Source organism: Molossus molossus, unplaced genomic scaffold, assembly GCF_014108415.1.
Source record: "Molossus molossus isolate mMolMol1 unplaced genomic scaffold, mMolMol1.p scaffold_m16_p_7, whole genome shotgun sequence".
Classification (NCBI taxonomy): Eukaryota; Metazoa; Chordata; class Mammalia; order Chiroptera; family Molossidae; genus Molossus; species Molossus molossus.
The window spans coordinates 87272166-87344254 of NW_023425401.1; the positions used below are offsets into that span (position 1 = coordinate 87272166).

Genomic DNA, 72089 nt, shown 5'->3' on the forward strand with positions numbered 1-72089 from the left:
TTTATACAATAAACTTCTTTGTCTTTTTCTAGAGTGTAGCAGTGACCTGAACAGCTCGATATCTGCTTAAGGAAATGCTTTTATTCATAATCAAGAAATCTAAATTTCAGCTCTGAGAGATTCTGATTCAATTCAGTTAATTTCAATAAATATTCATGTGTGCCTCTTATATACCAAACCCTGGCCTAGTACTGATAATTCAAACATGAATCAGACATGATTCCTATCCTTAAATTGCATATAAATATATAGGTTGATTTGCCTCTTCTATACAGGGACTTTTTCCTTTCTTTTGGTTGATTGGTTGTTTTCTTATTATTGCATTTCTAGTTTTTGTCACATTTCCAACAGTCTATAAATGTTGGTGGAGTTAATCTAGTGGTGGCACACACATGATTATGTTAAGTGCTGTAACACAAGTATAAACACAGTGGCATTAAAACAGAGGATAAGTGCTCAGTTGTCCCCAAAGTCAGTGAAAAAGATTTTACTGAGGAGGTGCCATGTGACTAGAGAAAATTAAAATGCTGATAGACACAAAAGGGTTAGAAGTGTTTCTAAGCAAAAATAATTGTTTGAACAAAGAAGCAATGCCAGAAGAGTCCATGTTTTATGATGCTGGGGGTATGTGAGGGTAATGGGGGACAAATATAAGTTGAACCAAATTTGAAGCCTTTTAAAATACTATTTAAAGATCTTGAAGAAATTACCTATGATTTTCACTGCTATGACTTTAGACATGGGTGATTATACTCCACTATTGGACAGCCATATGTTTGCGATCCTAAAGAGGAACTTTCATAGGCATGTTAAATTACTCTATTAAAGAAATGAAATATGCTGAATCACTACATAGCATTTGGTCACTCCCTTTCAATAAAATAACTATCATAACTGTGTATATGAGTTTATCTTATTATTTTAGCAAGAACTTCTGCTGGAAGGTACTTAGCTGCTGTGTGTGTATGTGGGCATGCATGCGTGTGTGTGTGTGTGTTTGTGTGTGTGTATGTGTGTCTCCGGGGCCATGTAATAACAAAGGTATATTTGAAAAAGAGTTTAATTTTGTGGTTTGAATATTATTTAGTTTCCCATCTGCATGATAAATAATTTTCTTGGCATTTTAAACTCTGTTTAGCTTTGTTTTTTTTGTTTTTTGTGTTTTTAATTCTTTAATTTTAGTCTAGTTATTAAAATAAGATAGCAAGGATAAACTAAAAGGAAAAAAACTCACATAAAAAAATAAGTTGTCAAATGAATGAGTTAAAACTATTTATAACCTACATAGTAGTCAGAAATTTAGCACAGAATATTTGAGTACTGCATAATAGCAATATCATAGTAATTTTAGAAACTCTTGAGATACTGGTAATTGAAAATATTACAATTTTCACCAGTTAAGAAGCTGTTTAATCCAACTAGAAAATATGACATAAGCTCCACACTGACCTCACTTAATGACTAGCCAAATAAAAACAGAAGTTGAGAGGTTTCACAGCTGCTGACAGAGTCCTTGGAAAGATTTTTAAAAGAATATTCTTACTGTTGCTAAAGAAAGGAGTTAAGGTCAGAATAAGAAAGCAGGAAGAAAACAATCTTGTCAGCATTCAAAACTGATTACCAGGGAATTACTTTGTGGTTAAAAATCCACAGTGTTTCAGCAACTTCTTTTAAGAATGTTTATCCCGAAGGACTTTCATTGCATGAGTTTTGCTACAAATAAATATATTTACCTTAACTCTATAAAGAGTGTTACAAACCACAACTGCTTGGATTTGAATTAGCCAGTTTTCACAACAGATATACTATTGAAAACCAGCAGCCTTTCAGGATGTGGGAGGGGCCCTGGCAGTCACAGTGTCCAATTTTGTGGTTGTCTTTTTTGTTAAGGTTCACATTTTAGAGGAGGTCAGATATGAGCTGTGGCCTCCACCATTAGCAACTAGGAGCCTGTTCATTGTGTATTAAGTGTAAAAAAAGAGATGTGGTATTTTTCTAATCAAAACTAGTTGGATAATTTACTTTCATTCTTTCAGTTGCTTTAATATTTGTGGCACAAACAATAATTAAACATTAAATGTATTAATTTATTTGAACAAATAAAAGAATCTCTAACTTGAATTAGAGAGCCACAATGCCTCTTAAGGGCTGGGGGATCGGGGAGTAGTAGGCAGTCTTCAAGTTGAGATACAGAGGTCCTATGCTCCATTTTCTCCTTATTTACTATCTGATTAGCCTTGTCTAAGGTAAGTTAATTTCCTTAGTCTCAGTTTTGAGATAGGGTATGTGGCAAAATGGTTATAACCAAGAAGGGCTACAGAACTGTCAAGGAGATAGTACGACCAACCCCCAAAGGATTTATTGTTTAGAACTAGCAGAGACAAGCTCAACCCAATATGGAGACTAATTTCACCTAAGGGTAACTCCTAGTCTCATTATACACTCATTGCAATATATTAACATACACTAAATGACACCCCCTGCATTGCCATCCTGGGGGACACAAAGTGACCAATGGGCTCTTCTCAGAAGTCTCACCCCTTTCCCTGAAAAATCCTCAATGTTCCTCCCCCCTACTGCATGTACTACCCCTCTATTAAATCAGCCTTAACCGAAGAAGTAAATCACTCCAGGGAGGGGTTGCTCTGTGGAGTAGCCAATCTCTGTCTTACTGCTTCACTAATGAACTCTCTTTCACTTTAAACTCTATGCTGGCTTGTATTTGAATTCTAATTTGCATGAAGCCAAGGACCCACAGTGGGTCACGAACCCTCAGGTCCCTGGACCCCAAAATGCCTGCATAGTCTCCAACAACTTTAAAATGGAGGTGGTGACACATATCAAAATGATGTAGGGATCCAGAGAGATCATGTAATGCAAAAGTGTTTCATTTAAACAGTAATTTGTAATTTCCCATGCTTCCCACAAACACATCTTTGCTTCTCAAGGTTCCTTGAACTCAGAGCTAAATTAAGATGTGGGTCATGTGAATAGCCCCAGCTGGGGGCCAACCTATAACAGCTCTGCACATCTCTAACTTACATTGAAAATATGTTGCCACAGAAGGAGGTCAAAGGAGGCCTTCCCAAGATATGCCACTTTGACACATGAATTATTTTGAGCTGAGGACAATTGAGACTCTGTAGGTTCACAAGAAAGTTTTATCTCTTTCTTAAGGAATGTAAACCAGGATGTTCGGTCAAGATGGTGGCGTAGGTAAACGCTGTACCCACCTCCTCCCACAACCACATCAAAATTACAACTAAACTACACAACAACCATCATTCAGAACCACCTGAAAAATGAGCTAAATGGAAGTCCTACAACTATGAAATTAAAGAATAAGCCACATTGAGACTGGCAGGAGGGGCAGGAGTGTGGTGGGGCTGGTCCCACACCCGTGTGGCGGATAAAAATCAGGAGGGCTACTTTGGCTGTGAAGGTCCTCCCTGAGGAGCAAGGGGTCCTCGTTCCACACCAGGCCCCCCAGCTGAGGGTTCCAGTGCCAGGAAGAGAAATTTCCATAACTTTTGGCTGTAAAAAAACAGCAGAAATTGAGGCTGCCCCAGGCATCTCCTCTTAAAGGGCCTACATATGGACTTACTCAGACTCACTTCCTCTGGGCAGCAACTTGAAAGGCACCAGAGGGAAGAACTGAGTTTTTTTGACATTAAGGCGAGAGCTAGAGAGGCAGCTTTCTCCTGGACAGATGTGCTGGCAGAGGCCGTTATTGCTTTGGTGAGCCCTTCCCCCATGGGGCAGGCAGAAGGGTACCATATCTGACTCACACTGTTTGCCCCACCCTGGTGATTCCCTGAGACCCTGCCCCACCCAAATTTTGGGCCCACCCTAGCTGTTTCCAGTGCCTTTACTATAGGATTGGCTCCTGTTTCAGATTTTCCTAAATTCTCTTAAACAAGCTGCATCTGGCCTCAGCAAGCCTCATACTTCTCTCTAAGTGGCCCCAGGCGTGGCACTATTAGCAGCCAGCCTTGGTTCACAGCTTGGCTTTGCCTGGGCACCTCCAAGCCCAGCACAAGAAGCAGTCATCGGCAGATAGCTTTGTAGCTTATAACTAGTGAGCATGGGTAAAACACAGGCAGTAGCTGACCTTACCCCAGAGCCAGCACACCCAGTGGGCAGCTTCAGACTACGTCGAAGCATCACCACCCAACCACCTCCACAAGTGACACAGTGGGGGTATGGACTCAGTGGGTACCAGAGCCATGCTGAAGGAAGTCTTGCTGTGTGGTGGGCCCCTGCACAGCTAGCTGATCATCCAAGGTAGTCAGAGGGTGGTGGTTAGTGGGCACATCCAGTCCTTGCAGCTGAGCAGCCAGAGTAAAACCCTTCGAATGATGTGTCAACAGCAATCAAGACTCCATTACAACAAAAGGGTACAAAATCCACACTAAGGGTGCACCTCAGGGGCCCAGCTGGGGTGATCAGGGGGGTTGTGCCACTGGACCTTGCAGGACACCTACTACAACAGGCCACCCTAGGAAGCCTAGGAGACATAGTAACTCAACCTAATACATAGAAATAAACACAGGGAGGCAGCCAAAATGAAGAGACAAAGAAACGTGCCAAATGAAAGAACAGAATAAAACTCCAGAAAAAGAACTAAATTAAATGGAGATAAGCAATCTAACAGATGCAGAGTTCAAATCACTGGTTATAAAGATGCTCAATGAACTTAGTAAGAATTTCAAGGAACTTCATGGAACTTAGTGAGGACCTCAAGAACATAAAAAAGGACCAGTCATAAATGAAGGATGCACTAACTAAAATAAAAAACAAATTACAGGAAATCAATAGTAGAGTATGCGAATCCAAGAAATAAATCATCGTTTTGGAATACAAGGAAGCAAAACACACCTAATATGAACAGCAAAAAGAAAAAAGAATCCCCCAAAAAAGAGCATAGTGTAAGGAGCCTTTGGAACATCTTCAAGCATACCAACATTTGCATAATGAGGGTGTCAGAAGAAGGAGAGAGAGAACAAGATATTGAAAACCTATTTAAAAAAAAATAATGACAGAAAACTTCCCTAACTTGGTGAAGGAAATAGATATACAAGTCCAGGAAACACAGAGAGTCCCAAACAAGATGAACCCAAAGAGGTCCACACCAAGACACATCATCATCAAAATGTCAAAGGTTCAAGACAAAGAGAGAATCTTAAAGCAGCAAGAGAAAAGCAGTTACTTACCTACAATGGAACTCCCATGAGACTGTCAATTAAATTTCTCAAAAGAAACTTTGCAGGCCAGAAGGGAGCAGCAAGAAATATTTAAAGTGATGAAAAGCATGGACCTACAACCAAGATTACTCTATCTTGCAAAGCTATCATTTAGAATCGATAACCATGTGAAGAGTTTCCCAGACAAGAAAAAGCTACAGGAGTTCATCACCACCAAACCAGTATTATAGAAATGTTGATGGGTCTTCTTGAAGAAGAAGAACAAAAATATGAACAATAAAATGGCAACACATACATATCTATCAACAATTGAATCTACAAACAAAATGAGCAAGCAGAACAGAAACAGACTTACAGATACAGAAAATTTTTGTTGGTTGCCAGATGAGGGGGGGTTTGGGGGTATGGTGAAAAAGGTGAAGGGATTAAGAAGTACAAATTGGTTGTTAGACTGATGAACCTCAAAGGGAAGAGGGGAGGTAAGGTAAAAAGAAAGAAACCAAAGAACTTATATGCATAACCAACAGACAGACAATAGTGTGGAGAAGGCAGAAGGGGGGTTGGAGTAGGGGGAAGGGAGTCAAGGGGGGAAAAAGGAGGGATATCTGTAATATGTTCAACAATAAAGATAAGTTTAAAAAGAAAAAATAATGATAATAGAACCAAAAAAAAAAAAAAAAAAAGTAGACTGGGGTCTTGCCCACACTCATCTATTGGGCAAGGAACATATCTGATTACAGAACACCTGCTCTTCCTATTGTCCTGGGAATGACATTTCTTCCCTTTGAAGCTGAAAGGTGTTTTATCTTGTCCTTAGATAAGAATACCATGTATACTTTATTTTTACTTTCTGTCTCTGAACCTCACATGTATGTGGGGTCCAATACATATATATGTAAATACATTTGGTCATTTTCTCTTGTTAAGCTGTCTCATGTCTATTTGATAATAGACCAGCGAAAAGAACCTAGAAGAACAGAGGGAATTTTCTCACCTCCTGCCCCCCACACATCAGACAATGCAGGCTTTGACCTGCTGTCCTTGGAAAAATGTAATTTTTTTCTCACTTCTGTCAAAAGGATTAAGCCCTTGAGCAGAAATGAAATACAAAATAAAACCTTTTGTTTTTGCTAGAATTAGCTATCTACACTGAGCTTTCCTGCAAACAAACAATTACATATAGCCAAATTCCAAAGTCCAAAATGCAGATCACATACTGCTTAAAGGGGACATGATCTATTTTTAATTTAAAATTTTAATCTGTGCATATACCTACAACAAGGTGGTCACTTTTTTTCCAGAACATTGTCTATGATTTGGCAGTAGAGGTCAATCAGTGAAGGAATTTGTTTCTATGTACATTTTTTTAAATTAATATAATTTTCCAAATCCTCTAGATTAGGCTCGACAAGTAGTTTTTATATATTGGTTAAAAGAGGTGTCAAGCCCTGGCCGGTTTGGCTCAGCGGTTAGAGCGTCCACCTGGGGTCCAGAGAGACCCGGGTTCAGTTCCCGCTAAGGGCATGTACCTTGGTTGCAGTTTGTCCCCGGCCCTGGTTGGTCGTGCGGGTGGCAGCCACTCAATGTGTCCCTTTCACATCGATGTTTCCCTCTCTCTCTCTTCCTCTCTCTCCCTCCCACTCTGTCTGTGCGAAAAATGGAAAAATATCCTCGGGTGAGGATAAAAAAAAAAAAAAAAAAAAAAAGAGGTGTCAAATTATTTGCCTACCAATGATGCTCAGGTTTTCTGGAACTTATTATGCTTTTTCCACATAGTTCTATCTATCCACATGCTGTCTTTACTCCACTTTGGTTACTACAGATCTTTTTAATTAATTTAAAAAATTAACTTCTCTATGATACCTTCTTTCACCTTTAGTCTCCTACAGAGAATTATTATATTTTCTTGATTCTAAGATATTAGCTTTAAAATATAAATAAATAAAAGCAAATAATATAGAATCTTAAAGATATGCATTTGTTTTAAGACATGTTCCTATAGGTAAACACCGAAGTGCTCAAACAAGTGTTAAAATATAGAAAATGAGCCCGGCTGGTGTGGCTCAGTAGTTGACCATTGACCCATGCACCAAGAGTTCCCCGGTTTGATTCCCAGTCAGGGCACATGCCCAGGTTGCGGGCCTGATCCCCAGTGGGGGCATGCAGGAGGTGGCCAGTCGATGTTCCTTTCTCTCCCTCTCCCTTCCTCTCTCTCTAAAATCAATAAAGAAAAAAATAAAAAAAATATATATATATAGGAAATGTGGTAGTTGCTTTCTCCTGTTAAGATCTCTAGCACAAGGTACATTCTCTAGTAAGAGATACGCATTTGCCCCCAAGACTTGGGTAAAACAAAAGTCATATTACATCATTTAAAGAAATCAAAATAAACTTCTGTTCTGAACTCTCTTGTCAACATGTTTAATATTAATTACTACAGAGTTTTTCCTTGAGGTTGCCCCTGATTCCCAGGGAACATTATATAGTTTATCTTATATCATCATGGAGGAAAGAATTCTTGACTCCAATCTAGTTGCCTAGTTGTTATGCCCATTGTTCCCGCCCACATGGCCTATTTAAAGGTAGGCTACTCAGGTTGCTTATGTAGTACTCTTCCTCCAGGCTCAACTCAGCTCCAGGAGCCTCTGGAAGGCTTGCAAAACTATAGCAATAGAGATTGAGCCACCAGCCATGTATATGCATTCCTTATCAGAGGTCATGCCACCCATTAGGATTCTGAGTGGAAATAAGACCCAAGTCCCTACGCACATCAGGAAATCACCTGTAGGGCCCAGTCACCCTCCTCTTCAATTCCAAACAATAACATCTATCCTCTCCCATTCTGAGGTAATCCAGTATACTCTTCCTCAGTGGGCCTGAGTCCCAAACAGTTCAGCTTTCTTTCTGAAGTGTTCTGATTGTGTTTATTGAGTGGAAAGGGATAATTGCCATATAAATACAAAATAGATCTCACTTTTTCACATGCAAGATAGGACAGGAGAAAATTTATTTTACTATGGTGAACTGACAGCAGAGAAAACTAAAATTAACATTAAACAACAAGAATTACCAGTCAGTTTAGTGTGTATGTCCATCTTCTTCACAAAGACAATGGTCTTCTTGAGGGTAGGAGCTATGTTTTCTTCATGGATGTTATCAATCAGTAAATATTGGATTGATGAACTGATCAAGTGTATTGTGGATTTGTTTTCTTGTCTTCTAAAATAACTCTGACTTTGGGAATTTTAGATTCTTTAAAATGTAAAATTAATTGAATAGACCTCAAGAACAAATCTCTCGTCTCCAACTGTACATTTTGATTAATTTACCCCCAGAGGTACAAGGAATATTGATTGTCAAACATGCCTAATTGGAATTTTTAAATTCTGGGATCTGAAATAGGTTTCAGTTCTGCTTTTTACCCCTGGAAAGTCATCCTGACTCTTTGTCACTGTGTCTGTTCACATAATGTGAAGTTAGTCAAGTGTGCTTAATTTAGATGAAAGGTACACACTGTTCATTGAGGACACAGAAATATCTTTGAAAGTAAAATATTTGATGGGCATGAAAATACTTGTACTTTGCTTTTGTTACATATTTAGCAATATGTTTACATCACTAATAAATATCAGAACATTTCTCGGGAGAACAAGGAAGTACCTTGGTTATTGTATAGTCACCAGAGTACAACAACAAAGCCTGTGCACTTGACTATCACTGTTCATAGAATCCCCTCATTTAAAATGTCACGTTGAACCAGTTTTCAAGCTCAAAGCTAAAGCCCCATGCTGATAGTTTTTATTTCTTCACTACCTAATAAAAATTCACCAGCAAACCACCACCAAACATAAAAGATTACAGTCACTGTGATAAAAATTATTATAACATTTGTTATAGTACAAATTAGAGAGAAGAGCTAAACTCCAGAGACCAAAGTGACCCACAAAGGTTTATTTATTCACCGTGCATTTATCTAGTCATCTTAGGCAAGGATTTATAGCAGGCTTTCATGAAACTATAATTTATCAGTAACTACCACCCTTAAGAAGATTGTTATTTATTTATTTATTTTTGGCAGAATTTTATGGTTTTATTAACACAAATACATGTGTACACAATCTGTCTATTTATTTTCTTCACTGCACAGCCTGGCATTGGGATTGGTGACTCTAATGGCCAGCTGGGCTGCTCTTTCCACAATGGCTTTGCGGTTCTTTGAGGAGACGTCGTGAGCAGTCTCAGCACAGTAAGACTGCTGCACATTAGCAGCACTTCAAGCTCCTTGACGTTGTGGACCAGAAACTTACGGAAGCCACTGGGCATTGTGTGTTTTGTTTTCTTGTTGCTCCCATAACCAATGTTGGGCATCAAGATTGAATCTTGGCCCTTGAATCTTCTGTGCACCCTATTGTCAATACCTCTAGGTTTTCGCCAGTTCCGCTTAATTTTGACATATTGGTTTGACTGGTGCCTGATGAACTTCTTGGTCCTCTTTTTGACAATCTTGGGTTTCACGAGGGGTCTGAGGGCAGCCACAGTGTCGAGTACATTGCTGCCAACTCCATAGGCAGCGCTGAGGAACAGAAGATTGTTATTTCTAGAGGTGGAAACAACACAAACACATAAATGCTGTAATTCAGGATGTAAAGTTATGAATACCATAAGAGAAACAGAGTCAAAAAGAAGTAGTGATCACTTTGAGTTGGAGGAAATGGGCATTTCAGCTAAGAAGGGTCATTAAACTCTGCCTTAGCAAATGGGCTACATTCCTTTTGGACAAGAAGTTACTGGGAGGGAAGTTATTCCAAATGCAAGGAATGCCTTGAGCAAAGACACACACTCAGGCTATACAATGCAAATTAGTTATCCAAACAACAGCAAACATTCTTGTTTCATTGTACTTACTACTTGGGTATATTATATGCATATTTCATTGAAATAATAAAAGATATTATGAAACATGTTCTATTTTTTGCTACTTAATAAATATTCAAAAATTGGCTATTCAACACCATACAAAGACATATGTATGTACAAATTGTAATACATTCTAGCCTGGTAGGTGTGGCTCATTGGGTTAAAGCAAAGGTCAAGGGTTTGATTCCGTCAGGGCATATACCTGGGTTGCAGGTTTTTTTCTTTTTTAATCCTCACCCGAGGACATTTTTCCACTTTTTGTTCAGATAGAGTGTGAGGGATAAAGAGGGAGGGAGGGGGAGAGAGAGAGAGAGAGAGAGAGAGAGAGAGAGAAACATCGACGTAAAAGGGACACATCGAGTGGCTGCCACCCGCACGACCAGCCAGGGCCGGGGACAAACTTGGATTGCAGGTTTAATCCCTGGCCCAGTTGAGGTGCATGTGGGAGGCAACCAATTGATGTTTCTGTCTCACATTGATCTCTCTCTCTTTCTCTCTCTTATCCTCCTTTCCACTCTCTGAAATCAATGGGATAAATATATTCCCTGGTGAGGATTAAAAAACAAAAACAAAACTGTAATGAGTTCTATAAAGGAAAAGTATGAAACATTTTTAGAGCATTTAGCTGGGGACTTGATTTAGCTGGAGAGTCAAGAAATTTTCCTGTAAAAAAAAAAAATGACCAACAGAAAATATGTTGAAAGTAAATTATGTTTCTAAAGTACTTCTGATTGCTTTCCACATTTTTCTTGTCTATGTAATTTCTTCATTAAGGAGAGCTGTTGTCTTAGGGTTTTCAAAGAAATAGAACTGTTGCCTGACCGAGGTGGGTCAGCTCTGACATGGTCTGGATATAGGTTTTTGCGGTGTCGTGGGAAAGGAATTTCAGGGACACACATAGGACAATTTTAAGTGATAGTGGCAACATTTATTAGAGCAAAAACAAAGGAAGGATTTAGAATAGAAGAGACCAGATTGCAGTGATGGAAGTAAATCTAGACTGGGCTGCCTAGACTCAGGAAAAGAAGTTACAGATGCAAAAGGAGAGTCCTTAAAGCCCACTGCTCCCATGGTGGCAGGTCTCTTCAGAACCCTTAGCGTTTAGGAGAAAAGAAAGCAAAAGTACGGCCTGAGAAAAGGGCATGGACATGCTCCAAGGAGGGTGTGCGGGGCACAGATGCCCCTGAAGAGGTTGCCACACTGACAAGGTGCTTCCCCAGCACTCAGCTGGTAGAGCCTGTTCCCCTAGGTACACCATGCCCTATGCCTCATCCACAACCAGGTGGTTCAGCTCTGACTCACTTCAAAAGAAGTCCAGCTTCCCCTGCTGCAGGTGTGCACTTGTGCCCACCAGGGCCAGCAGGGTCAGGGCCAGGAGGGTCAGGGCCCAGAGCTGCAGTGCCATCACCCCAGCATCTAAAGCTCCAATAATCCAGCTCAGAGTCTGCTGCCAGAGACTGCTGGCATCAAAATTCTTAGCTGTGCAATCTTGGGCAAGTTCCTTAGCTTCTCTGTGCCTCATTGCCCCATCTGCATGTTCACTGCCAAGGCTCCATGGTACCTGGGTCGCGATTGGAGCTGTGCTCTGGCCTGTGTGGCTGCTACAGAGTCATGCCTTTATTCAAATTCTATATTTTTCCTTGAGTTTTGGGAAAGAGCAGCTTTCTTTCAAACTACCCAATCTCGTCCTGTCTTTACCTCGGCCTGTGCTGGTGCCCTCTCCCTATCCAATTTCTTTCCTGAATTATCCCATTGGATCTTCCTCCCAGATTTTCCCAGGCTAGTCTCCTCCCGCTTTATCGTCACCATTTTGGCTTCTACTGCTCATGTGTTCAGTGAATGGAATTTCTCTGTGCCATTCTCTCCCTCAGGCTGTTAGAAGGGTGGACTCCCTGGGGTGATTATAAAGCTTAGTCAGGCTTAATCAGATATCTGGTTCTCTTTACTGCCTCCCCTTTGGTTAATATCTAACTAACTGCCTATTTAACAGAACCAATAAGTGAGTGTGTGTGAGTGTGTGTGTGTGTGTGTATGCCAGTGTGTGTCTGTGTGTGTACACCCCACTGGTTGGAGAGAGAGAGATTTATTCGAAAGAATCGGCTAATGTGATTTTGGGGGATGTAAAGTCTGAAATTTGGAGGGCTATGGGTAAGCTGGAAATTCTGGCAGGAAGGAATGTTGTAGTATTGAATCTGAAGTCAGTCTGGAAGCAGAATTCCTTTTTTTTCAGGGAACCTGATTTCATTCTTAAGGCCTTCAGCTGATTGGATGAAGCCTACCACATTATGAAAGGTAATCTGCTTTACTCAAAGTCTACTGATTTAAATTTCAATCATATTTTAAAAATACCTTAACAACAACATCTAGATGGTGTTTGATGAAACAATTGGGCACTGTAGTCTAGCCAAGTCGACACATAAAATTAATCGTCATAGTTATGAATCATGAAGATATGGCACTAATGAAAAGAAGGAAAATGGTATCTTTCATCTGTTTACATAGTTAATTTTTGCACATATAATGTTAAAAACTCTGCCAGGAAAGAAGAGAACATATTACCATTAACAGTTTCTAATGGACAAATCTGAGGCACAGAGAAATTAAGAATCTTGAAAGTTAAGGAGCTAGAAGTGACCAGTTGGTTTCAGAATTGGAACTACTGACTCGTGATTTAATGATCTTTCCACTGGACCATCTAGTGTTCTGATCCAAATTCCTGTAGCATCGATTATCTATATAGTCTCTTGAAACTTAGTGAAATGTTTGCTTACTAATATATGTTCTATCTCTCTAACTAAATTTTAAGACACACCTGTTTACATATATCACTTTTATGTTTTGTACATAATCAAATATCAATAAGTATTTTTTAAAGAATGAATTCCGCTGCATATCTTAATTATGCTGAATAACAACTTGTTTATATAGCTCCTGGTGACAGCCTCCTTGAATTAATTTTCAGGTATGTGGATGAGGCTGTGTTGCAGTGCTTTTTATAAGATTGGTGAGTTGTGAAAGGCCTGATTCTTTGTATTAAGAAAGACTTAATATGAGTTGTGTGAGCATGGGCAAGTTGTCCAACTTCTTTAAGGACTAATTTCTTTTTTTTCCTTTTCTTTTTTTTTTTATCCTCACCCGAGGATATTTTTTCATTTTTTGTTCAGATAGAATGGGAGGGAGAGAGAGAGAAATATTGACATGAAAGGGACACATCGAGTGGCTGCCACCTACACTATCCAACCAGGGCTGGGGACAAACTGCAACCGAGGTATGTGCCCTTAGCGGGAACTGAACCTGGGTCTCTCTGGACCGCAGGCCGACGCTCTAACCGCTGAGCCAAACTGGCCAGGGCAAGGACTAAATTTTTTATCTGTAAAAAGCGAATGATACTAAACCTCAGTAATGTGTTGTGTAAATAGAAAGTGGATTATTGTATGTATAACTGATATAAATCGCCCCTTGACAAAGGTGCAGGAGATGTCATAGATTTTTTTTTCTTTTATCCTCACCCGAGGATATTTTTCCATTTTTTGTACAGATAGAGTGGGAGGGAGAGAGAGGAAGGGAGAGAGAGAGAGAGAAACATCGATGTGAAGGGACACATCGAGTGGCTGCCACCCGCACAACCAACCAGGGCCGGGGACAAACTGCAACCGAAGTACATGCCCTTAGCGGGAACCGAACCTGGGTCCCTCCGGACCGCAGGCCGACGCTCTAACCGCTGAGCCAAACCGACCAGGGCTAGATTTCTATTTTCTAAATAAAGCCATCTCCAAATTACAATCTATCAAGGTCAATGATAAGTCCTGTACCAGTTATTAAATGAGGTTATCCTCATTACAGCTTAAAAAAATCCCTGGGGTTTACACATTCCTAGGAAATCGGGGAGTGCCTGGTTCTTGGTCAATAGGGATGGCCCCTTTCCCCTGTGGATTCATTTGGCTACTATATGCAAAGCCACTGAGTATACAACCTTCATGAAAATGGATGGCAGCTCAGCTTTCTAAATGCTTAGCAGTAGTTAAGCACTGCTTCTTTGCCACACACTGGAGATGGCCTCTTGGGTGGGCTGACTGATATCTATTCACAATGTTCTTCTCTGCTGACTGTTTAGCCACAGGCATCTTATACCAGATGCTCAAGAGGCCGCCTTAAAAGTCAGTTCTCACAGGTATTCAGACATCTGTTCTCATATAAGAACTTGTTTCCTCCAAAATGCTGAGTCCAAGCACTTAAAGAAATTCACAAATCCCTCCCACATTTCAACTGGGACACAAACTCTAGGCTTGGGACTCTTTCCGGAAGCCTCCATTTTCATCCCTTTGGGACAGTGGGGTTTAATCCCTTGATTGGCTGAGGGCTCTGAAATGAGCCCTAATAACTCTCACTCTGAGGATAAGGGAAATCTAAACCTCAAGGGCATAGGGCCCTGACATCATTCTTTGACTGATAAAAACACCATAGAAAACATATTAAAATATTGATACATTTCTCAGTAAATTACACTTAGGATATTAATTGGTCAGTATATGTTGTTTTTTATTCTTGTTCTTTGAGACACTATAAATGCTTATTGATTATGCACCATTGAATCTTCTGTATCTTGATAAGCTTTAAGGTTTGGGGGAAAGATCCTGGCTTTTGGAGTCAGACAGCTCTGGCCTTGACTCCTGGCTCTGCCGCTTGTTTTCTCTGTGCGCTTAGATAGATTATCTCACCCAGCCTTAGTATTTCTCCTGTCAAATTAACTGTGACGGTTAAATGCACATAACCCAAATAGCCTTAGGCTTCTCTGGTGAGGACATAGAAATATTTCACATGTGTAATAATATCCTGAATCTCAAGGCTTTGAGTCCACAGCTGCTTGACTAGTAGAAAGTTTGGTCTTTTTGTAGTAGCTTCTCCCATTAATTTATTATGCCTGGGAGGCCTCATGGGTGAATTTGCCTGCAGTCCCTTTATTTTCATGTTCTCTTCTCTTACCCCTACGCTCCTGATTTCATGAGTGTCTCTCTGGCCAGTAGGAAAACTCCTTTAGAGTCTCATGACCACAGATATTCTAACAGTTAGAAACAAATCTGTCACTTAGGTCTCAGTGTTCTTCTGTAGCACACTCAAACTTAGGGGACAGGGGACAATGTCAGGGAAGTTCAAGTATAGCCTCTTGCTGCCACTGCTCCCTCTGACATTTAAACAATAATCAATAATCAATAACCAGGCCAGGCCTGACCTTTCACATCTTCTCATAGGTTCTGAGGTACCTTTCTAAGCAGCCTCCTTCAGGGGATCTCAGTCTCCTTGACTGGTTGTGGATGGCTGAACACAATATGTGGACCAGGTTTCATGTCTCTTCTACAGATATCCTGGGCCATGCAAAGCAAAGTATGTGTCTGGTGTCTGTTGTGGTCTTTCAGGGCATTCTGTGAGGGCTACAAAGCCCCTGGAACATTCTGTAACAGGAAGTTGTGCTGTCAGGGGCATACAGTGGACAACAAATCATGCTCCAGCCTTGATATAGTTCAACATATTTCTTAAAGCAGCTAGTGTCTGCCACACAACAAGCTCTTAGTGAGTGTAATTTTCTTTTCTTTTTTTTTTTTTGGTTAAAAATAATTTGACATATTTGCTAAATTGTAAAATACATTTTGTCTTTCAAGCTAACATTTATTTATGTATGTATGTATGTATGTATGTATGTTACTCCTCACCGGAAGATATTTTTCCATTGATTAAAAATTTTTTTTCCTATTAAACTTATCTTTTTTTTTTTTTTTTATCCTCACCCGAGGACATTTTTCAATTTTTTGTACAGACAGAGTGGGAGGGAGAGAGGAAGAGAGAGAGTGAGAAACATCGATGTGAAAGGGACACATCGAGTGGCTGCCACCCGCACGACCAACCAGGGCCGGGGACAAACTGCAACCAAGGTACATGCCCTTAGCGGGAACCGAACCCGGGTCTCTCCGGACCGCAGGCCGACGCTCTAACCGCTGAGCCAAACCAGCCAAGGCCTATTAAACTTATCTTTATTGTTGAATGTATTACAGACGTCCCTCCTTGACTCCCTTCTCCCCACTTGCACCCCGCTCCTACCTTCCCCACTCTGTTGTCTGTGTCTGTTGGTTATGCATACATGCATATAAGTTCTTTGGTTTCTCTCTTCCCACCCCACCTCCCCACTTCCCTTTGATGATCATCAGTCTAACAATCAATTTGTACTTCTTAATCCCTTCATCTTTTCACCCATCCCCCAACCGCCCTCCCATCTGGCAACCAACAAAAAGTTCTCTGTATCTATGAATCTGTTTCTGTTCTGCTTGCTTATTTTGTTTGTAGAATTGATTGTTGATAGATATGTATTAATTGCCATTTTATTGTTTATATATTTTTATCTTTTTCTTCTTGAAGAAGACCCGTCAACATTTTATATAATACTGGTTTAATGGTGATGAACTCCTTTAGTTTTTTCTTTTATGGGAAATTCTTTATATGGCCATTTATTCTAAGTGATAGCTTTGCAAGATAGAAAAATCTTGGTTGTAGGTCCCTGCTTTTCATCACTTTAAATATTTCCTGCTACTCCCTTCTGGCCTGCAAAGTTTCTTTTGAGAAATTGGCTGACAGCCTTATGGGAACTCCATTGTAGGTAACTAACTGCTTTTCTCTTGCTGCTTTTAAGATTCTCTCTTTGTATTGAACCTTTGACATTTTGATGATGATGTGTCTTGGTGTGGACCTCTTTGGGTTCATCTTGTTTGGGACTCTCTGTGCTTCCTGGACTTGTATGGTTTTTCCTTCACCAAGTTAGGGAAGTTTTCTGTCATTTTTTCAAATAGGTTTTCAATTTCTTGCTCTCGCTCTTCTCCTTCTGGCACTCCCATGATGTAAATGTAGGGAAGCTTGAAGTTGTCTCATATGCTCCTTATACTATCCTCATTTCTTTGGATTTTTTTTTTTTATTGGGTATTTTTTGCTTCCTTATATTCCAAATTAATGGTTTGCTTCTTTGCTTTACCTACTCTACTATTGATTCCCTGTAAATTATTCTTTATTTCAGTTAGTGCAGCTTTATTTCTGACTGGTCCTTTATTATGCTCTTGAGGTCCTCACGAAGTTCCTTGAAATTCTCACTAAGTCCATTGAGTATCCCTATAAGCAGTGTTTTGAACTTTTGCATCTGTTAGATTGCTTATCTCTATTTCATTCAGTTTTTTTTCCTGGAGTTTTGTTCTATTCTAATATTTGGGACATGTTTCTTTGTCTCTTCATTTTGGCTGCCTCCCTATGTTTGTTTTTATGTATTATGTAGGTAGAGTTATTATGTCTCTTAGGCTTGCTAGGGTGGCCTGTTATAGTAGGTGTCCTGTAGGGTCCAGTGGCACAGCCTACCTGGTCACCCTAGCTGGGCCCCCGTGGTGCACCCCTCATGTGGACTTTATTTATTTATTTATTTATTTATTTATTTATTTATTTATTTATTTTTTATCCTCACCTGAGGACATTTTTTCCATTTTTTGTTCAGATAGAGCGGGAGGAAGAGAGAGAGAGAGAAACATCGACATGAAAGGGACACATCGAGTGGTTGCCACCTGCACGACCCAGGGCCGGGGACAAACTGCAACCGAGGTACATGCCCTTAGTGGGAACTGAACCCGGGTCTCTCTGGACCACAGGCCAAACACTCTACAGCTGAGCCAAATCGGCCATATGGACTTTATATCCTTCTGTTGTAATTGAGTCTTGATTGGTGTTGTCACATCAATGAGAGGGATTTACTCAGGCTGATCAGCTGCAAGGACTAGATGTGCCCACTAACCTCTGACCTCTGACTACCTTGGATGCAGGGGCCCAACACATCGAGCAAGGCTTACTTCAGCAGGGCTCTGATACCCACTGAGTCCATTCCTTGACTGTGTCACTTGTGGAGGTGGTTGCGTGGTGGTGCTTCGATGTAGTCTGAAGCTGTCCACTGGGTGTGCTGGCTCTGGGGTAAGGTTAGCCACTGCCTGTCTTCTACCCAGGACCACCTGGCATAAGCTACAAAGTGATTTGCTGATGGTTGCTTCTTATGCTGGGCTTGGAGATGCCCAGGCAAAGCCAAGCTGTGAACCAAGGCTGGCTGGTTCTAGTGCTAAGCCTGGGGCCACTTAGTGAGAGGTATGGGGCTCACTGTGGCCAGATGTTGCTTGTTTGAGAGAATTTAGGAAAATCTGAAGCAGAAGCCAAAACAGGTCAATCCCCTGGTAAAGCCACTGGAAACAGCTTGGATGGGCCCAAAAGTTGGGTGAGGCAGGGCCTCAGGGAATCACCGGGGTGGGGCACAGTGTGAGCCAGGTTGCTAGAGTCCCAGATATGGCACCCATCTGCTAGCCTCATGGGAGAAGGGCTCACCAAAGGAACAAAGGCCTCTGACAGCACATCCATCTGGAAGATAGCTGCCTCTCCAGCTCTTACCCCAATGCCAAACAACTCAGTTCTTCTCCATATGTCTCTGGTGCCTTTCAAGCTGCTCCCCCTCTGTACTGGAGCTCATATGGAATGAGTCCAAGTAAGTCTGTGTGCGGACCCTTTAAGAGGATCTGCCTGGGGTTCCAGCAGCCTCAGCCTCCCTCAGCCTCAGTTCCTGCTGGCTTTTACAGCCAGAAATCATGGGGACTCCTCTTCCTGGCTCTGGAATCCTGAGCCAGGAGCCTGGTGTGGACAGGGATCCCTAACCCCTCAGGGAGGACCTTCACAGCCAAGGTGTCCTCCTGATTTTTATCTGCCACACATGGGTGTGGGACCAGCCCATCCGCACCTCCGCCCCTTCTACCAGTCTCAATATGGCTGCTTTAATTTCGTAGTCAAAGGACTTCCATTCAGCTCGAGTTCAGGCAGTTCTGAAGGGTGGTTGTTCTGTAATTTTGATGTGGTTCTGGGAGCAGGTGAGTACCACGTTTACCTATACCGCCGTCTTGACTGGAAGTTTCCATTGATTTTTTAGATAGAGTGGAAGGAAAGGAGGGAGAGAGAGATACATCAATTTGAGAGAGACACATCAATTGGTTGCCCCCCAAAGAACCTCAACTGGGGCCATGGGTCGAACCTGCGACCCAGGTACTTGCCCCTGATCGGGAATCAAACCTGTGGCCCAGTGGTCCATGGGCCAACACCTTAATCCCTGAGCCAAACCAGCCAGGGCCAAGTTAACTTTTTTACAATGGTTTTTACAGCGGTTGCTTAGGGTAAGAGGAATGGGAAATGAAGGGGAGGTAGCAGCTAGAAGGTAATGGAATCTCAAAACACAAAAAATCAAGTAATTTGCTTCAAAAGTCTGGGCTCTCAACTTTTGGGTTAGGTCATCTTTCTTGATCACAAAATCCCACTGTTTAGAACAATATAAAATCTGTATGGTTTTGATACCCAGAGGGACAATAATCGGGGGGAAAGAATCCCTTAAGGAAGCTTGGCTGAATGAGGCTTGGTGATAAATGGGTTGGTAACATGTTGTAAGAGATTTCTTTGCTTTCACTGTTCTTGTACCTTTGAGGTCTATCATTCTCTCATTGCTACTGACCATCACAGATAAATCTGGGATAAAAATGTCAGGGTAGGATTCCAGAACAGGTTCATTTCATTGCTGTTCTGCTAAACTAAGTTGATCTTTCAAAAATGGCCAAATAGAACTATGAACTTAATTTCTCAAGGAAGCAATCTTCAAGTTCTGAGAACATGCCAGTTAAGTAAATGGGCACAGATACTTGAAACCTGAAAAGCAGAAAACTCTCATTTTTCTTGCCTTCGTGAAACATCTTGCCATTAATTTCTGATTCTAATGTGAAAGAAAAGGGGGCAATGCAATTAATCTGACAAGCTCAGGGGAGCCACATGGCAGGCTTGACAAACTCCAAGATGCAAAGTAACCACACAGGATGGTCTGATCAAATTCCTAACTGGGTAGGCCATGGTGGGTAATCATGTCCCAGGCCTATAGCTTCCCAATAGAGGGCAATATTTAGCTTAAGGGAGCCTGTCCGCTGTTCTTATGTATCTAGGTATTACATACCTTTGAAATGTCACAGTAATTTTCTTTTCCTACCCCTGGAAGGCACAGACACAGGCACCAGAACACAAGACCACGAGAGCAAAAGAACACAGAACCCCTCGTTTTTATCTTGTTCCTTGAATACCGTCTCCAAGTGCGATAAATGTTAGTTATTAACTGACTAGTAACCCCCAATGTAAAAGAAGTATGTTTTTCTTCGTTTTGCCTTTTATCCAGTCCTAAAGATTTTTCTGCTACGCTTTCTCCCCTCTCCTTACCCTACCACCAAGAGATTACTTGTAACCCTATTTAAGTCTCCTCCTTTGTTTGAGTCTAATGTAAAATAAACTGCAAAACAGTCAATCTCTGGAGCATTTTCTCAATCTGAGATTTTGCTTCCCAGCATATGTTGTCAGTTTGGCTTAAATGAACTCATAAAAATTTTCTACAGGTTTGGATGTGTCTTACATTATGTCAACAGTGGTCTATAAAGAGGTGTGAAGAAGGGCCCCCTGCTGGCCTCTTACTAATAAAACTAAGTGAATTGGAGGCCTATACTCGATGCCTTGGCCTCAAATATGTAAACTTTCTAAAATTACCAAGACAGTTAGTTCATTTATAATAGTATTTTCAGGTTGTAAACAACCCTCTCATTATTACCAAAGGTCACTTTAATTTACTTGGGTTTCATATGAGCAGCCATCAATCAGAAATGGTAATGTAAAAAGTCATACACCCTCTATTAGTTTCTGTTTTCTGAGAGGGATTTCATTTCTCAAGTCTCCATTCCCCAGCTCTCAAAAAGCTTTTATTTGTAAACTTGATTATATCTATGACAATAATAATTTTAATTTTTTTGCAAACACCAAAAATAATATTTAAAATTTTAGTACAAGGATGTAATATATTGCTTTTTAAAAATTTAATGATATAACAAATGGCTAAGAGAAAATGATTTAAGTGAAAAAGCTAAAATGTAAAATTGCTTACTATAATTGCAACTACAAAACACGAAAACATATACAAAATCTGGTTTATCTTTTACAAAATAGAGGAAATAAGCCAGAATGCTGACATACTGTTCACTTCCACTGTCCTAGCTCCCAGCACTATCAGTATGCAATAGCTATTTGCTAACAATAATGCTTTTTAAAAATTTTATCTTTATTGTTGAAAGTATTACAGATGTCTCTCCTTTTTTCTCCTATTGACTCCCTGCTTTTGTCTTCACTTTGCCACTTTCACTCCACTATTGTCTGTGTCCATTGGTTGTGCATATATGCATATAAGTTATTTAGTTTATCTCTTCCTGCCCTCCTGCCCCTCCTTCCCTCTGAGCTTTGTCAGTCTGTTCCCTACTTCCATATCTCTGGATCTATTTTGTTTGTCAGTTTGTTTTGTCATTAGATTGCACAAATAAGTGAGATCATGTGGTACTTGTCTTTCTCTGGCTGACTTATTTCGCTTAGCATAATGTTCTCCAGGTCACTCCATGCTGTCTCAAAGGATAAGAGATCTTTCTTTTTTTTTACAGCTGCATAGTATTCCATTGTGTAAATGTACCACAGTTTTTATTTTTTATTTATTTATTTTTATCCTCACCAAGGACATTTTTCTATTTTTTGTTCAGATAGAGTAGGAGGGAGAGAGAGAAAGAAAGAGAGAGAAAGAGAGAAACATCGATGTGAAAAGGACACATTGAGTAGCTGCCACCCACACAATCCAACCAAGGCTGGGGACAAACTGCAGCCAAGGTATGTGCCCTTAGCGGGAACTGAACCCGGGTCTCTCTGGACTGCAGGTCGATGCTCTAACCACTGAGCTAAACTAGACAGGGCTGTACCACAGTTTTTATATCCACTGATCTGCTGGTAGACATTTGAGCTGTTTCCAGATCTTAGCTGTTGTAAGTAGCATTGCTATGAACATAGGGGTGCATATATTTTTTCTGATTGGTGTTTCATGCTTCTTAGGGTATATTACTAGAAGTGAGATTACTGGGTCAAATGGCAATTCAATTTTTAATTTTTTGAGGAAACACCATACTGTTTTTCATAGTGGCTGCGCCAGTCTGCATTCTTACCAGCAGTGTACTAGAGCCCCCTTTTCTCCACATCTTTGTCAGCACTAGATGTTTGATGGTTTGCTAATGGTTGCCGTCCTGGCAGGTGTGAGGTAACACCTCATAGTTATTTTAATTTGCATCTCTAGGATGATTAGTGATATTGAGCATTTTTTTCATATGTCTCTTGGCCGTTTATATGCCCTCTTTGGAGAAGTATTTATTCAAGTCCTCTGCCCACTTTTTAATTGGATTGTTTATCTTTCTTTTGTTGAGTTGTATGAGTACTTTATATATTTTGGAAATTAACCTCTTATCCAATACATGATTGGCAATTATGTTCTCTCATACAGTGGGTTCCCTTTTCATTTTGATGTTGATTTCTTTTGCTGTGCAGCAGCTTTTTAGTTTGATGTAGTTCCATTTGTTTATTTTTTTCTTTGTTTCTCTGGCCCTAGGCAATGTATTGGTGAAAATTCTGCTACATGAGATGTCAGAGATTCAGCTGCCTAAAATCAATGGTATTTGTATACACCAATAATGAACACCCAGAAAAAGAAACTAAAACAAATCTCATTTACCACTGCAACAAAAATTTAAGATACCAAGGAATAAACTTAACCAAGAAGGCAAAGACCTGTTTTCAGAAAACTACAAAACATAGGAAAAAGAAATAGAGGAAGATATAAAAAAGTGGAAGTATATACCATGGATTGGAAAACTCAACGTCATGACAATGTCCATACTACCCAAAGCAATCTACAGATTCAATGCAATCCCTATTAAAATACCAATGCCATATTTCATAGAACTAGAACAAATACTCTAAAAGTTTATAAGGAACCCAAAAAACCTCGACTATCCATAGCAATCTTGAAAAAGAAGAACAGAGTTGGAGGGATCACAATTCTGGACTTCAGATGATACTACAAAGCCATTGTAATAAAATAGCCTGTTACTGACACAAGAACAGGCATGTGGATCACTGGAACAGAACAGAGAACCCAGAAATTGAACCAAGACATTATGTATGGTCAATTAATACTTGACAAAGGAGGCAAGAGCACACAATGGAGTAAAGTCTGTGTCTTCAATAAATGGTGTTGGGAAAATTGGACAGGTACATGCAAAACAGAAATGAGACAACTAACTTACACCACACACAAGAACAAACTCAAAATGGGTAAAAGATTTAAATGTAAGTTGTGAAACTATACAGATATTAGAAGAAAATGTAGGCAACAATAATACTTTTAAAAAGTGCCCACAGTTTTACATTTCTCAAGAACTAATTCTTCAGATTTTCTTTTCATTCTCACCCAGCAGATGGTGCTACTTCCTTACATTTCTAGAAGACATCAACTTCTGAAGAAGTCTTACAGTAGGTTTGAAGTACCTGTATTCGTATTCAAATTTGTAAACTTCTATTATTCAAGACAAACTTCTATTCTATTATTCAAGACACTGTAATGCAATAAGGAATTTTATAAGCTCAGTTAGACTCAGCTAAGCAGTTCTTCAGTGATGAAGAACTGTCACCCCTTCTAGCTGTGACAGCCAGGCCCTCTCTGCTTTGTTTCTTTTCAAACTAAGGGGAATTATGGGAAGAAGAGGGTAGTCAGAGTGAAGGAAAGAAATCTCGCTCTGCATTTTTCCCTCTCTGAGTGTTTGCTCTGGCCTAGAGCTGGGCGTTCTTTAAGTGAAAGGGAGCCAGAGAGTGGAGAGCTAGCCTGCCATCCTCCTCCTCACCATTGGAGACTGCAGGAAACTCACATGCTGGCTGCCATATACCAATTAAAGCGATGCTCTTTCCCTTGGACTGACTCACATTGTATTGTCCTCTGTTTTCCCTCGAGGTCTTATGTAAAGACATTACTTTTTGATTGCATATTTTCTTGTTAAAAGGCAATACAGCCCTGGCCAGTTTGGCTCAGCAGTTAGAGTGTCGGCCTGCGGTCTGGAGAGACCCAGGTTCGGTTCCACTAAGGGCATATACCTCAGTTGAAGTTTGTCCCCAGCCCTGGTTGGGCCCTGCGGGAGGCAGCCACTTGATGTGTCCCTTTCATATTGATGTTTTTCTCTCTCTCTTCCTCTCTCTCCTTCCCACTGTCTCTGAACAAAAAATGTAATAATGTCCTTGGGTGAGGATTAAAAAAAAAAAAAGGCAATACAAAATACTTATTTTCATAGCTTCTTTTAAGCCAATATTTTTCAATCTCCAACTCCCTTTTTTTTTTTTATCCTCACCCAAGGACATTTTTCAATATTTTGTTCAGATAGGGTGGGAGGGAGAGAGAGAGAGAAACATCTACATGAAAGGGACACATCGAGTGGTTGCCACCCATACGACCCAACCAGGGGTGGGGATAAACTACAACTGAGGCACATGCCCTTAGTGGGAACCAAACCCAGGTCTCTCTAGACCGCAGGCCAATGCTCTGACCCCTGAGCAAACTGGCCAGGGCTCAATCTCCAACTCTTTTATCAGCAGGCTCATTTTTCTAGAATTTGAAATACTTTGAAAGGCAATTCTGAATTGTTAACACTGCTGGCAATCACTGTTCATTTATTCATTTTGGCTCCACATTTTTTGTTCTTCTTATCAGCCACATTTTTTTTTGTTTACAAATGAATGTTTTACATTTTAAACCAGGTCTTCTTTTGACTTTAATTTTAATGTAAATTTTTTTCTGAATACATTTCTTTTGTACATGAATTCATTATAAAATAAAAATACAGGTTTCTTTTCCTTTAGTACTTAAAAAAATCTAATAATCTTTTATTTCTGTGAACTAATTAGAATGCAATCACTCTTTTCTCTACATTTTAAAGGTTTTCTAATGTAATAGTCATCCATTTTAAATCTTGGTATTATTTTGAAATATAATTCATTATGCAACATTGTTATTTATGTCTATTTCAATTACTAGATTGTAAATTTCTTGAAGAATAGGTTTCACTGGTCTTTCTTTACCTACCACTCATTTCCTTAACCCTTATTGGCTATGAGAATGAGATCAATTTAGACATTTATTCATATTATTTCTTATTCATTTCCAGTTTCCATACTGAGTGAGGCACCTGGAGTAATTTTATTAAAACTACTAAAAATTTTTAAAACTATATATATATTTTAATTTAAGCAGGATTGAATTGGGTTGGCATAGTGTTGGGAATTATTAATCTAGAAAAGAAATGTTGGTCTATTTTCTATCTGTGGACTTTAATATGCTCTCAAACACAGATGGAATATTTTAGTGTTTGTTAACTTGAATGAAAGAGTATATAAGGCCTTATCTCTCATGAGGAGAAAAAGTAAAATAGTACTAATTGGTTTATTGAAGATGATTAATAGTTCTGCAATTAAATTTAAATATATATATATATATATCTACTATTACTTCTAAGCAGTTTAACTCTCATACATAAAGAATAAAGTTGTTGTTGTAAGAAACATCCAAAACCTGTAGATAATTTTTTTCTTTTTTTTCTTTATTGATTTTAGAGAGCAAGGGAGAGTGAGAGAGATAGAAACATGGATGAGAGAGAACATAATTTGGCTACCTCCTGTATGCCCTCCACTAGGGATCAGGCCCACAACCTGGGCATGTGTCCTGATCAGGAATTGAATCGGCGACCTCTTGGTGCATGGGTTGATGCTCAACCACGGAGCCACAGCAGCCGGACTGTAGAGAATTTTTATGAGTTTATTTGAGCCAAACTGACAACAATTGCCAGAAAGCAGAATCTCAATGAATTGAGAAAATGCTCCATACAATGGCAGTTTTACAGCTTATTTTATACATTAGAATAAAAGGAGGTTACATGAAATTTATTGGTAGTAGATTAGGAAGAAAGAAAAGCAGAGAGAAATCTCTGAGACTGGATAAAGAGTAAAATGGAGAAACACATACTCCTTTTTACATTGGTGGATACAGAATAGCTAATAATTCACATTTACAGCATATAGAGATGGTTTTCGGGAACAAGATAACAAGGAGGGGTTTTGTGGTGTCACACTTTGGTGCGGTGTGTGTGAACTGAGGGGTCTAGAAAAGGAGATTACACTGACATTTCAAAGGTACATTATTTAAGATGTCAAAAGACAATAGACAGGCTCAATTAAGGTAAAGACTGACATTTGTCAAAGAAGCTACAGGTCTAGGACATAATGACCCACTATGACCTGCTTTTAGCTAGGAATTTTAATATTTAGACCATTCTTTGTGGTTCCTTTTGGTCTCTGAGTTTGTAAAGTGCACCATGCAGCCTACCCCGAGCTTGTCAGGTTTAGTTTGTGGCCTCTTTGTTTGTTCACAATGTTAATAAATCAAAGTATTATATCTACTTGACATCATCAATTTTATTGCATGTTTAATTTATACATATACTGGTTTGAGTAAAAGTAGGTTTATAGTTGCGAGTACGAGAAACACAGAGTTTGTTCTTGTATTATATTTATTATTGTATTATTTTCCATACAAACAACTGTTTACCCACTTTTGCTTTACCCTGTATATTTTGAAATTTCATATTTCTTCATTTTATAGATGAAGTAGAAACTATTACAAATGATTATTTTTTAACTCAGATGGCATCCTCTCTCTCTTGCTCTCCCAAAGCAAGACAAGATGAATCACCAATGAAAATGGCAGTTGCAGTAGCAACACCAAGCATCAGCTTCATACTCAGGAGAGAACTCTGTGCCTCTTTATTTTCATGGTTTCTGGCATGCTACACATTCAGAGAAATTCTCCACAAACAAACCAGAGAAGTGATCCCTGAAAGTATAGTCTTTGAAATTTCTATTTTTGGTATTATACTTTTCCTGAGTCTACACAGAGTAATTGCTAAGTATGTAGGGTGTCCATATACCTTATTGTCTAAATAGGAGCAGTTTTGAGAATTAAGAGGTGCCCTCCTAATAGTAATCTTAGGACATGAGTGTAGATTTTGACTTTCCCCAGCAAACCAGAATGTCTGGTCACCCTCTAGATAGGTGATAGGAGAATACATTTTTTTCCCTATGGTTTTATATCTTGTAGTGGAAGGAATTTCCAGAATAGTATGGAAGAAGCAGTTATGTAACTTTTTTCTGCCTGTTCTATTTTTCCCCAGGGAAGGAAGAATGACTTTGCTGATTGACAAGATTGGGAGAAGAAGCTGAGGATGTAATCTCCAAAGGAACCAAAGTGATGCTTGACACTCAAAAATTAAGATTTCCCCAGATGCTTATTGCAGAAATGTCTGATACTATATAAAACTATTTTTTTTTGCTTTATAATTCTAATTTTAAATGTCCATATGGATTTTTTGAAAATTAAATTTAAATATATCCTTCTCTTTACAGGAGCTACTGTAAATCGTTTCATAATCTTCAGGTAGAAATTTTTTTTAAAGAAAAACTTTCTTCTCATTTTTATGTATCATTTAAAGATGGCATCTCTGTTTCTAAGAATCTGTTTAAATTTAAATTGAACTCTTGCCATTTTGTATACACTAACATGAAGCTTTTATTAGATAACAATTAGATAATAAACATCTATTAATTAGATAATGAATCAAGTTGCATCTACTTTATTTTGTATATTCTTGAGCTACATTTATTATTCATCTACATTTTAAAATCTAACCCAAATTTTAGAGTCCAGGTTGGGAAGTTTTTGTTTTATTTTTTGTTCTTTTAAAGACTTTCCTACAAAAGAGTACAGTTTTAAGTATATGTCAGTTTTGAGCACCCTATAGAATTCAGTGGTTCTCAACCTTCCTAATGCCGCGACCCTTTAATACAGTTCCTCATGTTGTATGTGGGTGTATCTGCATGTGGGCGGACCTGCCTGGAGATGGATAGAGGAGCAGTGTCTCAGTTCCTAAGACCATCGGAAATATGTGTTTTCCGGTGGTCTTAGGCGACCCTGTGGAAGGCGACCCTCAGGTTGAGAACCGCATAGATCTTTCTATGGTACCGAATCTTTAATTTTAAAGACAGAAAAAAACATATTAAGGCAAAAGTAAATATTAACAAATACCTATTCTTCAACTGCTTGAAAAAATAAAATGGTTTAATAAATACTCATGAAAGATGCAGTACCATTTCAAATATATCTTTTAAATTATGAAATATCTACAATTCTATGCTGTTGTAGTAGACAGCATTACCCTTATCCCTTAAATCTGTCAAAGCTGACCCTGCTAGAATTTTAGAACTAAAAGACACCAAGATCCACACCTGGTTATTTACAATGACTTTAAAGCTAGTATCAGTTGTTCTTTTAGCTTTTTAGGGGTAAGTTTAGTTGAAATCAGGAGGCTTGTACCATTGGGGTGACCCTTCCTGAGAAGGAATCCCCTTCCACTCTGGATGAAGAAGCTCTGGAGAGAGATACAAGAGGGTGCAGAACTGGTACTGGAGCCTAAAGACTGCTGCCTTCAGTAAGTTGGTTTACTCAGAAACTCCTTTGTATTTCGAGGCTGCTCTACTAAGAGTCATTAGTCAGTGTCTTACTACCTCAGTCAATTGTCTTGTCTTGGTTCTCATCTTCCACAGCTCATTGCCTTCCTTAAATGCTGTGGTCCCTTATCTGTAGGTACGCTGTACTGTTCCAATTCTCTCAAGACTTTTGTTTTTTCTTTCTGTTATTGGATATTTTCTCTCCTTCAATTAGAGGTGATCCTCAAAATTCTATATCCAGGTCTCATCTCTTCACTGTAGATATTTTAAAGATTCCCAATTCTATACTTCCAGAAGGGTCCCTAACTGTCTGACAGGCATCTCTATCTTGATATATCTACCCCTCAGAAAGCAAAGTCTGTTACCATTAGCACGGGGCCTTTGTCTTTCTTCCTTGTGTCTTTCTTATTGCCATTCTGTCCATCCAGAATCCCTTTGCGGTTTCAGATTGTTCAAATTCTGCTTATACTTCAAGCTTTAAATATCAACTGCAGCTCAAAGCTTAGCCATATTTTCTTACCCACATTTAATTTCTTCATGTTTTTGTTGTTAATACTCACCTGAGGATATTTTCCCATTGGTTTTTAGGTAGAGTGGAAGGAAGGAGGGAGAGAGAGAGAAACATTGATGTGAGAGAGACACATCGATTGGTTGCCTCCCGTACAACCCTACCGGGAGCTGGGTATTGCAACCCAAGTACTTGCCCTTGATTGGAAATCAAACTCGAGTCCCTTCAGTCCACAGGTTGAGCCAAACCTGTCAGGGCAATGTCCTCATGTTTTGAACTCACATGGCATTCTGGGTATATTTAACTTATGGAACTGATTTTACTCTTTATAATATGTAGGCTATTTATATAACTGTGTTATCCTTATACTATAGTTCATGATTTACTCCCACTTACTATAGCATACATGTTAAGAAAACGAAGCTCTCCACCCTTTGTAACAGAGCTGATCATCCCACAAGCCACCACCCACCTGATGTGAACAAAGCATAGCAGTAAATGGCACACATGACATGACATTATTTTTCTAAAGAAACTCATTGTAAGTGTGGTTTTGCACACATGATGCTGACTTGACCCACCATTGAGGATAAGTGCTTCACCAGTGAAGCAATTTACACACCCCAGTGGTCTGAGACGCTTCATAAGTAATTAGCAGAAAATCCAATCTTTTAACTTAATTACCCTCTCCAATTCTAACCTTGTGGAGTTCCTAGAGGAAGAGAGAAGATTCTTATTTAATCCACACTTTGTATCCCTTCAGCTTAGGTGTCCACTGCTTTACTTGGTGACCCATTGTCACAGTTTGCTGAAGGGTTTTGTCCCAGCCCTTTTCTACTCCAGACCACTAAATACAATCCTCTTATCCCTCTGCAAGTGGCTGGAAAGCTTGCTCTCTCTCTCAGTTCCCCGAGGGAATTGTAGGTCTCTACAGCAGTAAAAAAGACAGTGCTTTATTCTACATCACAGCTCTCTTTCAGCCCGAACATGCAGGCTCTTGAAAGGAGTGCTATGGAGGGGTCAGGAGATGGTTAAGCCTAGTCTTATACTGTACTGGTACCTGTTCCCGCCAGCCTTCAGATGCTGAAACTCAATCTTTCTGCCCTTCCAGAATAAATACTACACTTCTTTCATATCCCTCCAGTAATCTCCCTCCAGCCCAATCTCTTTCAGGGAGCCTGAATTCGTGTGACAGATCTTTCAAATTGGAAGCCTGTCTGGAAGGTAGATTCGCATTTTCTCCCTGGGCTCCATGAAAATCAGAAGATATGTCTGGACTTCTCTTCTAGTGTCCCTGAACATTCTCTGATGTGAGGCAGCTGCTCCACTAGGAAGCACAGAGCCTAGGTGTCTGGACTGCCTGATGCACCCTCTAATGGAGCCAAGTCTCTGCTCTGACTCCTATAACATACATTTGCATGTCTAGAAATGCCCTATGGTGCACAGAAAAACATTGCTTTTTGGGCAATTAGAATACAATTAATTTTAATTTTTCTGTATTTAGTGCAATGATCATTAATTTTATATAAACACTGATTCTTTTTAAAAATAGAAAAATTGGCATTCATGTCATTCTGCCTGGTATTTTATTTATTAAAATTTTTTTTCTTTATTGATGTTAGAGAGAGAGGGGAAGGGAGAGGAGAGAGAGGTAGAAACATCGATGAGAGAGAAATCGATTGGCCGCCTCCTGCACACCCGCACTGGGGATCGAGCCCACAACCTGGGCTTGTGCCCTGACTGGAATCAAACTGGTGAGCTCTCTTGGTATATGGGTCGACGCTCAACCACTGAGCCACACTGGCCAAGCCTGCCTGGTATTTTAATTAAGATGTGTATTTTCCCCAATTCCCATCCCCATTCTGTGTACTTACATATACATGTGTGTGCATGTACACACACAGATGCATATACATGCACACACACACACACCACTACGCACATTAGACTTTGAGCTTCTTGGGCATAGGGGACATTTAAGCAGAGTGCTGTGAATGTGGTAAATGGTTAATATTTGTTAAATCCAAGTGTGAGGATCTTTATAAACCTTTGTTCAATGGGCTACATGTTTGTGTCCCCCAAAATTCATATGTTGGGAATATGAATTTGAAGATGGGAGTATGGTATTATGAGGTGGAACCTTAGGTCATGAGGGTGAAGCACTATGAATGGGATTAGTGCCCTTATAAAAAAGACCCAAGAGGATTTTTTCACCCTTTTTTTCACACTGTGAAGTTGCAATAAGCAGTTGGAGAAGATGGCAATCTACAACCTGGAAGAGGTCCCTAGCCACAATCCGACCATGCGGAAATCCTGATCTTGGACTTCCCAGCCATCAAAACTGTGAGACATGGATTTGTTTATAAGCCATACAGTCTATGGCACTTTGTTATAGCAGCTGGAATTCACTAAGATACTTGAGTTAGCCAAGGCATTATTGATCCCTTTATATCAGTGGATTCTAAACAGACAGTTAGAATATTCTGTCTTAAGCATAATAATTTTACAAATTATAAATGTAATCTATTCTCACTCCCAGAGGTGAGGGTGACCCTAAGCAGGGTCTAAGAGACAAGCCCCTTCCTTAATCTCCTGCCTCCCTTCCCCAGGTTTTGGGAAAGTGGAGACAGCGTAAATCACCAGAGACCATGCTGTGGAGTAAATGGCAATGTCTCTTATATTTCAATAAACATTAATAAATTTCCTTTATAGTGCTCTTGTACAAGTTTTTTTCAAATAAAATTATTTTTATTGTTATTAAACACTGTTGTAATATATTTTACTGTTTCTTTGAAAATCCGTTATTTAAAATCTCATATATTGCTCTTGTTTCAATAAGCCACATTTCAGTGAAGATGTAGATCAATTTTTTTAAGTGTACTGTTTTCAACTTTCTAACCAATTTTTCTTTTATCTTAATAGAGTTTAGTATTTTCTCAGAGCTTCATATATATTTTCATAAGATCTATTTTTTAACTTATTTTCATTATTGAATATATTACAGATGTTCCTCATTTTCCCCCCATTGACCCCCTCCTCCCCACTCCCACCCCCCTCCTGCCTTTCCCCACACTGTTGTCTGTGTCCATTGGTTATGCATATATACATATAGGTTCTTTGGTTTCTTTCTTCCCACCCCCAAAACCCCCATCCCTTTGAGGTTTGTCAGTCTAACAACCAATTTGTACTTCTTAATCTGTTCACCTTTTTCACCCATTCCCCAAACACCCCTCTCATCTGGCAACCAACAAAATGTTCTCTATTTTTGAGAATACTTGTTCTGCTTGCTCATTTTGTTTGTAGATTCAATTGTCAATAGATATGTATTCATTGCCACTTTGATTGTTCATATTTTTTTTATCTTTTTCTTCAAGAAGACCCTTCAACATTTCATATAATAATGGTTTGGTAGTGGTGAACTTCTTTAGCTTTTTCTTCTCTGGGAAACTCTATATGGCCATTGATTCTAAATGACAGCTTTGCAGGATAGAGTAATCTTGGTTGTAGTTTCTTGCTTTTCATCACTCTGAATATTTCTTGCCACTCCCTTCTGGCCTGCAAAGTTTCTTTTGAGAAATCAGCAGACAGTCTTATGGGAACTCCCTTGTAGGTAACTAACTGCTTTTCTCTTGCTGCTTTTAAGATTCTCTCTTTGTCTTGAACCTTTTGCATTTTGATGATGATGTGTCTTGGTGTGGGCCTCTTGGGGTTCATCTTGTTTAGGACTCTCTGTGCTTCCTGGACTTGTATATCTGTTTCCTTCACCAAGTTAGGGAAGTTTTCTGCCATTATTGTTTCAAATAGGTCTTTGTTTCTTGTTCTCTGTCTTCTCCTTCTGGCACCCCCAAGATGTAAATGTTCGCATGCTTGAAGTTGTCCCAGAGGCTCCTTACACTATCTTCATGTTTTTGGATTCTTTTTTCTTTATTCTGTTCTGATTGGTTGTTTTTTCTTGCTTCCTTATATTCCAAATTGATGGTTTGTTTCTTGGCTTTACCTATTCTACTATTGATTCCCTGTAAATTATTCTTTATTTTAGTTAGTGCCTCCTTCATTTCTGACTGGTCCTTTTTTTATGCTCTTGAAGCCCTCACTAAGTTCACTGAGGTTCTCATTAAGTTCACCGAGCATCCTTATAAGCAGTGTTTTGAACTCAGCATCTGTTAGGTTGCTTATCTCCATTTCACTTCGTTCTTTTCCTAGAATTTTGTTCTGTTCTTTCATTTGGGACCTGTTTCTTTGTCTCCTCATTTTGGCTGCCTCCCTGTGTTTGTTTCAATGTGTTACTTAAGGAGAGGTATGGGGCTCGCTGAGGCCAGATGCTGCTTGTTTGAAAGAATTTAGGAAAACCTTGAAGCAGGATCCAAGATAGGCCAATGCTATATGGTAAAGCAACTGGCAATGGCTTGGGTGGGCCTGAAAGTTGGGTGGGGCAGGGCTTCAGGGAATCACCAGGGTGGGGCAACCAGTGTGAGCCAGGTTGCTGGAGTTCCAGGTATGGCTGCCATCTGCCAGCCCCAGAGAATGGCTCACCAAAGGAACAAAGGCCTCTGAAAGCACGTCTGTCCAGGAGAAAGCCCCCTCTCCAGCCCTTGCTCCAATGCCAAACAACTCAGTTCTTCCCCATATGTCTCTGGTGCCTTTCAAGCTGCCTCCCTCACGCTGGAGCCTGGAGGGTGCAAGTCCGTGTGCAGGCCCTTTAAGAGGAGCTGCCTGGGGCTCCTGCAGCCTCAGCCTCCCTCAGCCTCAGTTCCTGTTGGTTTTTCCAGCCAGAAGTTATGGGGATTCTCTTTCTGGCCCTGGAACCCTGAACTGGGTGCCTGGTGTGGGATGGGGACCCCTCATTCCTCAGGGAGGACCTTCACAGCCAAGGTGTCCTCCTGATTTTTATCCACCACATGTGGGTGTGGGACCAGCCCGTCTGTGCCTCTGCCCCTTCTTCCAGTCTCGATGTAGCTTCTCCTTTAATTTTGTAGTTGTAGAACTTCCATTCAGCTTGATTGCAGGCAGTTTGGAATGATGGTTGTTTTGTAGTTCAGTTGCAATTTAGATGTGGCTGTGGAAGGAGGCAATACTGCGTTTACCTACGCTGCCATCTTGACCGGAAGTCCGGTCTTGTACAAGTTTTGAGTTTTCTCTTGAAGTATGTTTTCTAGTTGTTTGCCGCTAGTGAAGAGAGATACATCTGACTTTATATATTAGTCTTATATCTAGCTACCTGTTAAATTCTCCTATTATTTCAAATAATTTGCAGATCCTTTTGAGTTTTCTGCACAAGCAATAATGTTGTCTGAAAAAGGCAGTTATATTTTCTCCATTCTAATTTTATATCAGTAAAAGAAAGAGAGTGAGTAAATGGAAGAATACTAGTGTAAGAGTATTACATTTGTCAAATATGAAGTATAAAATATAAAATGAATATTAAAAAATGGGAAGCAGAAAGTGTCAGGTATGAAACATGAAATGTGACTAGCAACAATATTCACAGTGAATAGACATTGATCAATTAAGTAATTATTCTGATAGTCCTAGAACAACCACTACCAACATAATAAAAAGAAATATAATTAAGTAGCCTGTGGATGAAATAAAATGAAACAACAAAAAATTTAATTCACCCAAAAGAAGGCAAGAAAGTCACAACAAAATAACAAAAAAAGAGAAGGTATAAAATAAACATAAGTATCAATATTAGCAACTTAAAATCAACTATATTAATAATTACTTTATGTGTAAACAGACTAATAAATCAGTTTAAAGGCAGAAACTGGCAGACTGGATTTAAAAAGCAAGGCTCAACTATATGCTGTTACAAGAGAAACATTTTGTTTTAATCCTCACACTCCCAGGATATGTTTTTATTGACTTTTAGAAAGAGAGGAAGAGAGAGAGAGAGAGAGAGAGAGAGAAAAAGAGAGAGAGAGAGAGAGAGAAATATCAATGTGAGTGAAAAACACTGATAGGTTGCCTCCCACAGGCTCCCGCACTGGGAATCCAACCAACCACCTTTTGGTGTATGGGATGACGCTCAACTTACTGAACGACCCAGTCAGAGGCGAGAAACATATTTAATAAAAAGACACAGATAGTTTGGAAGTAAAAGTTTGGGGAAGGATAAACAATAGTCCCCCCTTATTCATGGGGTATATGTTTCAAGACCCCCAGCGGATGCCTGAAACCACAGATAGTAGCAAACTCTATATGTACTATGTTTTTTCTTTTCCTTTTTTTCTGTTAATCCTCATCTGAGGATATTTTTTCCATTGCTTTCTAGACAGAGTGGAAGAGAAGGATAGAGAGGGAGAGAGAGAGAAAGAGAAACATTGATTAGAAAGTGACACATTGATTGGTTGCCTCCTGCAGGTGCCCCAACCAGGGCCCATCAGTGCTCAAACCTGGAACCCAGGTACGTGCTCTTGACCGGAATCATCCCAAGACCCTTTGGGCCACATGCTGACACTCTAACCACTGAGCCACACTGGCCAGGGCTATACTATGTTTTTTCTTATACCTGCATACCTATAATAAAGTTTATTTCTAAATTAGGCACAATAAGCAATTAACAACAACAACTAAAAATAAATAGAATAATTATGACAATATACTGTGATAAAAGTTATGTGAACTTGGTCTCTCTCTAAATATTTTATTATATTGTACTCACACTTCATAATTTTTCCTTCTTCACAGTTTCATGAATAGAAGATTGTTCTTACCATAGACCTTAGCAACCTCACCATATCTTTTTTTCCTTTTGAAGTCTAGAACTTTCACCTTTTCGCTGCAATACTGTAACAGTAGATCTGGTGACCTACTAAGTGACTAACAGGCAGGGAGCATGTACAGCATGGAGATGCTGGAAAAGTGAATAGTTTATGTCCCAGACAGGATGGAGCAGGACTGTGGGAGATTTCATCACACTAGTCAGAATGTCCTGCAATTTAAAACCTATGAATTGTTTCTTTCTGGAATTTTCCATGTAAAGCAAAACCATGGATAGGGAAGGACTACTGTGTTATAAGAGGTAAAGAGGGATATTACATAAAATATGAGGAGCAACAAACCAGGAAGACATAGCAATCCAAAGTATGTATCCACTTGAGATGGGATTTATAGTAAGAAATACATATTTGATCTTCATCTAGCACAGAACTCCTAAAACCCTTTGAATTCCGGTAATATTAGTGATAAAGGTGTCTTTTGTTAAGTTAATGTGGTGACTTTTGGTCTGCACCTCAGGATGGGGGCTGGTTTTCAGGAGAATCAACTATGTGATTAGAGGGTTGGGACGTTCAGTCCACCACTTTTTAGGGAGCAGTTTAGTGTAAATTCCTCAGCCAGGTGCTCCTTGCATTTAGAGGATGTGAAGGAACTAGAGAGGCCCAGCTGTTGCATAAGAAGTCCTTTATTTGTTGCCCGTATGGTGTTCTTGAGTTATCTCTATTCCTGGACATTTTTTTGGGGAAAATAATATTAATGTTAAATTAATTAAACAAGGAGGTCATTGGACTGAGGTGTTTCTAATGCTATAGCAGCCTATATAAACAAATCTAAATCTAAGCCTGTAAATGCCTCAAGATTTTAAAATTGCAACCTAAGGACAACTAATCACAAATAGGCAACTAGGCTTTAAACTGTAGCCAATCAATAATTTCCTTACTTTGCTCCCACCTTTTCTGTATAAAAGTCTCTTCTCCAGTGCTTATCAGTGGAGTGCTCCTAACCTCTCCTGGTTTAGTGCAGCCCAGTTTGAATCAATTTTTGCTCAAACAAATTATTAAAATTTTTAATATGCCTCAGTATATTTTTAACAGTTTATGTAATTTCTTTTCCCCAAATTTAAAGCCTATATGGTAAATAGCAATTTTTCTACTATTTCTGGAGACGTAAACTTCATAAGGTTTTTTTAAGCTTTATTTTTATTGTTGACACTATTACAAATGTCCCCCATTTCCCCCCATTTTGCTCACCTCCTCCCAGCCCCCCTCCCCTATCCTTTAGCACACTGACCATAGGCTATGCATATATGTTCTTTGGCTAATCTCTTCACCTTCTTTTATCCAGTCCCTCTCACTCCCCTCTCCTCTGACATCACTGTCTATTCCAATGTTGCATGCTTCTAGTTCTATTTTGTTCATAGTTTATTTTGCTCATTAGATTTCACATATAAGTGAGATCATATGGTATTTATCTTTCTCTGACTAGCTGATTTCGCTTAGCATATTTTTCTTACTTCTTTATTTTGTAGGGGAATTTAAATAATTTGAATTTGACCTGGCTTGTTATTTCATTAGATATTGGAAATATGGGGGAATTTGAGCAAAATGGTCCATTAAGACAAATCTGCTATAATCTTTATTTTTTTTTCTTTTTAGAAACCTTTTCTCTCTCTCTCTCAGAAAATCAAAACCAGAAATAACCTGCAGGTAAAAAATTCTATTAATGTTGGGTGCCTTTAGTAGGGCTACAACTGTCATGTAAACAAGACCTGTCTTGAGAGAAAGTTTCATCATTGGTTGGAATACCCCACAACACATAGTAAGAAGTCATATGGTATAAACAGAGACCTTTGCTGGTTTAAAGTTGTAAACTCCAATGTCATATTTTTCTTTTTTAACTGGATCTTCATCATCTGTAAAAAATATATCTCTTTGGAAGATATCACAAGATTTTCTCTCATTAACTGGAAAGAATGAAATCCCCAATAACACATGAATTTGGATATATATTTATATTCTCCATACACACATACATACATTTAGAACTATGATAATTGGTTCACAATTCAGTTGGACAAATGTGTAATAAAAAGCATAGTAACGCCACATCTTTCTCACCTTTGACATCGTCCCTGTCAGAACTGAAACCAGGCACACAGAACTCTGAATACTGTTGGCAAAATCACGTCCTCACTCCCTCATTACAAAACATTTAAGTTATAATTGGAACTGATTATTTACCTCCCTTTAATATAGTCAGTAATATTGTAATAAGTATGTATGGTGTCAGGTGAGTGTTTGAAATATCGGGGGATCACTTAAATTACATGACATTCTAACCACTGTGCTGTACACCTGAAACTAAAATGAAATAACATTGAATGTAAACTTTAATTGGAAAAAAAAAGAGTCCATCAGATCTCATTCCATCATGCCTTTAATGCATAAAACCCAAACTCCCAAGTTATTTTTATCACAGGTATTTTCCTCTCTATACCCTCTCATAAAGCCAAATTGCCATCATTCCCTGACCTGGCAAACCTGCCCATTATGTCCTCTGTAACTTAAAATCTGCAATCAAGAAAGTCCTCTAGATCATACATCTCCTTTCTGAATGGTCTCTGTAGAAAGCCAATTAGACTTCTGTTTGCTATAACAGGAATCTGGCTGTCCTCTGCTTCCCCTGCAGCACTCTTTTTAAAGTTTTAAATATTGTGGTAAAATAAACAAAACATTATCATTAAAAAATGTACATTTCAGTGTCATTAAGTACACTCACATTGTGCAATCGTCTCTATATCCATCTCCAGGAACTTTTCCCCTGCAACTCTCTTAATTGACGGTTATTTTCTCTCTCACCTGTCACCTCCCATTGGACAGGGAAGGAGCAGGTGTCTACTCACTGCTGTTTCAGACCACCGCCCTTCCATTTGCAACTTATTGGACAACCCAATTTATTGAAGCACATGCTGTGAGATTAAACTGAACATCAAAGGAATACTTCAAAGCTGCACTCATCTACTGATCCCTACTCACAACACCCAGATTTTAATACTTTAGTCATTAGCTTTATAATGGTAAATTCAAAGTTTAATAAAAAAAATAACTAGTTCCCTTTTCCTCTGGCACACACCTGTTGGAAACATATCTGCCATGAGAAAAGAGAAGTGTGTTTTGCCCTCCATTCTCTTACCAGGCACTTCTCCCCACAATCCTAGGCTGCTGCTGGCCCCTAGGGTAGAAGTGGGGATATGAGTGTCTGCTGCAGAAGCAGGAACTATTAACTAGACAGGCATCAGTCTATGATTGACTCTTTAAAGCTGAGTTTTGTCTTATGAGAGCTTTTATGGCAAAACAAGAAAAAAGTTAAAGGAATGAGAAGCTTGGAAAAATTTTTTTTCACATTATTTGATGGAATTATCATAATATATTCTATAATATATTTAATAAACTACTTATTGATCACATATATATGTTCTTTTTAGTTTTTCTTTAATACAAACATAGCTCCAGTGAATGCAATTGTCTGTATTTCTCCCCCACATTTTAATAGACCTTATTTTTTCAATAAGTTTTTAGTTCACAGAATAACGGGGCAGAAAGTAGTTTCCACATATAGCCTGCCTCCAAAGTTGCACAGTCTCTTTCACTATCAGCATCCTGCATCAGGGTGGTAGACTTGTTACAACTGATGAATCTGCACTGACACATCATTATCACCCAAAGTTCATAGTTTACTTTAGGATTAACTCTTGATGTATGTTCTATAGATTTGACAAGTTTATAATGACATGAATCCGCTACCACAGTATAATACAGAATAGTTTCACTGCCCTAAGAATCCTCTGTGCTCTGCCTGTTTATCCCTCTCTCCTTCTGAACTTCTAAAAAATATTGATCTATTTACTATCTCCATAGATTTGCCTTTTCCAGAATGTCATATAGTTGGAAGGCTTTCCAGATTGGTTTCTTTCACATAACAAGATGCACTTGTTTTCTCCATGTCTCTTCATGGTTTGATAGCTAATTTCTTTTTGAGGATGAATAATATTGCATTGTTTGGATGTTTACCATTGTTTATTCATCTGTTCACCTACTGAAGGCTGTCTTGGTTCCTTCCATAGTTTGGCTATTATAAATAAAGTTGCTATATCTATCCTTGTGCAGGTTTCTGTGTGGACATAAGTTTTTAAGTCATTTCGGTAAATGCTAAAGAATGCAATTACTGAATCATATTATAAGAGTATGTTTTGTTTTGTAAAAAACTGCCAAAATATTTTCCAAAGTAGCTGTACCATTTTGCATTCCCAGCAATGAATGAGAGTTCCTATTGTTCTATATCCCGGCCAACATTTGGTGTTAAGTGCTCCTGATTTGGGCCATTCTAATAAGTGTGCAGTGGTATCTCACTGTTGTTTTCATTTGCATTTTCCTGATGACATTTTTGTGATGGGCTTATATGCTTATTTTCCATTTGTAAATCTTTTCCAGGAAGGTGTCTGTTCAGATCTTTTGTCCATTTTTAAATCATGTTTTTAATTTTTTTATGAGTTTTGAGTGTTCTTTATGGATTTTGGATTTTGTCTTCTCATTTTCTAGATATTGTCCTTCATGAAACAGACGTTTTTAACGTTAACAAAGCCCAACTTGTCAATTCTTTCTATCATTGATTGTGTGTTTGATGTATCTAAAAAGTCATCTCCCTGCCCAAGGTCATTTAGATTTTCTTTTTCATCTTACATTTAGGTATCTACAATTTTTGCAATGTGTAGAATTATGTTGGTTTCATCACTCTATCCCCAGACCTGGCTCTAGAATTACCAGTTGTAATTTTACTTTCTGGTGCAACATAAAATAGATCAAACCCTTCTTCCGAAAACCAGTTCTCCAAGTATTTGAAGACATCAGTCATACCTACCAAAGTCTTCTCAATATATTATTCCTCAAGTAACAGATCTCTCAAATCATGTCACTTTCTCAAGTCCTTTGGAGAAAAAGACTAGTTTATTTTTATTCATTTATTCAAAAACTATTTATTGAGTGCTTACAATTTCTCAGACATTTGTTTTAATAACAATAACAGTACAAAACAATAATAATCCATGCAGTCAGATAGTTTTTCATGATAGAAGATGAGAGTTAGCTGAAACTCATCTTAATAAAAGTCTTATTTATAACTTTTACATTACTTTGTACTATTATGTTTTTGAAGTAAATTATGGGCTAAGTATTACCTCTGAGGTCTACTTCAGAAATCAATAGACCACACACCCTATTCAGTGAAAACTATAGAATTACCTAAGTATTACTACATTGAGGTGTTTTAATGATTGTCGACAAGTTCTGGTGTTCCTGGAGACTTCCTATAATGCAGGGAAGCTTCACTGTCCATGGACATTTTCTCAGTCTGGTCTCTGAATACTCCACTTTGCATTGGATTTCTGAATTTCCACACCTTGCAGGGGAAGGACAGAATGCAGCTTGCTCTGTCAATCATCTCCACTTACCTTTCATTTTTCCCTTTTTCCCGCTTCTTTGCTCTTGGTCTAGACTCATAAACATAATGTCCTCAGTTTCCCATCTTGGAAAATTATAATCTACTTAGTTACCCAACTTGAAAATCACTCAGATGTCTCCCTTCTCTTTCCATTGTTCAAAAGTAACTAAGTTTATCCATCTTAATTTCAAAATAACTCTTCAACCTGTCCCCTATGCTTTGCGAGAACCGACATTGCCTTCATTGAGACCCTCATCGCCTCTGCCTGAACAGTTTCCATCATTTCCTAATTGGTGCCCCTTCTTAACATCTTGATTTCCACCTCCAATGTACTTTTTATGGGATAGCCAAAAATATCTATCAAAGTCGCAAATTTTTGGCTTTCTAGTACTAAAATTTTTTGTAGTTACATTTTAATATTTTAAAATAGCATAAAAGACTCTTTGTATTTGGATCCTGATTATGTACAAAGATTCAGGTGTCTTCACTTTTCCCCAAGTCCCCTGTGCTTTACTGGCAGTTTTCTGGATGGATCATGATTTTTCTTACAGATGAGCTCTGCCATTTTTCTTCTTACTGGACATAAAACTGCTCTGTCTAGTCCTTCTTATGAATTTATACTCATTTCCAAAGACCTATCTGAGGAACTCTTCCAGGACTCTTCCATGCGGCATCAAGCATTTTCTCTAATACTCTTATGGGTGTTAACATAGAACTTAATTTATAATACTGTAATTACTTGTTTATAAGTCTGTCTCAATTGTCACACTAAAGCACTCCCTCAAGGACAGGAACTGGAACTTAATTCATTTTTATATTCTCAGTGTCTAGAATATTGCCTGGAACATAATGAGTATTTATCAAACAAATGTAAGTATCCAAAGCAGAATGATCCTTTCCAAATTCTGCTCTGTAGTTCATTGTTTTAGAAACAAAGGTAACATTATCGATGTCTCCTTTACCATAATTGATGGGTTGAGTCTTATTGAATTTGTCAATGACTATGTTTGGCAGAAACTATTTGTGATACTTCTCTTTTCTGGGAGAACTTAGTACATACAATTGATGAGAGTGCCATGTTGGGAGTAAAGAATAATTTTGCGAGGAGGACGTGAATATTCTGATTCAAAGGTACACAGTGATTTCTCTGTTGGCACCTTGAACATATTCTAGATATTGTTCTTGGTTTTATTTTTTCATGTCACAAATGGTTGCTGTTCATCTGGCTAACTTGACTTGAATGAAGTTCAAAGAGTATGTGACTAACACTGAGCACCTACTCTGCACCAGCCCCTGTGGTTAGCAGTGGGGTGGAAAGAGCACAAGCTTTCCAATCAGAAGGCCCTAAGTGAGAATTCAGTGTTTACATTCTGGGGCTGTAATCTTGGGCAAGTTAATTAACCTCTCTGAGTCTCTGTTTCTCCATCTAAATAAATGCACTGAGGTCTACTAGCAGGGATTTGGGAAGATTATATGATATACTGTAATTTTGATTTGCAGTTGGGAATCCACATATGCAGAGGGCCAACTTAAGTTATACTCAGATTTCAACCACATGGGTGGTTGGTGCCCTTAACTGCTGTTGTTCAAGGGTCAACTGTAATACATATATGCCAAAGAAAATGAATATTAAACTAAAAAGGTAAATATTATTTCACCTACACTAAAGAGGATGGATTTTCTAAAAAATGACTATTTTTTATTACCTGTAATACAAATGCTCATGGGAGAGGGAAAATATATATATATATATATATATATATATATATATATATATATGAGCTTAGTAATAAAATCTACTCTTGATAGTTGTCCATGTATAAAATTATTCCATTATTTTTCCACAGCTGACGTAGAACATGTCTTGTTGGTCGCCTGCTGCACTGCCTAAATGAAAATTCTGCGACCACAGTTTTCTTCATGTCCAGGTATTAATAAATAGTTCAATTTTCAGGTATTAAAACATCCAGCCTCAAAGAATATAAAAACAGCACTTTCTTTCTCCCTTGGTATGGCACAGGTCAGCCTGATGGAGTTGTTAAGTGCAGGAGGCCAGGAGCTGGACTGTTTGGGTTCCAGTGCTCAGTTTTCATCACTCACTAGCCATGCAACCAAATTCCATTGACCCTAGAATTTCTTTATCTGTAAAATGGAGAGAATAATAATATCATCCTAATAAGGCTGTTACGAGAATTAAATTATTAATATATATACCGTACTTAAAACAGTACCTGACACACACACATAGTAAATGTCATTCAAATGCTGGTTATTATGTTCCAGGTTACAAATTTTCACCTATCCTCCTCACACTTCAGGCTTGTGTATCAGGTATTGGGGAGGGGAGTACGGTCAATTTCTTTGTTCATTTGCTTCAAAAATGGTTATGGGAGACTGGGTTGAGGAAAAGGCCAAGTGATCAATGTGATATTTATTTATTTAGTGGTATTTAAAATTATTTTGTCTCTTAAAGGTCTTCCCTCACAGTTGCCATGCAGGAGCTCTTTCTTGTATGAGGGATCACTGAGGTTTGGTTAGAGACACCCCCGCTCCCCCCGAGAAACTTGCACCTCCACTGTTTTTCTGCTGAGGCATTGGAAAGAGGGAGTTCGCACACTTGAATGGGGAAGCTGCTGGAGCTTCATTCAGGCTGGGAAGAGGGTCAGGAGATCAAATTGGAGTATGTTACATTTGAAATGCTTGCGAGACATCCAGGTAGAGATATCAAATAGGTAGGTGGGTAGAGTCAGTTCAGGGATAAAATCTGGGAAAAACACATTTGAGAATTCTAGTTAAAGCAATGAGATAGAATGGGCTTATCCAGATCTAGTCGAGCTAGAGAAAAGAAAAGGTCCAAGAATTCAACCTAGAGAACTGCAGTGTTCATAGGTTAGGAAGATGAGCAAGAGGAGCTTGTAAAGGAGAATGGGAAGGAGCATTTGGTGGATTAGAAAAAAACAGGAGAATGTGGTCCTGGAAGCTACATGAAGGAGATGTTTCAAGGAAGTGGGATAGATAGAACAGAGATGCCCAAGTTGAACTTGATTGTGTTTACCTGTGTTCTATGCTTTTTGATTGCAGTCTCCTCCCAATCTCTTTCTCTCTCTCTCTTTTTCTCTCTCTCTCTTTTCTTCCTTCCTTCTTCTTCCTTCCTTCCTTCCTTCCTTCCTTCCTTCCTTCCTTCCTTCCTTCCTTCCTTCCTTCCTTCCTTCCTTCTTTCCTTCCTTTTTATTCAATGGTTTGCTTATTTTCATTTTATTTTATCTATCCTAGAAACTCCTTCAGATGCCTCAGACAAGGAGTCTTGGCCTAAAATCAACACATTCCTAAAATGTATGGGACTGGCCTAGACTGAATGTGCCTGGAACAAAACATTACTTACACAGAATTTTCAGGAATTATTATTGCTTGCCCAGTGTAATACCTTGCTCAACTGCCAGTCATTAAGAGCTTGACCCTGCCAAGGCTCAAGCTCTTTCCATTTGAACCCCCTAAATTCTTACTAGATATATTTACAGTTCTGGGGCTTTCCCAAGTAGATATCCCACTTTTTAAATTAATTGATGTTTAATTATGCATTAGTGTTAATATCGATCAAAGAGATTAAAATATAATAGAATACTCAGCTTATATCGTTAATGAATCTACTAGGATTTTCCTATAGTCTTTCCTATATGGGTCAAGGCAGGCATTTATCATGATTCTAGCCAGAATCTTCCGGGTTAGCTGATTATATCATTTGAATTACCAGCACATCTTTGCAGCACAGTCTGACCAGCGATAGGTGGAAATATGTCCAAGTATTAAAGCCCAAAGTGGTGGACACATCAATGACATCTGGTGGCAAACTTGTGGGAAGGCAACCTTCCTATCATTGGACCTTATATGCTAGTACAAGTGACTTGGGCATTTAGTTGTCAATAATGATCCTTTTTAGTCTATCTTCTACAGTTTGACTGATGGATAAATAAAGCACGGTGCATATATAATGTATAGTATATTATGAAACACTGAAACACAGCTAAAACAAAACAAAACAAAAAAACCCCAACAATAACAAAATAACAGAGTTATATGTATCAATATGGAAAAAAAAATCCTCAAAAATACTTAGTTTAAAAAGCAAGTTGCAGAAAATAAAATGTCCCAAATGAATGTATATAACTGTTTAAAAACACAAAGTAGTTCATATTGTTCATAACTGCATATATATGTTATAAAGTTATAAAAACATGAATGCAAAGACTACCCCTCAACTTCAGGAGAACTGTTATCTCCACAGACGTAGGGAGAAAAATGGGATGACTTGGCAGTTAAAGAAAAATCTGACCTAATCTTAACATATACTAAGTATCAGTGTTGAAAATGATTCAAAATTAAAGTTAAAACTTTTTTTTTTCAATGTCAGTTTCCTTTAATGACCCCCATCTCCCTGAAGGACAGGTGCAGGCAGCCAGATGATGGCAAGAGATGTTCACTTGAAGATATTGCCTTGATTGAAGGCTTTGCCCACATGCTGGAAGGCCCCCTCCCAGCAAAAGTACGTTCGAACCAGCGTCTGGGTCTCCTCGCTGCCAGGATCCAGTTTCCACCCCGTATATGACTCATAGTCCACCTGCCAATCTGGACTCAGCGGGAAGGCGAGCTCCTGGCCACGGAAGACCCAGATTCCAGAAATGGAGCTGCTATTGTTGGTTCCAAAGAGGATGACACTGGCCAAGGCATACTTCTCAGCTTGTGCAGTCGCTGGAACATTCCAATGATGAGGCTGCAACTCATGAAGGTCTGGGTGAGCTCTTCGGGGAAGCGGTACTCGGAGCACCACGGGGACCAGCCGTCCTTATCAAAGTGCTCCCCAGTGTACGGCAGCGCCACAGACAGCGTGTCCTCATTCGGAGTACTTGCACTTAAATTCATCTAACACAAAGGGCGGGTGACAAAGGGGTCCTTGGCCTTTGGCTCAGCAGCCAGCGCCTGCTCACATTCGTCCATCTCCTCCTCAGGAGCAGGAGCAGCTGCCTTTTATCCTCTTTCCGCTCAGCCTGGGGTTTCTGCTTCTCCTCCCAAGGTCCCTCTCCGTCCGTGGGGTGTCCTTTTTAGGCTGGCTCTCTGCAAACGTTTTAGCCTCAAACTGGGCCATCTTCTCACAGAGTTTCACCTCCCCCAAGACAGCTGGAACTGGGGCTGGTTAATGCAGGTGAGGAACCAGCGGTTGGTATTGGGAAAGGCCCGCTGGAAAGAGCTCCAGGACCTGTTTATAGAGCCACAAGAGTACAGACAAGTGTGATGTCAGCCACTGTCACACGTTCGCCCACCAGAAAAGTCCTTGTCTTCAAGTGAGCATCCATCAGCCGCAAAATTCGCCTCACCTCCTCCTTTGCATTCTCTGTGGCCTGCTTGTTGTAGCGCATGATGCCCAAGGTGGGGGACACCCAAGTACTGGCTGGGGGCACTGGGTCGCTATCAGCAAAGTGCACCCACTGTGCCACCTGAGCTGCTGCCTCTGGACTACTTCCCCGAAACTCCTCATTGCTCACGTAGTAGGCGATGGCATTGCTCTCAAACACACAGAATCCGTCCTCACCTTGAAATGCTGGAATCTTGCCTGCAGGAAATATGCGGAGAAATTCAGGGGTGCGGTTGGTTTGACAAAAGTGGAAGTGGGGTGGTGCGGAGAGTATGCGGACCTGAGCCCCACTGTACTGAGGAGCAACGAGGGCCTTGAAGGCCCTCCAGTTTTCAGGAAATGTGTACAGGGTCCCAGCCACCGTGATAACTACGCAGAGAAAGGGAGTGGGGCTAAAGTTAACACTTTTAAAAACTATCCCATATTAATGATATTCTTTTTAAAGTGTTGCTACAAATATCTCTTTACATTAAGAATAGTTTCTTATGGGAAAACATGGAATCTTCCTCTGAAAATATTGGTTGGTTAGAGTATTCCTAATCAAAGACATGGTCATCACTTAATGTGACTTTTTAATTTTTATTTTTTATCCTCACCCGAGGACATTTTTGCATTTATCCTCAGATAGAGTGGGAGGGAGGAAAGGAGGAAGAGAAACATCTGCTGTGTCTCTCGCACATCGAGTAGTTGCCACCCACGTGACACCAACCACGGGAGACAAACTGTAATCGAGGCACATGCCCTTACCAGAACCGAACTCGGCCTCTCTGGTCCCCTGCCGTACACTCTAACCTCTGAGCCAAACCAGCCAGGGCTAATGTGACTTTTTAAGGTCTTGGTTAACTCTCATTTAGATGATAAATCCATGGAAATGTTCTTTCTTCTCAGCCTTACTAGAATAAAACTTTAGACGTCAATACCACGTGGAAACACCTAAGGCAAGAGAAACAAAGGAAAAAATGAACCCCTGGGACTACATCAAACTTAAAAGCTTCTGCACAGCAAAAGAAACAACCATCAAAATGAAAAGGGATCCTACTATCTGGAAGACCATAAACCCCAATGATGCATCAGATAAGGGTTAATTTCCAAAATATATAGAGTGCTTACACATGTCAACAAAAGGAAGACAAAGAACCCAATTAAAAAATGGGCAGAGGAGCTAAATAGACACCTTTCCAAAAAGGACATACAAATGGCCAAGAGATATATGAAGAAATGCTCAACATCACTAATCATCAGAGAGATGCAAATTAAAACAACTATGAGGTATCACCTCACACCTGTCAAAATGGCCGCCATCAATAAATCACCAAACAAAAAGTGTTATCGGGGGTGTGGAGAAAAGGGGACTCTAGTGCACTGCTGGTGGGAATGCAGACTGGTGCAGCCACTGTGGAAAACAGTATGATGTTTCCTCAAAAAGTTAAAAATTGAACTGCCATTTGACCCAGAGATTCCACTTTAGGAATATACCCTAAGAAACCTGAAACACCAATCAGAAAAAATATATGTACCCCCATGTTCATAGCAGCACTATTTACAATAGCTAAGATCTGGAAACAACCCAAGTGTCCATTAGTAGATGAGTGGATTTAAACGCTGTGGTGCACGTACACAAAGGAACACTATTCAGCTGTAAGAAAGAAAGATCTCTTATTTTTTGAGATGGCATGGAAGGACCTGGAGGGTATTATGCTAAGTGAAACAAGCCAAGTAGAGAAAGACAAATATCACATGATCTCACTTATTTGTGGAATATAATGAACTAAACAAAATGCTGAACAAAATTAACCCAGAGACATAGAGGTGGGGTACAGACTGATAAGCCTCAGGGAGAGGGGGTTTGGGGGGAAGAGATAAACCACAGAACTTACATGCATGTATGCATGACCAATGAACATAGACAACAAAGCTGGGGATGAGGCGGGGGGAAGTGGAGGAGGGTGTCAGTGGGGGGAAAATGAGAAACATCTATAACAAAAACAAAATAATAAATAAAAAATTAAAAAAAAATACCACATGGATAATGGAATTACATTTTGAGAGTAATCTCAATAGACCTCTATTTTCCTATAGGAGACCTGCTTGTCTGTACAAAAATCTATTCAAAAGCCATTGGGCCATTATGCTGTTAGTGTGACATCTGCAGCCAAACTGCAGTCAGAGTCTATGGAACAATAATGGAAGATGTGTTCACAAAACACCTGAATCCTCCTCCTATCTTCATGTCTGAAAGCGGTAGTAAGAACTATGTCCTAAATAAGAGGTTCAAATTATTTCTTTATCAAGTAAACCGAAGACAATAAAGGACATGAAGAATGGATTTATTTGTCACTGCTATCATGACTGGCATGGAGAGTCTTGCCAGCAAGGCTCTTCAGATCTTTTTTTTTTTTTTTTTTAAGAGTATGTGCTTTTAGCGGGAATTGAACCCTAGTCTCTCTGGTCCACGGGCAGATGATCGAACCGCTGAGCCAAACCAACCAGGGCTCTTCAGATCTTTTGAGAGGAAAGAATAAGGTTTCTATGGGTAACTTTCATTTATCAGTTTTTCCCAGCATGACCTTATCTGTAATTCTGTTGAATTTTGTTTACCCCCTGCTACAATATAATGCCAATTTTTCCTTGATATACCGGAATAGAAGATATTTTTTTTCATTCACTTCAATATACTTCTAAAACATTTATTGACTTTAAAGTTTAAAAAAAAGACAATAATTGACTCCATTCATTGATATACCAATTATTTATTGGGTGTTTACCTCATGTTAGGTACTAGGGATAAAGAAATGAATATACCAAAGTGTCTGTTCTCAGGGAGCTTAATTTTTTGTGGAAAAATGAATAACTAACTAACTAAATAACTAATTAATTATTGCATACATATCAAAGAGTAATTAGTACTGTGGAGAATAATAAACCAGGGTAAAAGGGTTAGGGAGTATGGAAAATTTCATATAGGGTTGTCAAATAAGACTTTCCTAATGAGATAAGCTGAAGATAGAAGGACCAGGACTCAAATATATCTGAGAAAAGCATTCTTGGAACAAGGAAGAGCAAATGCAAAATCCTTGAAATGAGAACAGGTTTGAAATGTTTCAGGACATCAAGAATGTCAGTGTGGTTGAGACAGGAGGAAGAGTGAGGGGAATGGAGAGCTGGGCAATTAATTAACTTTATTTGAACTTAGAGTCTGAATGAAAGTAACTTTAAAAAAATTACGGAAGATAAAATTCTGGAGTAAAGTGGGCCAAATCAAATATAATATCTACATTTTAGTTTTTAATAGATATACATTGCTATTGAATAGTGACAGAGCATCAATTAAGACATTGATTCAATGATTTTGAGACGCCAATCATTTATAGCAAATTAGAGAATTTATAAAAAGGTCATATGGGACACAGAACACACAATAATATAGGAGCTAAAGAAGGCAACCACTGTGTTACAGCTGTTTGTGTTTCAGGGACTGAGAATTCCTAAATAATACAAGTGACCCTAAGAATCCAAGTCATAGGGGTAAGAGGGATGCATATTGAATGCAATAGACTTCAATTTTATTCAAACTATCACGAGGGCTCTTGGAAATTCATTTAGCAACCATCAACATCTGAAGGTAAGCCCTATTAGGCTCATGTAAGATAGAATTTATATAGGAAATTTTTTTATTTGATACTTATTGGTTTATTAGATATGCCACATCTAAGTGATTTCTTTCCTTTCAATTTTCAGTGCTTGGCAAGTCATTTGAAAAATTCATGTGGTCATTTGATTTGACCTAGTTATAACCCAGGTCATTTTTCATAAAGACTCATAAGAGACTGGAATACCCCAAATGCCATGTCCCTCTCTGACACCATCCAAATTTTGCATTTCTATATGTATTTCATCCTGGCATACACAGAGAACTTTGATAGATAGATCACATTCAGATTCAGATTTCAATTTATTTGTTTGTCTGTCAATTAATCATTTATTCATTCATTTTCAGGAGAAAAATAGTTATAGAGGCAGTGAAATAAAGTAAGCTAAATTGAGGGCTATTTGCTAAGTTTCTCTATTTTGTTGGTATCCTGCTGCAAATACCTAGTAAATTAGATTCTTGTGTTCAAGTAAGAAATGTTTTTACAACTACGAAAGTCAGTACCAAATCATGATAAGTGAAAAAAGATGGGTCCTTCGTTCCTTATGGTGATGATAAGTTTTTCAACAATATTAAATGAGGATTTTGATATAATATTGACTTCCAGTAGAACAGGAAAAGGCAAATATTAATAAATGTTATCACCATTTTAAAGATGAAGAAAATAAGATATGGATCAGGGATGGGGAAACTTTTTTCTACCAAGGGCCATTTGGATATTTATAACATCATTCACAGGCCATACAAATTATCAACTTAAAAATTAGCCTGCTATATTTGGTCAGACTATTTTGGTGAGGCATGTGATGTTAGCTGGTATTGATTTTGAATCCTTATATGGCCCGTGGGCCGGACATTCCCCACCCCTGCTACAAACAGGATGCACATCACTGCTGTCCACTATTTAAATTTACAGTACCTTCAAAATAATCAAGGCCTAAAAGAAAAATTGTGGTAGATAAAACAAAAACAGGAAAACATATTGAAAATACATAAAAGAAAATAGGAAACACCACAATTCTATTACCAACAGGTAATCATTTAACTTTAAGTAACAGATATTAAATTTTATTTCTTAAATCAAATAGCAAGCAAAAGGAACTAAAACCAATTGAACTGCCACATTTCTAATAACAGATTCTTCAAAATTTTGGTTTGTAAAAAAAATCTGCTCAAGTTAAAGTAATGATAAAAAAAAATTACATTTTTGTTGTAATTTATTTTGACTTAATTAATTGTAGGTTTCCAGACTATAATACTTAGTCAACTATCTCATAAAAATGAGAAATCATCAATTATGTCTCATCTAAAGACAAATATATGCACTTCTATTTTTTCTTAAATAAAAGATAAAATGTTAAATTCTATTCCTATACTTATAATAATTCTCCTAAAGAATTGTTCTGTAAGCAAAATAGGTTATAAATACAATTTTTTTTTTTTTGTAAATTAAACATACTGTATAAGATGATAGATAGTACCTATTTGAAACCCAAAAGGTGCTGGTCTCTCTCCTGAATTACCTGATCAATGACACTTTGTCTGTTGTCTAGGGCAGCATTGTTCCTTATTTCCTATTAACTGTTCAAAAGTCACAAAACCCTTTACTAGAACACAGACTTTTAAAATAATTTATCTTTATTGCTGAAAGTATTACAGATAATCATTCTCCCTCCCACTTACACCTCCCCCCACCCCACTTTCCCAGCACTGTTATCTGTGTTCATTGGTTGTGTGTGTATGCATATAGGTTATTTGGTTTATCTCTTCCCACCATCCCATTCCCTCTGAGGTTTGTCAGTCTGTTCCCTACTTCTATTTCTCTGGATCTATTTTATTTTGTTTATGATATTCCACAAATAAGTGAGATCATGTGGTACCCATCTTTCTCTTATTAGCTTATTTCACTTAGCACAATGCTCTCCAGGTCCCTCCATGCCATTTCAAAGGATAAGAGATCTTTCTTTCTTACTGTTGCATAGTATTCCATTGTGTATATGTACCACAGTTTTTTTTATCATGCATCTATTGATGGACGCTTGGGCTCTTTCCAGATCTACTTAGCTATTGTAAGTAGTTTTATTATGAACATAGGGGTGCCTATTTTCTTTCTGATTGGTATTTCAGAATTCTTAGGATATATTCCTAGAAGTGGGATCACTGGGTCAAATGGCAGCTCCATTTTTAATTTTTTTGAGGAAACACCATATTGTTTTCCATAGTGGCTGCACCAGTCTGCATTTCCACCAGCAGTGTAATTGAGTACCCCTGTCTCCACACCTTTGCCAGCACTTGTTGTTTGTCAATTTGTTGATGGTAGCCATTCTGGCAGGTGTGAGGTGTTACCTCATAGTAATTTTAATTTTCATCTCTCTGATGATTAGTGACTAACATTTTTTTTCATATGTCTCTTGGCCATTTGTATGACCTGTTTGGAGAAGTATCTCTTCAGGCCCTCTGTCCATTTTTAAATTAGATTGTTTCTTTTCCTTTTGTTGAGTTGCATGAGTACTTTATATAGTTTAGAAATTAACCCCTTATCTGATATATAATTGGCAAATATGTTCTCCTAAACAGTAGATTCTTTTTTCATTTTGATTCTGGTTTCTTTTTCTGTGCAGAAGCTCTTTAGTTTGATGTAGTCCCATTTATTGATTTTTTTTTTGCTCAAAGCAATGTATTGGTAAAAATTCTACTATGTGTGATATCTGAGATTCTGCTGCCTATATTTTCTTTTAGGATTTTTATGGTTTCATGACTTACATTTAAGTCTTTTGTTTATTTGAGTTTATTCTTGTGTGTAGATTAAGTTGGTTGTCTAGTTTCATTTTTTTTTTTTTTTTTTTGCATGTACCTGTCCAATTTACCAACACCATTCATTGAAGAGACTGTCTTTACTCCATTGTATGTTCTTGCCTCCTCTGTCAAATATTAATTGATCATAATGTCTTGGTTTGATTTCTGGGTTCTCTGTTCTGTTTCAGTGATCTATATGCCTTTTCTTGTGTTAGTACCAGGGTGCTTTGATTACAATGGTTTTCATCTTTCATTTTATTTATGTGGTGTGTCACATTTATTGACTTATGAATATTATACCAGCAATACATCCCTGGGATAAATCCCACTTGGTCATGGTGAGTAATCTTTTTAATATATTGCTGGATTCAATTTGCTAATATTTTGTCAAGAATTTCAGCGTTTATGTTGAACACATAATTTTTGATCAGGTACTTTCTTCTTTCAGTCTCTTAATTGTTCCACACCACTCATTTTGAAGTTAGACAAAATGTATGTCTGTATCTCAACAGTATGTCATCATCAGAAAGTAGTCTTTAGTAAATTCATATCATTATATTTATTTTTATATTGAAGATATTCTTTACAATGCCTTATAACTTTTTCTCTTCTAACTTAGACTCTCATACAGCTCAGGATAATTTTCTTTTATATTTTTAAAATGGGCTCCTTCCTTCCATTCTTTCTAATAGATATATCTTATTTATTCTAGATCTGTACTCTGTGTTGTTTTCCTTTCATATATTAGAAGTCTTTGTCTTTTTTGCTTTGTATTATGGATTTCCTCACATTTTTTTCCTAGAATACTGGTTTAGTTATTACCATATTCTGACCCTCATGTGTTTAATTCCAAAAAAAATTTTTATGTGTGTAATATGTTCCTTTTTCATAGTACTTTTATTTTGGTTTGAGGACCTAATAATCTCTTGAATCTCACTGAGAATATCAATTAGATATTTTTACTGCTGTTGTTATTGTTATATATTTTATTCTGTTCCACTTTCTCTGGAATTATTTATTTCCTTTCTTTCATACTTTTGGTCTGTTTAAAATGTTTGGTGATTTTTCTCATCTATTTATAGTTATGAAAGACCAGAATGCTTAAAAAAAGATCACAGGAATCTACCTTTTGCATTTGTTTGGGAATACTCACTCAACAGAATTCTTGTGTTGAATGCAAGAATGAATTGTAAACTGTTAAAGGGGCTGAGGCATGCTGATAAGATTCCATCTGGAGCATGTGAGCAGAAAACAAGCAGGTTGTTAGGAATCCTCACAATTATCAAAATAAGGGGAAACTAGTCACGGGAGAGGAGTGTAATTCTCTCAAGGGTTGAACAGACTTTCCTTTTTTATTTCCTCCATGCCCTCTGGGAAAATTCAGATATATATCAGTTCAGCTTTTTCACATCTTGTCCAACAGCCAAACTGTGAACCTTCCTAGAAAGATCTTTCTCTATATTTAAATGCCCTAGGGTCAAATGTTTCTGTTACTTGTCATTCTACGTACTCTTGGAAGGTGAATGGTCTGACTGGTTCTGCTAACTGAAAGAAATATTTTAATTCATTGCTCTGATAATTGGTTCTCCATGCACCTGCAGTTTTTGGTATCTGATTTCTCTGTGCGTATTAAGGTAGCTCTCTCCACTGGAGGGGACAGTTCATGCCTCTGGAGTAAGTTTTACTACTTAAAAATTTCGGATTCAATTTTATATGTTTTCAGTCTTGGAGTCATGTCATCCTTCTTGTTTTCAGATTTATATTGTTTATATTATATTCTAAGCACATGTACTGAACATGGTGCAGTAAATACATGTGCTTAATTCATCATCTTGAACCATCAGTTCAGGTAAATTAATATATTTATTCAGGATGATAGCTAATGCCCCATTAAGAGTTAATTATTCAATTATCATTAAGGATAGCACATTAGGATCTACTTTAAAAATAATATATATTGCAGTACACAAAGCACTTGACCCCTTTTTTCTCTTTAATCTGAACATCTTTTATATATACCATTTCCTTTACCTCTCAATTTTCCAACTAAAGTCATAATCAAAGCTTTCTTTCTTCTTTCTTAAGTCGGTGAATTTAAATTGGGTATTTTCAGAAAGCAATGGTCACTTATACCAATATACTCTTAAGAGAGTCTGACTTTGGTTATAAAGAGATTTAATGCAAGGCTCCAGTTTAACTTGGAGGACTGAGTCACCCCTGTAATAACATGTTTCTCTGAACCACCATAAGGCATCCCTAGCCACTCAACCTCTGCTTTGCATCAGGTGACTAAAGGACCAGCAGCAAACAAAAGCAAAGGTAAAAGATATTTTCTGTTCTGTTTGAAAAATTTTAAGGACTGTTTTTAGGAATATGCTTTGTTAGATGGCATTGGAAAAAGACTAATTTTGTTAAATTTCTTAGAATACCCCAATTTCTTTTCAGGCCTAACTTTATTAACTTTTCAAATACAATACTTTCAAAATGTGAGCTTGCTTTTATAAACCTATCCTCCTCAAAAATATATTTGTTACTGAGATTTATTATATATTTCAGTTATTTTTTAAATTTATCATAAGTTTATATTTGAAAATGATTCTCACTTTAATGACTAATCAAGGTTATTTTCCTCTCCTCTATATGCAGAATTTCTTTTAAAAATCCTCTTTTGCAGTATAGTCGCAGTATGTTATCATAACCTACTACTTAACTTGCAATAGCATCATAATGTTTTTCATGAAGCAGATTAGAAAACAAACAATAAATCAGCCATAAGAACATAGGGCTTTATGAAAGAGCCATAACCTTAATATTTTTTATAACTTATAGTTGTGAAGAATTCCACAAGCTAACTTTATAAACATTAATAATTTTCTTTAGAGTACAAGTGTGTGTCTTTATTTGATAAAGATTTTAATTTTGGATAATCTTTAATAAAGTTTTTTAAAAAATGTGATCCATAGTTCTCATATCTACCATAATGGGTAGTATTAGAGGGCTGTTATTTGGAACAAGTTTGCAGATTTTAGAAAACATAGGTCCCTTTTTTGGTCATAAAAATAGATTTAAAATTATCTTTCCAAATACTGGCAAAAAGACTGAATATACTTAGAGATAAGAAAATATCTTACTAATTGGGAAGAGGATCTGTACATATAGGTACAATAGATAAATAGATTTCTATTTTCCAGAAAAGAAAGAAAAGTATCAAACAATATAAAAAAGATAAATCTTAAATAATTTAATCTACTGGAAAGAGAAAAACTTGAAGTCAAGAAATTTCCTAAAGATGGAGGAAAAAAGTCTGTCTACTTTAGTGGCCACATATATCAAAGATAAAGTGAAAGATTTGAAAATTATAAATTGAATAAGATAGTTTAGGCAATAAAACTTGATATCTCTAATCCTTTATTGCCAATTCCTGAGTAACTAACTTTAATTTAGAACCTTTGTTAATTGAGATACTTAACTTACTATATATATACATATATATGTATATGTGTATATATGTATATATATTATGTTATTATTGAAATATCTAAAGAAGTTTAGTATATGATTTATTTCATCCTTGTTTATAAATTTAAACTCGGGTTAATGATGGAAAGATCTCTTGTCAAAATATTCACAGGTTCTGAACATTTAAGTAGTCACAGGCTAAGAGTTGAAAAGGAGTTAAATGGAGAAAGTTTAAAAATATATAATATAAATTATATTATGATATATATATGTAAATATTAAAAATACAATAAAATTTAAGTGCAGAGAATCAGGGTTCATTTTCTTTTTTAAATTTTTTTATTTATTGATTAATAAAAATTAATTATTTTTTTATTAAGAAAGAGTGGAAGGGAGAGGAGAGAGAGAGAGAGAAACATCGATGAGAGAGAACATCAATTGGCCGCCTCATGCATGCCCCCCACTGGGGATTTGGCTCACAACCTGGTCATGTGCCCTGACTGGGAATTTAATCCGTGACCTCCTGGTGCATGGGGCAGTGCTCAACCACAGAGCCACACCAGCTGGACCTGGGCTCTTATTCTTTATAATTTTTTGAGAATCGTAATATAACATATTGTCTTAACAATAAATTTCTATGTGAACCTTATTCTTTTTTGGAGAGAGCTTTAGAAAATTTAGTAGAGTTATATTTATATTTACATCATCTACAGTTACTTCTTTGTTAAAACCTTAGTCTACTTATTTTAGCACATTCCTTGGATTGTTTTACATGTCATAGAATTACAGGCGCTGTGAATTTCTATCAGAAATCAATAAGTAGTTGTCTTTTTCACCTAAACATAGGTCCATTGTTTATAATAGATCCAAATGAATGAATTCCATGCCCCACATTATCAAGTATATAGAACAAAATAAACTGATGAACAACATAGATCCAGAGACATGGAAGCATGAAACAGACTGAAGAATCCCAGAGGGAAGGGGGGCTGGGAAGAGATTAACCGAAGAATTTGTATGTATATATGCATAATCCATGGACACAGACAGTAGTGTGGTGAAGGCCACTGCGGGGTGGGGTTGGGGGGTGAGGATGGGATGGAGGGCGGCGATGAGGGAAAAAAGAGAGGATATCTGTAATACCTTCAACAATAAACATAAATGTAAAAAACATTTAAAAATAAAGAAACAAATCTCACTCTTCTAGGAATGGTATTTCTTTGATATGTTATATTGGGTGGTTCAATAATTATTGGCTATTATCCGAGGCTACAATTGCTCTAACTTTATCATTGACATTCCAGAACAAACTTATTGCATCCTTAGTTTACCCAGAAACTATGATTGGAACACATCTGAATTTCCTATTGTATTAAGAGACCCTATCAAGGTTACATTTGAAAATGAAAATCTGTTTCATAATACTTTCAAGTTATATGGTTTACATAATTAGACTGCATGCAATTAATGCTCTTGAACAAATAAAGTTATTTTTAAGGAGTTAAAAAGTCTGTAGGAATAAGTATTTACTTCACATTTATGATTAGTATATGTTACTGTAACTACTGTAGAAATTTAACTTTCTTTGCTAATATCCAAGTGCAAACAGTTCTCATATTGTGTGAATGGACAACCCAAGTAGAAAACAAGTTTTCTATTTATCTTTTAAAAATGCATGCAACTTATTGATTGGTTAGTTACTATATTTGGTGTTTTAACAGTTTATTATAACAAAGCATAATTTACTTGTCTGCATGATAATGCATACTATTTATTATCAAAAGCTGATAGGGATTAGTCTAAATGGCAGTCTGTTGTAACATCAAGACCTTCATTATTCATTTAGCCTTGTGGTTTATGAGGAGATAGAGCTATATGGCTAATTATATAAGATCTGTCGAGGAAAGGATGTCCAGCCTATAGTTTTATGAGTTTACTTGAGCCCAGAATTTGAGGACATGCCTGGAAGCAAAATCTCGGTGCATTGAAAAAATGCTCTGGAGAATGGCATTTTTACAGCTTGTTTATATGTTATACACAAAGGAGAAAATGTAAGGAGGGTTACATGAAATCCACTGGTGGTAGATTAAGGGGATAGGAGAAAGCAAAGCAGGAAAATCTCTAGGATTAAATAAAAGGCAAAACGAAGAAACACATACTTCTTTTACATTGAGGGTTACTAGATAGTTAACAATTAACATTTATAGCACCTGTAGATGGTATGCCGGGAACAAGATAACGAGGGGTTCTGTGTTCTCGCGCGCTCTGCCTGCAGCTGTGCCTTCCAGGGGTAGGGAAAGGACATTACTGTGACATTTCAAAGATATGTTATCCTAGATGCGTAAGAATAATGAATAGGTCTCACTTAAAGCGAAGTTGACCTTTGCTAAGAAAGTTATAGGCCTGGGACGTGACTACCTACCATAGCCTAACCAGTTAGGAATTTGATCAGACCATCCTGTGTGTTCCCTTTTCATCACTGAGCTTGTGAGGTCTGCCCCGCGGCCCCCTGACAGCTGGGCAAGTTGATTACTTAGCCCCTTTTTGGTTCACAGATCCAAAGCTAAAAAGTGAAGAAAATACAAATATAATTTCACCAGCTGTCACTTCATTTGCCACAATCTTTTATTTTAAATCTTCACCCAAGGATGTTTATTGATCCCACTGAGAGAGTGAGAGATAGAGATAGAGATAGAGATAGAGATAGAGATAGAGATAGAGATAGAGATAGAGAGAAACATCTGCGTGAAAAACATTGATCGGTTGCCTCCTGCAAGTACCCCAACCGGGGATCGAACTCAAATCCTAGGTATGTGCCCGGAGTGGGGATCAAACCCGAAACCTTTTAGGTGTAGGGGATGATGCTCCAACCAGCTGAACCATCAGGCCAAGGCATGTGCCACAATCTTTTCAGATTGCTTAATTTTGTTGGGTCTCACAGCATATAGTCAAGTTTACTGATAATCAACAGGAATATTTCAGGTAGGAAACATTACTTGTAATGCCAAAGAGCACTGCAAACTCAGGTATGATCCAAATTAAATACCAGGAGTTCAGACCATAGTGGTGAAATGTCCAGAGAGCAATTCAATTCAGAGGGCTTGTCATCTTGGTTAGAAATTCTGTCCTGTGTGAAAATGTCAGCCAGAAGCCTACAGAGCTGCAGAGAGACATACATTTTAAAATTAGAATTTAAATTCCAGTTCATAAATACAATTTTCAAAAGCCGGGACTTCAGCTCATAGGCAAAAAATAGACAACAGTACTGTTTAGATATACAAAATACTGCCATTATTTATCATCATACCCTTATCACATCTCCAGCATATTGTGATATGCTGGAAAGGCAAATTAAAACAATGAACATAAAAATTGAATAGATGAGAGAATGGACATTTTCTAGTGTGCTGATAATGGTAACTGGCCCTAGAGTCTAAGATTTTAACCTCTTCTCCATACTGACTTCCATTATATTGCACTGACATTTTCTTATTTAGCCGTGTGGTTTATGAGGAGATATAGCTATATAGCTAATCATATAAGATCTGTTGAGGAAAGAATGTCCAGCCTACAGTTTTACGAGTTTATTTGAGCCCAAAATTTAAGGACATGCTTGGAAGCAAAATCTCAGGGTAATTAAATACAACTCAAATAAAGCAATACAATTTAACAAAGGATTCCTAAGAAGCCTGAAACACCAATCAGAAAGAATATATGTACCCCTATGTTCATAGAAGCACTATTTACAATAGCTAAGATCTGGAAACAGCCCAAGTGTCCATCAGTAGATGAGTGGATAAAAAAGCTGTGGTACATTTACACAATAGAGTACTATGCAGCTGTAAGAAAGAAAGATCTCTTACCCTTTGAGACAACATGGAGGAACCTGAAGAGTATTATGCTGAGTGAAATAAGCCAGTCAGAGAAAGACAAGTACCACATGATCTCATTTATTTATGCAACATCATGAACAAAATAAGCTGTTGATCAAAATAGATCCAGAGACATTGAAGTAGGGAATAGACTGACAAACCTCAGAGGATGGAGGGTGAGAGGGGTCGGAAGAGATAAACCAAAGAACTTATATGCATATATGAACAAAAAATGGACACAGACGTTAGGTTGGGGAAAGAAGGACGGGGGTGGGAATAGGGAGGAGCAGGTCAGTGGGGGAAAATATGGAGGACATCTGCAATACTTTCAATAATAAAAATAAATACAAAAGGATTTATAAGAGAAAAGTGTGAGGAAGAAAAAAAGCAAATAAAAATAATGTCATACACATTGAAAAATTTTAAAAAGAGGTCAGAGGTTGACCTTCATCAAAAAGTATAACTGGATAAAATATAATGAAATTGAAGTGTTTATGAAAATCCATGAAAAAATGATCTGAAGATGAATAGATGAAACCCAGCTTCCTGGGTTATTTAAAATAAGGTTGGATGTATTAAGCAATAAAAAAAGAACAACCAAAATATTTCTTTCATATCCAATCCCTTCAAATACTTTTATTGTCTTAACTAGAGTTTGGCACTGTTTATAATCAGAGAAGGCCTATTACTCTATGGCACAGTTTCCCACTTGTACTGAATAATATACTGGTGTTGTGCACTGCACTTTGTGGTGCATGATACCACTAATCAATTTCTTCCAGCTTATCTGCTGTGTTCCTACTGAATATACTAAACCATTAGTATATTGGTTTTTCTTTACTGTAGATAATTAACCAACTTATAATTAGCTTTTAATATTCACATGTCAGACTAGGCTGGTAACTTAAACCTCTGGCTGATGGTGTTTATTTCAACTACATACACACACTCTTCCCATTTTTTAAAAAGAGCATTTTCTTCCCAGATAGCATAAAAGTATATTATTTCCTCAAATAACATTATAAAAAATGATCTTTGTAATAAAATTCAAAGATGTTACTTTCTTTAGGAAGGTATGCTTGATATCTTACAGTTGGAATCAATTTGTGTCTTCTTTTGTTTCCAAAGAACTGTATTAGTATTTTAATTAAAGTAATAGTTTTGAATAGCTGCCACATCAACATAGTACAAAATCCCAACAGAACTTGCCTCTCAAAGAAAACTCACCCAACTCCTACCCATTTCTTTTCCTCAGCTACCTGATCTCCTTCCTGAAGGGAAGCAATGTAATTAGTTCTTGAGAGACATTCCTCAATACACAAATTACATATATATGTACATATCCCCTTTTTGGAAAAGTAATGGCAGCATCCTATACACATCTTGCTTTCAAAAAGTTTAAGCATATGTATAGACACATATATAAGACAAATATATATCTTAAAGAATAATTATATCTGGTGAATATCCATATCAATATGTAGAGGCAATCTTATCCTTTGTTACAGCTGCATAGTATTCCATTGTGTAGATGTCCATGGTTTATTTAAATATTTACTTAATGATGAACACTCGTTTCCTGTCTTAGTAATTATAGACAATGCTTCACTAAGTAATATTAAAGCAGAATTTCTAGGTGAAAGGATTTGTGCATTTGTATTTCAGATAGAAATTTTCAGTTTCCTTTTCTGACCAGGAATTCACCATAGTTCTTGACTCTTTCTTCATTACAAACAGTTTGGAGTCAGTGCCCACAAATTCCACCTTGCTCAAATGTTTTACCTTGCTAAAATATGTAAAATATGTATGCTTGCACAGAGAGATGGGTTCAATTTGCAAAGCCAGTTCAACCTCATTTCCAAGCAATTCCTGCAAGGACTGAGGCAGAATTCTAAATTATGGTTACTTGAAACAAAACAATGTGATCTGGCCACAGTCTTTGGTCTCTAAACCTGCTCCCCATGTCATTCTTTTCTTTTCTTTTTTAAAATTCTCACTCAAGGATATATTTTAATTGATTTTTTTTTTTTTTTTTAAGAGAGAGAGAGAAACATCAATAGGTTGCCTCCTGAACACGCCCTGACCAGGGATCAAACCGCCAACCTGGTTATGTGCCCTGATCCGGAATCAAACCCACGAACTTTTGGCAGAAGGGAGAATGCTCCAGCCAACTAAGCTAACGCGGCCAGGGTTGCACTCCATTCTTGTTATCTGACATTAAGATCTATGATCTGGAGAACTGGGCCAAAGAACATTCCAGTCCTCAGGATCATTCGCAGCCCCCACCCCCACTCCCACCTCCCCATTTCCTAGCTTCTGCCTGCTTACACTGCCTGGTATCCCAGAACTTCTTGTCAATGGCTTGGGTCATATTTTGGGAGAAGGGGATGCTTTAAGTTATAATTTTGAATATGGACACTGAAAAGACTTAAGCAATGTTTCACAGACCAGAGATTACTTTACAGTTCAAGAACGTTAATTAGAAGGCTAAAGATTTAAATTAATTTAATGTTATTTTAAGGAGTTTAGTTAAAAACAGGTTGACAGATCTTAGCTATTGTAAATAGTGCTGCTACAAACATGGGGGTACATATATTCTTTCTGATTGGTGTTTCAGACTTCTTAGGGTATATTCCTAGAAGTAGGATCACTGGGTCAAATGGCAGTTCAATTTCTACTTTTTTGAGGTAACACCATATTGTTTTCCATAGTGGCTGTACCAGTCTGCATTCCCACCAGCAGTGTACTAGAGTCCCCTTTTCTCCACACCCTCGCCAACACTTGTTGTTTGATGATTTGTTGATGGTGGCCATTCTGACAGGTGTGAGGTGATATTTCATTGTTGTTTTAATTTGCATCTCTCTGATGATTAGTGATGTTGAGCATTTCTTCATATGTGTCTTAGCCATTTGTATGTCCTGTTTGGAGAGGTGTCTATTTAGTTCCTCTGCCCATTTTTTAATTGGGTTCTCTGTCTTCCTTTTGTTGAGTTGTATAAGCACTCTCTATATATTGGAAATTAACCCCTTATCTGATATGTCATTGGCAATTATGCTCTCCCATACAGTGGGTTGCCTTTCCATTTTGATGATAGTATCTTTTGCTGTGCAGAAGCTTAAGAGGGGGTGGTGGGGGAGAGATAAACCACAGAACTTATATGCATGTGTGCATGAACAATGGACATGGGCAACAAAGCTGGGAACAGGGCGGGGAGGGAGGGGGTGGGAGAATCAGTGGGGGAAAAGGGAGAAACATCTGTAACAAAAATAAATAAATTAATTAAATAAAAGAAATAATAAAAAATAAATTAATAAAAAACAAACAAACAAATAAAACAGGTTGACAGAGGAAACATTTTTACTAAAAAATATTCCTAAGACTTTGTGTGCTTTTTCAAAAAAAAAAAACTGTTGATCTTGGTTGAAAAAAATTTCAGGACTTAAAAGAGAAGTAATACTTTTTGACAAAGATTAAGTATATACTCTTATATAAAAAAATTATATTTTCTTTCAGATTGCATTTTTTAAGAGGCAAATTTTTTTTTTTTTTTTTATCCTCACCCGAGGACATTTTTCCATTTTTTGTTCAGATAGAGCGGGAGGGAGAGAGAGGAAGAGAGAGAGAGAGAGAAACATCGATGTGAAGGGACACATCGAGTGGCTGCCACCCGCACGACCAACCAGGGCCGGGGACAATATGCAACCGAGGTATGTGCCCTTAGCGGGAACCGGACACGGGTCTCTCTGTACCACAGGCCGACGCTCCAACCGCTGAGCCAAACTGGCCAGGGCAAGAGGCAAATTTTTTAATTTTATTTTTGTTTATTTAAATTTTTTTTTTATATTTAAATTACAGTTGGCATACATTATTATATTGCTTTCAGTTGTATAACAGTGAATAGACATTTGTGCAATTTATGAAGTGATCACCCCAATAAGTCTACTTACTACCCATCTGAAATCATATATAGTTATTACATTTTTATTAATTATATGCCCTATGCCATACTTGATATCCTTGTGACTTTTCTATAGCTGGCAATTTGCACATCTTAATCCCTTCACCTATCCCTCCAACCCCTTTCTATCTGGAAATGATAAAAATATTCTTTGCATTTATAAGTTTGTTTCTGTTTTGTGTCTTTATTTTGTTTTTTAGATTCCACATGTAAGAGAAATCATATGGTATTTTTCTTTCTCTGTCTGACTTATTTCATTTAGTCTAATACCCTCTAATTCATCCATGTGGTTGTATATGGCAAGATTTGATTATTTTTTTATGATTGAGTAATATGTATATATGTCCATTGTATATATGTACCATCTTTCTTTATCTATTTGTCTTTCAACAGATACTTAGGTTGTCCCCCCTTTACCCAGCTCCCAGACTACCCCAGGCCTTCTCCTGTCTATTGTCTGTGCCCATGGCTATACTTATATGCATATGAGTTCTTTGATTAATGTTTACCCACCCTCCCTCCCTTTTTCCCTCTGAAATCTGTCAGTCTGTTCCATGTTTCCAGGTTTACGGTCATGTTTTGTTTGTCAGTTTATTTTGTACATTATATTCCACATGTAAATGAGATCATGTGATATTTGACTTTCTCTGACTGGCTTATTTCACTTAGTACAATAATCTCCAGGCCCATCATACTGTCTCAAAGTGTAATAGATCTTTCTTTTTTACAGCTGCATAGTATTCCATTGTGTAAATGAACCACAGCTTATTTATCCACTCATCTACTGATGGGTACTTGGGCTGTTTCCAGATCTTAGCTATTGTAAATAATGCCTCTATGAACATAGGAGTGCATATATGGGGTTTCTGATTGGGGTTTCGGGATTCTTAAGATATATGTCAGAAGTTGAATTGCTGGGACAAACAGCAATTCCATTTTTAATTTTCTGAGGCAATTCCACATTGCTTTCCATAGTGGCTGCAACCAGTTTGCATTCCTACCAGCAATGTACTAGAGTTCCCTTTTCTCCATATTCTCACCAGCACTTGTTGTTTGTTGATTTATTGGTGTTAGCCATTCTCGAAGGTATGAGGTGAAACCTCATTGTGATTTTAATTTACATCTCTCTGATGATTTATGACTTTGAGAATTTTTTTTCATGTATTTATTGGCAGTCTGTATGTTCTGTTTGGAGAAGTATCTATTTAGGTTCTTTGACCATTTTTTAATTGTATTGTTTGTCTTGTATTTGTTGAGTTGTATGAGTTCTTTATATATTTTGGAAATTAATCCCTTATCAAATGTATCATTGGAGAATATGTCAGTCTGTACACAGGTTCTCTTTGCATTTTGAGGATGGTTCCTTTGCTGTAAAGATGTAGTCCCATTTTTTTTTTCTCTTTTATTTCTCTTGCTGTAGGAGATGTAAGGGTAAAAATTCTGCTGTGTGAGATGTCTGAGATTTTACCGCCTATATTTTCTTTTAGGATTTTTATGGTTTTGTGATTTACATTTAAGTCTTTTATCATTTTGAGTTTATTCTTGTGTATGGTGTAAGTTTGTGGGTCTAGCTTCTTCTTCTTCTTTTTTTTTTTTTGCATGTACCTGTCCAATTTTTCCAACACCATTTATTGAAGAGACTGTCTTTATTCTGTTGTATGCTCTTGCTTCCTTTGTCAAATATTAATTGATCATAATGGTGTGAGTCAATTTCTGGGGTGTCTGTTATGTTCCATTTGTCTATATGCCTGTTCTTGTGCCAGTACCAGGCACTTTTGATTAAAATGGCTTTGAAGTATAGTTTGATATCTGATATTGTGATCCTTCTAACTTAGTTCTTTTTTCTCAAGTTGCGGTGGCTATTTGGGGTCTTTGCTGGTTCCATATAAATTTTTGGAATATTTATTCCAGATCTGTAAAATATGATGTTAGAATTTTAATAGGAATGGCATCGAATGTATAGATTTCTTTGGGTAGTATGGACATTTTAATTATATTAATTCTTCCAATCCATGAAAATGGTATATTCTTCCACTTGCTTGTATCTTCCTCTATTTCTTTTTTCAGTGTCCTTTAGTTTTCTGAAAACAGGCCTTTTACCTCCTTGGTTAAGTTTATTCTTAGGTATCTTAATTTGATAAATGGGATTTTTTTTTTTTTTTTTTTTGGTTTCTCTTTCTGAGAGTTCATAATTGATATATAAAAATGCCATAGATTTTCAGGTGTTAATTTTGTATCCTGCTACTTTGCCAAATTCATTAATAAATCTAGTAGTTTTTTTGGTGGAGTCTTTAGTGTCTTCTATGAACAATATCATGTCATCTGAGAATAATGACAGTTTTACTTCCTCCTTTCCAATTTGGATGTCTTTTATTTTTTCTTCTTGTCTGATTGTTGTGGCTAGGACTTCCAGTACTATGTTGAATAAAAGTGGTGAAAGCAGACACCCCTGTCTTGTTTCTATTCTTAAGGCAAATGTTTTTAGTTTTCACCCATTGAGTATGATGTTGGCTGTATGTTTGTCATATATGGCCTTAATTATGTTGAGGTATGTTCCCTCTATTCCCACGTTGCTGAGAGTTTTTATAAAAAATGCGTGCTGGGTTTTGTTGAATGCTTTTTCTGTGTCTGTTGATATGATAATGTAATATTTATTATATATTATTTATTTTATTTATGTGATGTATCACATTTATTGATTTTTGAATATTATACCTGCCTTCCATCCTTAGAATAAATTCCACTGGGTCATGGTGCATAATCTTTTTAATGTATTGTTGGATATGATTTGCTAATATTTTCTTGAGGATTTTAGTATCTACCTTCATAAGGATATTTGTTTGTTATTTTCTTTCTTTGTAGTATCTTTAGCTGTTTTTGGAATTTGGATAATGCTGGCCTTGTCAAAAGAGCTAGGTAGTCTTCTCTTCTCTTGAATTTTCTGTATAATTTGAGGGGAATAGGTGTTCATTCTTCGTTGAATGTTTAGTAAAATGCGCCTGTAAATCCATCCTGTCCAGAACTGTTGTTTGCTGGGAATTTTTGTATTACTGATTCAATTTCATTAGTGTTAATCAGCCTATTCAGGTTTTATGCATCTTTCTTATTAAATTTTGGAAGATTGTATGTTTCTAGAAATTTGTCCATTTTTTCTCAGGTTGTCTTGTTTATTGGCATATAGTCATTCATAGTATCTTCTTACAATTCTTTGTATTTCTGTAGTGTCCTTTTATCTCTGCAGTGCACTGCCAGAGGTCCTGATGGAGGGCTCTGAGGGGGTTCTCTTTACCCTGTAAGTCTGCAACAGCCGGAAGGTGCTGGCTGGACTTAAAGAAATAGATCAAGGCTGCCCCCTTTACTTGGGGTGTTGCTGCCCCTTGGAAGGGGAGAGAGCTGGTCAAACCTTTCTATCTCTGCAGCTCACTGCCAGAGGCCCTGATGGAGCCTCTAAAAAAATTAATAAAACAGATTTAAAAAATAAAAACATATTTAAAAAAACTGTGGTACATGTACTCAATGGAATATTATGCAGCTATAAGGAAGAAAGATCTCTTATCTTTTGAGATGACATGGAGGGACCTGGAATGTATTATGCTAAATGAAATAAGCCAATAAGAGGAAGACAAATATCACATAATCTCACTTATTTGTGGAATATAATGAACAAAATAAAGCAATGAATAAAATAGATCCAGAGACATGAAAGTAGGGAATAGACTGACAAACTTCAGAGGGAAGGGTGGTTGAAGGGGTCAGGAAGAGATTAAACCAAAGAACTTATGCATAACCAATGGACACAGAGAACAGTATAGTGAAGGCTGGGGGGTGCATGGGAGTGGGGTGGGGGGTGTCGAAAGGGGTAAAAGGAGGGACATCTATAATAAAAATATTAATAGTTCAGGTATTAAAAATATTGTTCTCTTTTTTATTTATATCTTGAGTGTAATATATTTCATGTTACTAAGTGATGTCATCTTCTTCATTTTATGTTGTGGAAGAGTACAGATATTTATTCAATGACTGTATGAAGAAAATGTTTACCTTCATAGCTTTTAAAAACTACTGTTTTGTATAGTCATTTGTTTAGGACTTTTGGAATGTTCATGAATAAAGTTTTATAAACGATTTTATTTATTTATTTATTTAAACTTATCTTTATTATTGAATGTATTACAAATGTCTAGGTTTTTTCTTTCCTTGACCCCCTCCTCCTCAATCCTATTCCCCTTCTGCTTCCCCCACACTATTGTCTGTGTCTATTGGTTATGCATATATGCATATAAGTTATTTGGTTTCTCTCTTCCTGCCCCATCTCCCCACTTCCCTTTGAGGTTCATCAGTCTAACAACCAATTTGTACTTCCTAATCCTTTCATCTTTTTCACCCAACTCCCCTCCCATCTGGCAACCAACAAAAAGTTCTCTCTATCTATGAGTCTGTTTCTGTTAGCTTGCATTTTGTTTGTAGATTCAATTGTTCATAGATATGTATTTATACCATTTTATTGTTCATATTTTTGTTCTTCTTCTTCAAGAAGACCCATCAACATTTCATATGAACTCTAGATTTTTCTTGTCTGAAAAACTCTTCATAGGGCTATTGATTCTAAATAATAGCTTTGCAAAATAGAGTAATCTTGGTTGTAGGTCCTTGCTTTTCATCACTTTAAATATTTTTTGCCACTCCCTCCTGGCCTGCAAAGTTTATTTTGAGAAATTGGCCTTATGAGAGTTCCATTGTAGGTAACTAACTGCTTTTTTCTTGCTGCTTTTAAGATTCTCTCTTTGTCTTGAACCTTTTGTATTTTGGTGATGATGTGTCTTGGTGTGGACCTCTTTGGGTTCATCTTATTTGGGACTCTCTGTGTTTCCTAGACTTGTATATCTGTTTCCTTCACCAAATTAGGGAAGTTTTCTGTCATTATTTTTTTCAAACAGGTTTTCAATTTCTTGCTCTCTCTCTTCTCCTTCTGGCACTCCTATGATGCGAATGTTGGTATGCTTAAAGTTGTCCCAGAGGTTCCTTATACTATCCTCATTTTTTAAAAATTCTTTTTCTTTTTGTTGTTCTGATTGGGTTTGTTTTGCTTCCTTATATTCCAGATAAATGGTTTGCTTCTTGGCTTTACCTACTCTACTATTGAATCTGTAAATTATTCTTTATTTCAGTTAGTGCAGCCTTCATTTCTGACCGGTCCTTTCTTATGCTCTTGAAGCCCTCACTAAGTCCATTAAGTATCTTTATAAGCAGTGTTTTGAACTCTGCATCTGTTACATTGCTTATTTTAGATCTTTTCCTGGAGTTTTGTTCTGTTCTTTCATTTGAGACATGTTTCTTTGTCTTCTCATTTTGGCTGCATCCCTGTGCTTGTTTCTATCTACTAGGTAGAGTTGCTATGTCCCCTAGGCTTCCTAAGGTGGCCTGTTGTAGTAGGTGTCCAGTAGGGTCCAGTGGCACAGCCTCCCTGATCATCCAGCTGGGTCCTTGAGGTGCATCCCTCTTGTGGCCTTTATACCCTTCTGCTGTAATTGAGTCTTAATTGCTGTTGTTTCATCAATGGGAGGGATTTACTCAGGCTGATTAGCTTCAAGGAGTGGCTGTGCCTACTAACCACTGGCCTCTGACTACCTTGGAAGATCAGCAGTGAAGAGGCCCACCACACAGAGCAAGACTTACTTCAGCAGGGCCCTGTTACCCACTGAGTTCATTCCTTGACTGTGTCACTTGTGGAGGTGGTTGGGTGATGGTGCTTTGACATGGTCTGAAGCAGTCTACTGGGTGTGCTGGCTCAGGGGCAAGGTCAGCCACTGCCTGTGTTCTACCCAGGGCCACCAGGCATAAGCTACAAAGCCATCTACTGATGGCTGCTTCTTGTGCTGGGCTTCAAGGTACCCATGTGAAGCCAAGCTGTGAATCAAGACTGGCTGCTTCTAGTGCCAGGCCTGGGGCCACTTAGAGAGAGGTATGGGGCTCGCTGTGGCCAGATGCAGCTTGTTTGAGAGAATTTAGTAAAATCTGAAGCAGAAGCCAAAACAGGCCAATCCTAGAATAAAGCTACTGGAAACAGCTTGGGTGGGCCTGAACACTGGGTGGGGCAGGGCCTCAGGGAATCACCAGGGTGGGGCACAGTGTGAGCCAGGTTGCTGGAGTTGCAGATATGGCGGCCATCTGCTGGCATCCTGGGGGAAGGGCTCACCAACACATCCACCTGGGAGATAGCTGCCTCTCCAGCTCTTACCCCAATGCCAAACAACTCAGTTCTTCTCCATATGTCTCTGGTGCCTTTCAAGCTGCTTCCCCTCTGTGCTGGAGCTCAGATGGAGTGAGTCCAAGTAAGTCTGTGTTCGGGCCCTTTACGAGGATCTGTCTGGGGTTCCAGCAGCCTCAGCCTCCCTCAGCCTCAGTTCCTGCTGGCTTTTACAGCCAGAAATCATGGGGATTCCTCTTCCTGGCTCTGGAATCCTGAGCTAGGAGCCTGGTGTGGGACAGGGATCCCTAACCCCTCAGGGAGGACCTTCACAGCCAAGGTGTCCTCCTGATTTTTATCTGCCACACATGGGTGTGGGAGCAGCCCATCCGAACCTCCGAAAGCTGCCTCTTCAGTCCTCGCCCCGATGTGAAACAACTCAGTTCTTCCCTGTATGTCTCTGGTGCCTTTCAAGCTGCCTCCCCCATGCTGGACCCTGGATGGTGTGAGTCCAAGTAAGTCAGTGTGTGGGCTCTTTAAGAGGAGCTGCCTGGGGCTCCTGAAGCCTAAGCCTCCCTGAGCCTCAGTTCCTGCTGATTTTTCCAGCCAGAAGTCATGGGGACTTCTGTTCCAGTGCCAGGAACAGAAGTCCCCATGACTTCTGGCTGGCACTGGAACCCTGAGCTGGGTGCCTGGGTATGTAATGGGACCCCTCACTCCTCAGGGAGGACCATCACAAGAGATTTTTATGCCCCTCCTACCAGTCTCGATGTAGCTGCTTCTTTAATTTCATAGTTGTACGACTTCCCTTCAGCTTGATTTCAGGTGGTTCTGAAGGATGGTTGTTCTGTAGTTTAGTTGTAATTTGAAGTGGTTGTGGGAGAAGGCCAGATGGCATTTACCTAAGCCGCCATCTTGACTGGAAGTTTCTTTTAGACATTTAAAACATTTTCAATTACTGTTGATATTCAATATTTTATATTAGTTACATTAGTTTTAGGTGAACAGCATAGTGGTAAGACATATATGTATATATGAAGTGATCCCCTCAATAATTCTAGTGCCCACCTGACACCACAGTTATTACAATATTATTGAGTATATTGCCTATGGTGTACCTTGACTCCCCGTGGCTATTTTGTAACTACCAGTTTGTACTTCTTAATCCTTTCACTTTTTTACTCAATCTAACAACCTCCTTCCAACTGCCAATCTTGAATTTGTTAAATGCATTTATGAGTATGTTTCTGTTTTGTTTGTTCATTTATTTTGTTTCTGGATTCCACATAAAAATAAAATCATATGGTATTTGTCTGTTTCTCTCTCTGACTTATTTCACTTAGTATAATACCTTTTAGGTCTTAGTATGTTGTTGCAAA

At 38.1% G+C, this 72089-nt stretch overlaps 1 non-coding gene and 2 pseudogenes across 1 annotated transcript; all 3 read right to left on the reverse strand.

Annotated features, from left to right (window-relative positions):
* Positions 1–9327: 9327 nt before the first annotated feature.
* On the reverse strand, positions 9328–11930 carry LOC118619684 (annotated as a pseudogene).
* A 14862-nt stretch (positions 11931–26792) lies between these two features.
* Positions 26793–27004, reverse strand: LOC118620643. Its single transcript, XR_004957522.1, has one exon. It is a non-coding gene; the product is annotated as a small nucleolar RNA U3 (small nucleolar RNA).
* Positions 27005–45820: 18816 nt separating this feature from the next.
* Positions 45821–55290, reverse strand: LOC118619685 (annotated as a pseudogene).
* Between the last annotated feature and the right edge of the window lie 16799 nt (positions 55291–72089).